Source organism: Glandiceps talaboti, chromosome 13, assembly GCF_964340395.1.
Source record: "Glandiceps talaboti chromosome 13, keGlaTala1.1, whole genome shotgun sequence".
NCBI classification, from domain to species: domain Eukaryota; kingdom Metazoa; phylum Hemichordata; class Enteropneusta; family Spengelidae; genus Glandiceps; species Glandiceps talaboti.
In genome coordinates this window covers 7,831,851-7,903,939 of record NC_135561.1, presented here as the reverse complement: position 1 = coordinate 7,903,939, position 72,089 = coordinate 7,831,851, and the positions used below count along the sequence as shown (strand labels likewise).

Sequence of the window (72,089 nt, the reverse complement as noted above, 5' to 3'; positions counted from 1 at the left end):
CAAGCAGTCCACACTGAGTCACCATCAAAAAATACCTGTCACTCATGTGAATATGATATATTGGGTGTGGGGGGGGGGGCATGATGTTTTAGAATTAAGTGAGAGGGGGGTCAGTCTGTTTTGGGTTTTACAGATAGGGGGGTCAGTGACTTTTTGTCGGCCCGATTTAAGAATCCACCGCCCCCCCCCCCCAGGCTGGAGAAACTGACCGGTCCCTTATGGCTAATCTATGCAAATGCGGGAAATTCAAACTGCTGTACAGAGCACTAGCTTCTGGGTCTTGTTTTCAGCATTTTTTCTATGCTCCAAGAATTACACAGGTCATGTATCGTGTACAAATTGTTTGTGAATGTCGTAGGATGGTAACTTGATACACAGATTAGTTGAAAAGAAATCTGTTTGTTTCATAGAATTAAAAAAACTTTCAAAATGAGACAAATTCAACTACAAACAGCTGTTTAGATTGTGGTCACTCAGGAATATTCAAATATGTGGCATTTGCATGTGAACAACCCAGATAGGGAATGTTTATATTTTTGGTGATTACTTGCCATTGAGTCATCACAAGTTCTCCACCTCCAAACATACAGTCAGTCATATGCAAAATAGAGTCCCAGGCCCAGGCAGTTGTACCTTTAAGTATCCATCACTGACAAATGCTTTCCAGGAGTCTATAAACAACGTAATTGATTGCTGTCGCCCCCTCCCTCTCTCACCGAAATCTGATCTCGATCATCGACTTCGTCCACATATGAATGTTGGTCGTGTTTCATGAAGTGTCTTGTATTTACAGCTAACATGATGTTGGTTTGGTTTTTCACTCATGTAACATGACATTTTACACACATTCAGAAAACGTGTAAAAGACATTCACAAGATGCTGTGCACAATGGGATGTATGAAATAGTTGAATTGTTGATTATCAGTTAGAATTTACAAAATAACAATTGAAGCCATTAATATCATCAAGTGCACATGTAATGTTTTCATTAGAAGGCAGTTTTTACCTCAGTGTGAAAGAATAGCAATGCTTATCGCTGTTCAATGTAATAGGGTAAAGGATCCTGTAGTATTTATTGTGTCTCTCTTATTGTTAGTCTAGAGTTGCAATACTTTTAGCTATATGTCAAAATTGTCCAATGAGTGAAACACTAAGCCTACAACTTGTAATTAGCTATAGGCATTACAACTAGCATAACTAGCATAACAGATATAATGACCATACACTGGGTTCCATCTACTCAGTGATACAATGATCCTTTCTTTTTAATTTTGTATTGTTTTATTGTTTCTTTTACAGGCAATGCAATATTAAATATTATCATTATTACTGTTGCGAAGATGTGTGCAACAGTGGCATATGGAACCGCAGCGATAGTATGTACGGAGATATACCCGACTACCCTAAGGTAGGAAAATATGAAATTTCACGCTTTCACATTGTTTGATTACTAGTATTCATGTGGAATCACAGTAATGACTTGACATTTTGATATGTCTTTAGGAATGTAGGAGCGGCTATAACATCTGAAGGATATGATATTGGAATAATGGTGGTTCCATACATTGTGTACCTCATTGATATATATTATTACTCAACATACATCATTATGGGTGTTTTGTGTATCCTGTCTGGTCTATTTATATTGTTACTTCCGGAAACCTCAAATATCAATCTTCCAGAAACATTGGAGAATGTACAGCCATCAGAACTGTAAGTTGTCCTGATGTTTTCCACCTAACACAGATCAACGTTTGAAGCCGCCAACTCTCCATTTCATATGACATATTTGGTCAAATGTATTTTTTTTATAGTTAGTAAAGTCGTTGATTTTCTAATATATATAGTATATTAGGATGGACTGTAGACATCATTTAGTCTCTGATACTGAAATACATTTTACACCGCCTTCGCATAATGTGTGTATTGAAGGGTTGACGTACGTGTTCTAATATGTTTTTGCATGTTTTGCACACTATCTAAAACGTCTGATTTATGGGTAGCATTGTCATCATTATCATGTGATATTATAGTTGTGTTGACCAGTATTGCTTCATTCTAGTTTCATTTATTTTATTTCTTTATAGGAGTCGATCTGAGGAGAAAAACAACGAAAAGAGGTCACTACTCAATGATTCGCGATAAGCATATGCAAGATATGACTTCGAAATATGTATGCAAAACACATGATTGAAAGATGTTTAGAAGAGGATTCCATTACGGAGGATGCTACACTACGTGTTATGAGGGTGTGTGTCCATTAGCAAAAAATATTAATAGCCTAAATATAAGCGGGGCGGGCCCGTTCAACAAATTTATCTTTTTTCTGGCCTATTAGAATTTTTTGGTTCAATCTAATACTACTTTAAATAGTCCGCCGAGATGCGAAACTAGTCGTAGGTTCAAATCATTTTGTCAACAAAGCCTACATTGCGCCTAAAACCGAGTTGATGTAGCTTTTCATTTAAGTCATTTGCATTTTATAATCAATTGTAATCCATCCCCTACGTGGTAAAATATACCCGTAAATAGATGCACGGTTAGGTAGAAGTAAGAGCATGTATGTGCATGTCGCATTTGATATCACATTTGTATTGTGATATGATGACATGTTTACTTGTTTCTCCATTTGTAGAGTAACATGTTATGATATCACAGGAAAGTATTATTGTTGGTTCCTCAAATAAATGGCATAATTTCTGAATCGTAAAGAGATGTGATCAAAAATACAGTTGCTCAATTAAATGATTCAATTCATGCAATTTTAATACATCTGTCGGATGAATTCAACAACAAATTTAAAACAGAATGTATAAATATACAGGAAATATTTAAATTCTGATTGGACTTCTTTAATAAATATTGCTGACTTTATGGCTGTGGATAAAATCAATAGATGTTATATGTATATTGCAATACTATAAAGCTTCGATAGGGCAAATATTGAAATAAAGGTTTCTAGTAAATATAGTGGGAACGCTGTGTAAAATTCGTGGTTGATTTGAGATACTGAAAGGTAAGAATACAGTGTCACATGGCCTTACGGTGTACCTGATATAAATTGTATGGCTTCATTTTTTTCCTTCTGTAAGGATATGTATTGGGGGTGAAAAGTCTGTGTGTATGTGTGTGTGTGTGTGTGTGTGTGTGTGTGTGTGTGTGTGCGTGCGTGTGTGTAACCATTTTCCAAAAAAATGGCCGGTTCAATTCGAAAGAAAATTTGGTAAACATGTTCCATGGGGTAATGGCAAGCGCAGACTAGGAAGTTGCTGATGAATACTGTACCAATGCTGGTGAAATCGTAAATATCGGCATTCAGCAGGTGACATTCTAAATTTACAGGAATTTCATATTTACCAGCATTATTGAAGGTCACACTTACAAGTAATTTACACTGCGACAGACAACATTGTTGAAATTAGTATTGACTGACACTTCCTGGCAATCAACAATGGATGACCATTCAGCAGTGTACACAAATTTGACATTTTTGTTGTTGTACAGACTATGTCGCAAGCTTCGATTTTGACAGCATTTGCCCTTTTCTGGTTTTTCATTGGCTACTCCCGTTTGCCCCTGACATTGGTGATTTTAAAGATTTTAGTTCAATGTGTCTCCTCAAATCATGAAAGTTTGACCGAGTACCTACATACAATACATAGCGGAGAACCTCTGGTTCCAGTATGAGTAAATGGCATAGTCATTTCTTTTCTACTGCTAGTAAGCCAGGTATGAGTGATGTAAATGATGAACAACCCGCTAATCACAACAAAACAAGAGGCAACGTTTGAAGCAGAAACTTATTGGATTTGGAGCAGATGGTGCGTCTGTCAATCTCGGTCGAAACAGGAATGCATACATTTTACCCACTGACAAATTAGGGCAATAATACCGCATAACTTCACTACATATTAAAGTTGATAAACTGTTACGATGCTCACCGTGTAGTATGTATAATTTTCTGATGCCTAATTGGAGTGTTATGAGGGTTTGAATTTCGTTTATTATTTGCCATGGAAACGGGTGCACATTAGTCTAAAACTCTAAACTGGTACAGTATTACTCTGTACCAGTTTAGAATTCCAGACTAGGTGTACATATTCCGGGTGTGTAGGAGATCACAGAAGCCGAGTGAAGTCAAGGATGGCAAGCTTTCCTGTGATGGGAATAAGTGGTGGACATTTGACCAACCTTTTTGACAACTAACTTTCACTGGGACTTGAAAAATCACAGTTGTAGAGCTAGCAGCTTTGTTTGTAGTCTGGGGGTGTTGTCTTCTGTGTAGAGTCTTGTTAAATATTGAAAGTAGTGTTTTATTACATCTCTAATTGTCATACAATGGATGGAGCCTCCCGCCATCTTTTTCCCAATTTTGAATTTTGAATTTTGAAGCCGTATCGGCCATCATATACAAACGGGAGTAGCCAATGAAAACCAGGAAAGGACAAACTTGTGTTGAAATCGGAGACTTACCGACATAAACAAATACAACAAACCTATCAAAAAATGTGTACACTGCTCATCTTAACAGTCGTCCATTGTTATCTAATGGAAGTGTCAATCAAAATTAACGCCAATAACGTTGTCTGTCTTCATATGTTTTGATACATTCGTAGTCAGAATACTATGACAAGTACAGTAGGCAAAAAAGAACATTTTGAATTGGATTTTTATATTCCAAATTTTTATAGTTTGTACGATTTTTTAAAAATATTTCTGCAATTTATATATATATATATATATATATATATATATATATATATATATATATATATATATATATATATCACTTTTTAAATATATATTTTTAACATAAATTTTTATTTCACTTTTTTTTAATTTCATCTTTTATTTCAATTTTTTTATTCTTGTGGCGAATTTTTCCTGGTCTAGGACCACTTGATTTCCGTAGCAGGGCTGTGTAGTTCTAATAATATGACCGACTTCCAGTAGGCCTAACACGTCGTACTCGCCTGCACATGTGATTTTGATACATAGGAATACATACAATGGCACACCTACTGGTAGATGAGAGACATTTCTGTGTTCTAGCAGAAGTGCCTTTTGTCCAACCATTCAACTCATTGCACTAAACCTCGATCATTATCATTATAATGTGTCTTAAGTCAGGCGCACACAAGAACAATCAGCTGAGCAAAATTTAACTCCTAGCAATTTCCTCATGCAGATTCTTCTCGTGTGCGGGCAAATTTTCATGAGATTTTGGTCATTCGTGGCCGTGAGCTAAATATCTAGTGTGAATGTGAGCACTCTGCTCATGACTTTCTCTTAAGAGCGCATTCATGGTAATGGCGTCGACGTAAGTACAAAATGTTTGTGCCCAGTCTAAAATACAGGCTAGTAACTTCTACATCAATAATTGTATTTTCATCGCTTTAAAAGACAAACGTGTCAATATTTGACCTACATACCATGGCTATTGCCTTAGAAGGAGTAGTCATCAAGACGCTGGTTATTGTGTCATAGCATGAGATGGTTATCTCGTTTGTATAGTTTCGTGACTATCCTGTTCAGTAAAGCAATGGCTACAGATATTTTGGCCAAAGATCGAGAGGTTTGTCTTCGAAAAGCATGAAAATACCATAGTTATTGAAATTGAAGTTTACTCACTTGTGTTTTAGACTGGGGCAAACATTTTGCAATTATGTCATTCGTGCGGTCATAAGAGGAAGTCGTGAGCAGAATGCTCACGTTCAGGCGCACACATGAGGAAAAATTCACACATGGCCAAAATTATCAGACACACTACGTATTTGGTTCACGGCCTCAAATGACCAAAATGCGGCAACTTCCGATGATGATATATATCTTTATTCACAGATATTCATTCTAGCACCTGATCTGATCCTGTCTTTCGAGGTGGTACATTATTTTAGCACATTTTCCTAAAAAAATGTAGCAAAACGACAGTAGGGCCTTTTTCATCCGTGTGCAATGGCCTGTGTAGCTAATTATAGCCCAAAGATCCATCCTGACATCGTACAATGTGCAGTTAGGGACGATCGATTTTTCCAGCCTGGGGGGGGGGGGGGGTTGTTATCGGTGGATCTTGTCATCAGGCCGACAAAAAGTCACTGACCCCCATATCTGTAAAACAGAAAACAGGCTGATCTTAATTCTAAAATTCTATGACCCCTCCTCCCCCATATATCCTATTGACATGAGAGGTATTTTTTGATCGTGACTCCTGTGTGGACTTCTTAACTGTCTTACAAATACTTCACACATAAGATCCCGTATCATACAATTATTGACTACACAGGGTAAATATATTCAGAAAGGCGTTTTATAGCATCTTGACAGTGAAAGAAAAGCTTTTGAAGGGAATATGTACATTTCTCAAGTGGTCCTAGTGGGACTGATCCTAGTCAATTTGGAGACTATTCAGACACACTCAGACAATAATTTACAAGGTTTAGAAGACAGCACCAACATCTATAAAGCAACTACATAGGATTGAAATATTTTTAAAATAAAGTTTCATAGCATCTTGACAGTAAGCAGTAAGTTCACTTTTGCACCAAAGTGCAATATAAGTGAAGCACTGATTGTAAAACAGTAAAGTATTTACATGACATATTCTTTAACTAGTTTGGTAGCTAGGTAATACATATATATCTATATGTATAGTTATGTTTAAATTCTTATGTGAAGTAATGATAAAGAGTTTATGTAAGAAACGGGGACAAGAACAAATATATACATGTACTGAAGTTCAGACAAGGCTATATGATATTGTAGAAAAGGACTTTTTTCTTCCATCACAATCCAAAACACAACGACACCCCAATCCACATTTTTCAAAACAGCATGACCCCCCCCCCCCCCGCTGCCAAATTCAAAAACAGGGTGACCCCTCCCAAACCACCGGACCCCCCTAGGCTGAAGAAACTGACCGGTCCCTTAGATACAACAAGAATAAACTTCATAATTTTGGCTTACATTTTAGAGGACATGTTTTCTCTTGTGGAAATTGTGTCTGATATACATAAATTACCGCTATATTTAGAAACTGTCCAGTTAAAAGGCTCATTATGATTGCAACCTCCAATCGCACTGACATACATTATTTACATAGCGGATCAAATCTAAGGTTATAACCACCTGTGTACGCAACATTGTGTACTACATTTTTCTGTTTGCATTATCATGCGAGATATGGAATTTGACAGCATATTACACTCAATTGGAGGCTTTGGTAAATTCCAGAAGACTCAAGTGCTTTTCTTGTTCCTCGCAATTATCCCATACTCCTGGTTCAGTTGCTGTAACATGTTTTACAGCATCTCTACAGCTCACTATTGTAGAGTGTATGACAACCAAATCTTTGAGAAGAATTCAACATTGAAGATATGCACCATTCCATACGGCACAGACGATGACGTGCAAAAATGGGACTCATGTGCAAGGTATGATGTGAATGTTCCTGAAACCATTTTCAACGATTCTGTTGACGATTGTTCGTATGGGAAACGTACTGTCGACTGTGATAATGGATGGGTATATGATCGATCTACATTTACGAATACACAGATAATGGAGGTAGGATTCAACGATAATTTAATCAATCACATTCTATAAGAATGAAATGTGTTAAACTACTCTTTACCCTTCAAGGGTAGTAACTGTAGAAATTTATGGGATAAGTATATCAGTCCATTTATTTGATTCAGAGGGAAATATGCCATTTTGTTTGGATATTGTATTTTTTCTCAATGGTGGTTGTTTTGTCATGGAAGTGTACATAGTATGTACATGGACTTATTGAAAAGTGCTCGGTATCTACACCAATATTGTCAGGATTGCGTATCAATACAAATAAACTTGAATTTCAGTGTGATACATAGGTGACTATGTCTGAATTTATTTTAGGAGTAATTTCTTACTTACGAAAAGTATTTGAGTTGAATTGTACAATTGGAACTTTACATCAAGTTCTGTGGAAGGTACAAGATAAATATATCGAATATGTCTTATCCTTTGGATTGGCAATTTCGTGTTTTCGAACAGGTATGATACTATATCGTAACATTCATGGTATTAATATTACACAGGGTTGATGCTATAGAAATTACGAATACGCTTATTTTCATTGGGTTAATAGTTTTTTATACTTATAGTTTGACTTGGTATGTGAAAAAGATTGGTTGAAACAGCTTTCAAAAACTACAACTGGCGTTGGTATTGTGCTTGGATCACTTCCCCTCGGTCTACTTGCAGATATGTAAGATTTATCTTGATTAAGTTGTTGATTATGATATAAGGAACTATATATTATATAGTTCTGTGTTCCCGACTATTTGAAATAAAACAAAAAACAACACCTTTCTATTCATACACTTGAGTTCAAGAAAGTTATACTTAATTTTACTTTGTGTATGCATATATAAAAATGCAATGTAATAATATTTTTTAAACAGATAGATACTTGATAAATGTGAGTTTTAACAATAGAATACATTTAAAAAAACAGTTGTCACTATTAATCTGCATGATTTAAGACAAACTAAAAATACTAATTATAGTTATACAAATGTGTCATAATGAAGAAAATATATTTCATTTGGTATTTACTTTTAAAATATGTCGCCACATGTCAGTGAAAATATCAGACTGGTTTGAGATACATCTTTAAAAATATAACTTTCCAGGTATGGTAGGAGAACCATTTTATACTTGAGCCTGATATCTGGAACGGTTTTGAACATGGTGATCGCATTCATACCGCATTTCTACAGTTATATCATCATCCAGTTTTTGATGTCTGCCCTGACTGGTGGAATTTGCTGTATGAGTTTTGTTCTAGGTAAATAGCACAAGGACTTTCAATCGCTGTGTGTCTTTAATTATCAGCCATTAACACTTTATATTAATATGTGTAAAATGTATTACCCGGAAATATGTTGCCGATTTGTGTAGAATAATATTGTAATTGTTGGCAAATATATTTTATGCAGTCGTAATAGTAGTTTTCGTCTGAGCATTTACGAATGATCACGGATATATATGTTCTAGCTTGTCAACTTGCACAAATTGAAAGTATGCATTCTGAACTTTGTAGTCGACTAAATATCTAACTTAGGAGTCCTGCTGTTTTATTTCTACGACGTTAAGAAAATGACACTCTTTCATGTTCTAAAATGTCGAAGTTTTTTTTATACCAATATGCTTGCCATGGGAAGCTGTTTCTAACACATTTGACTGTGCATGGGTAGCAACCTTTAACCTCATCCACGCATGACTTTTAAATAGGCATATATCAATCAATATTGTGGACGTGTTTAAAAGGGAAATACTGACACTGTGCATAGCGGTAACATCATGGACTTTAAACAGTAGCTGAGAACAACAGAAAGACAAAGCATATTAATTGGCAGTGACTGTGCACTCCCCTTCTCCCCTTATACCTCCATGGAGCTTATCGAATTCGAAATACAGCTTTGTTATACCACTTTTCAAAAAATAAAGATTACAATAAAAGTGTCCTATCCAAATACATGGGACCTACATGGATCATCAATAGTACTATCAAATAAAACTAAAGGTTCGACCTTATATTTTGACGAATCATAATTTCTAATTATAAGGCCAGTTTTGCCTGTAAATGTCATACTTTAAAATGCACAAAGTTTCTGTTGTGTTAACGATGGTTTAACTTGATACTTCAATATTTCAACCGACATTGCATTGCATTAATGTGCATGCCAACGTCGCACAACGTTAGCCAACGTCCGCTTTTGATCAAGTATGGATAACAGGTCTAACATCTCCGGGGACTGTAGTGTCTGAACCAAACAAATACAAATCTTACAACTTATGAACATGATTTGTCATTGGCGGAATCTAAAGATTTGCATATGGAGTTGCAGATGAAATTTTCAACAGACTAACGAGTCTATGTTGTTCTGTAGGGCATGTCCAGTCATGTTTACGACCACATTTGCATATGAATACCACATTAACGTGGGGACCTTCGTTCACCATCAGCATATTAAGTGCTTAGGTAAAAACCCACTATTAAACAGTTGTACGTTATGTAAACATGAACGCACGCACATATTACATTGTATTATATTATACTGTATTGTATTGCATTGCGTTGTATTGTATTGTATTGTATTGTATTGTATTGTATTGTATTGTATTGTATTGTATTGTATTGTATCATATTGTATTGTATTGTATTGTATTGTATTGTATTGCGTTGTATTGTATTGTATTGCGTTGTATTGTATTGTATTGTATTGTATTGTATTGTATTGTATTGTATTGTATTGTATTGTATTGTATTGTATTGTATTGTATTGTATATTAGTTTCATTGTCTTAAAGCGGCGGAAATAGTATCTCCAAAATACAGACCGATGGCAGTAACCCTCTGCAGGAATGGATGGTCTATCGGTAGTGCAATAGTGGGAGTGATATCAATTGGTTGCCATGGTGACTGGAGAAAGATTCAACTTGTGATAGCCCTCACTTCTCTCATCTACATCCCATACTACTGGTAAGTTTAGGATATGATATATACACAGTAGACTATTAAATTACTGTTTGCTAAATAACAGTTAAAGGGTTGTGCTATTCTTTTAATCTCTTGTATATATATATATATATATATATATATATATATATATATATATATATATATATATATATATATATATATATATTGGTATAACATGACATTTCGCACAATTACTGCAAGAACAAGTTAGATTTTTGGTTCATTTGGCCTATATTAATCAGTTTTACTTATCCATTTTCGAACAAAAAGCTAACTTATGCCCTTTATCGATTGTTGACCACAAAAATCCGAACTTGGTCTGTGCAGTCCCCTTTTACAACTTGCAATCCTTTTAAAGTATTTACATGGTCATTTAGTACTCAAAATTCATCTTATTTCACACGAATAAAGGCTTATCAAGGAGTCGCCACGATGGTTGATACAGAAGGAAAGAACAGAAGAAGCTAGTAAAATAATCCAGGAAATAGCTCGATGGAATAATAAAACTTACGAATGTGAACTTGACATGCCACAAAACTGTGAGAACGGAAAACAGGTTGACAATGCTAGCAGAGAAGTAATTGAAAATGCTAGCACAGAAAGGGTAGGTTACGGTGTGTGATAGAGAGAGAGAGAGAGAGAGAGAGAGAGAGAGAGAGAGAGAGAGAGAGAGAGAGAGAGAGAGAGAGAGAGAGAGAGAGAGAGAGAGAGAGAGAGAGAGAGACAGAGACAGAGACAGAGAGAGAGAGACAGAGAGAGAGACAGAGACAGAGACAGAGAGACAGAGAGACAGAGACAGAGACAGAGACAGACAGAGAGACAGAGAGACAGACAGAGACAGAGACAGAGACAGAGGCAGAGTGTGTGTGTGGTGTCAATTATGCATATCTTGAACAGCTATTCCTCTAAACAGATATATGTGGTGACAGAACATTAATTATATTACAATCAATTCAACGTGATGTTTTATGACAGTATTTACTTAGAAACTGTATTGTTCTTTATGGCATTTAAATCTAATATTGACTTTGTAAAACGATGACAAAATATATTGTAATTAATATATATTTTTGTAGTGAACAATTTAATAAAACACCTCGGATATGTTGCATAATAACTGTAAGCTATTTCATAAAGTGTTGTTACTGAGGAAAATTAACATAGCTTTGTTGCTCATACATTTCAGATAGGGGAGATTATTGGCTCTACTATGATAGACATTTTTCGATCCCCTGAACTGAGAAAATACACCATCAATATGTGTTTTTATATGTAAGTGTGGGACTGTCATTCTTATACTCTCCGCACATATATGCATCATGCCAAGATACGCAGTAGACCTGCATACATGAATAGATTTACCCGTTTAACACCTGTATTATAATTATGTAGTTGATTTCTTTATCGATTAGTAAAATGCCATGGTACAATAATAAGTATGGAATCACGATGGTCAAACGGTAAGACTCGCTGCTACCGTTTCTTTCGGAAAGGCTAAAATCCTTGGACAAGATTAAAATTCTACCCAAGTCAATCAAGCCATATAATTAGGAACGTGTCAGGGTAGAGGTTGGTATATGTATGCTGAATAATCCAATGTGCTGACAAGGACTGCACAATGGATTGCATGTGTGCTGCTGAGAGAGTTAGGAAGTATAAAGGACCGATTTGCTGTGCAAGGTCCATGTCAATCATTGTAAATGTGAAGTGTTTGAGCATATTGGAGTAAAGGGCTACATACACAATGACATTATTATCATTAATATCTTAAAGTACATTCAAGTCGTATGTGTAGAAATCCAATTATTAAAAAGGAACAGACAAGCGACTGTTTTATATGTAAGCATAAGTGATGTTTCCAGCTAATTAAGATTAGAATATGGCAAAGAGATATAGGTAAAGGTAACATCGCTATTATGAATGTATTGTTGCTTTCATAAATGTGAGTATTTACTAAATCATTATTCAATTAAACAGTGCAATTTGAAAACATAGAGTGGGTGTATTTTTAATACCCTTGTTAGTTTTTGTCAATCGTTCTCTCTCAAAAATAGAAAATTCTCTTTCTAGGTTTTAATTGATATCGTGTATGGAGGCATGTTTGTTAACTCGAATTACTTCTCAAGCGAAATATACACACTGGCACTGCACATGAAACTTTCGAACCCCTCCCCCAACCATTTTAATTTTTTAACAAAATCAAAGAATGTGTTTCTAAAAAACATGTATGAAATACAATACAAGCTTCTATCAATCTTTCGGGTTGACAAAAACAGAAATATTCTTTTTCCAGGTTTACAGCTGGTGTCATGTATGGAGGCGTGTCTTTTAACTCGAATTACTTCTCCAGCGAAATATACACACTGTACATGTTGTCATGTTTAGTGGAAATACCTGCTAATCTGCTCGCATTGTGGTTATTCAGGTATATGCCCAGACGATGGATGTTATGTACAACAATGACCTTGACTGGTGCTTTCTGGATCTCATCTGCATTCATAGGTATACGGATTTGTCAAATGACGGTATTCGAAGATATTTAGTTGTAAGACCTGTTGGTAATAAATATTGCTACTCACCACCTCTAGGCAGTGTGATTTAGTTAGGAAATTATCATTACATTGCTTGATCAAATACTGAGTAACTGAGAGAAATTACACTATTACATTCATAGTTTGTGGCTTGACTTTAAGTATTCATCACTGACAAAAGCTTTCCAGAAGTCTATAGACAAGGCAATTGATTGCTGTCGCCCCCCTCCCCCCCCCAACCGAAATCTGATCTCGATCATCGAATTCGTCCACATATGAATGTTAGTCCTGTTTCATGAAGTGTCTTGTATTTACAGCTAAAATGATGTTGGTTTGGTTTTTCCCTCATGTAACATGACATTTTACACATATTCAGAAAACTTGCAAAAGACATTCACAAGCTGCCGTGCACAATGGAGTGCAGAAGTAGTTGAAATGTTGATTATCGATTTGAATTTACAAAATAAACATTTGAAGCCATTAATATCATCAAGTGCACATGTAATGTTTTCATTAGAAGGCAGCTTTTACCTTAGTGTGAAAGAATAGCAATGGTTATCGCTGTTCAGTGTAATAGGGAAAAGGATCCTGCAGTATTCATTGTGTCTTTCTTATTGTTAGTCTAGAGTTGCAATACGTCTAGCACTATGTCAAAAAAGTACTATTGTCCAATGAGTGAAACACTAAGCCTACAACTTGTAATTAGCTATAGGCATTACAACTAGCATAACTAGCATAACAAATATATTGACCATACACTGGGTTCCATCTACTCACTGATATGATACAATGATCCCTTCTTTTCAATTTTGTATTGTTTTATTGTTTCTTTTACAGGCAATGCAATTTTAAATATTATCATTATTACTGTTGCGAAGATGTGTGAAACAGTGGCATATATAACCGCAGCGACAGTAAGTACGGAGATATACCCGACTACCTTAAGGTAGGAAAATATGAAATTCCTCCTTTTCACATTCTTTTCGATTACTAGTATTCATTGAAATCACAGTAAAAAAGACAACATTCTGATTGGTCTTTTAGGAATGTAGGAACGGCTATAATATCTGAAGGATATGATATTGGAATAATGGTGGCTCCATACATTGTGTACCTCATTGATATATATTATTACTCAACATACATCATTATGGGTGTTTTGTGTATCTTGTCTGGTCTATTTAGATTGTTACTTCCGGAAACCTCAAATATCAACCTTCCAGAAACATTGGAGAATGTAAAGCTACCAGAACTGTAAGTTGTCCTGATGTTTTCCACTTAAAACAAATCAACGTCTGAATCCGCCAACTCTTCATTTCATATGACATATTTGGTCAAATGTATTTTTTGATAGTTAGTATAATCTTTGATTTTCTAACAGCTATATAGTATATTGGTGTGGACTGTAGACATCATTTATTCTCTGATACAGAAATACATTTTACACCGCCTTCGCATAATGTGTGTATTGAAGGATTGACGTACGTGTTCTAATATGTTTTTGCATGTTTTGCACACTATCTAAAACGTCTGATTTATGGGTAGCATTGTCATCATTATGATGTGATATTATAGTTGGGTTGACCATTATTGCTTCATTTTAGTTTCATTTGTTTTATTTCTTTATAGGAGTCGTTCTAAAGAGAAAAACAACGAAAGGAGGTCACTACTCAATGATTCGCAATAAGCATATGCAAGATATGACTTTGAAATATGTATGCAAAAACACAGGAACATTCACCATGATTCAAAGATGTTTAGAAGAGGATTCCATTACGGAGGATGCTACACTACGTGTTATGAGGGTGTATGTCCATTAGCAAAAAATATTAATAGCCTAAATATAAGCGGGGCGGGCCCGTTCAATAAATTTATCTTTTTTCTGGTCTACTAGAATTTGTTGGTTCAATCTAATACTACTTTAAATAGTCCTCCGAGATGCGAAACTAGTCGTAGATTCAAATCATTTTGTTAACAAAGCCTACATCGCGCCTAAAACCGAGTTGATGAAGCTTTTCAATTTGAGTAATTTGCATTTTTTAATCAATTGAAATCCATCCCCTACATGGTAAAATAGACCCGTAAATAGATGCACGGTTAGGTAAACTTAAGAGCATGTATGTACATGTCGTATTTGATATCATGTGTATTGTAATATGATGACACGTTGACTTGTTTCTCCATTTGTAGAGTGACATGTTATGATATCACAGGAAAATATTATTGTTGGTTCATCAAATAAATGGCATAATTTCTGAATCGTAAAGAGATGTGATCGAAAATACAGTTGCTCAATTAAATGATTCAATTCATGCAATTTTAATACATCTGTCGGATGAATTCAACAACAAATTTAAAACAGAATGTATAAATATACACAGAAATATTTAAATTCTGATTGGACTTCTTTAATAAATATTGCTGACTTTATGGCTGTGGATAAAATCAATAGATGTTATATGTATATTGCAATACTATAAAGCTTCGATAGGGCAAATATTGAAATAAAGGTTTCTAGTAAATATAGTGGGAACGCTGTGTACAATTCTGTTGAGTTGAGATACTGAAAGGTAAGAATACAGTGTCACATGGCCTTACGGTGTACCTGATATAAATTGTATGGCTTCATTTTTTTTCCTTCTGTAAGGATATGTATTGGGGGTGAAAAGTCTGTGTGTATATGTGTGTGTGTGTGTGTGTGTGCGTGCGTGTGTGTCACCATTTTCCAAAAAAAAATGGCCGGTTCAATTCGAACGAAATTTGGTAAACATGTTCCATAGGGTAATGGCAAGCGCAGACTAGGAAGTTGCTGATGAATACTGTACCAATGCTGTTGAAATCGTAAATATTGGCATTCAGCAGGTGACATTCTAAATTTAAAGGAATTTCATATTTACCAGCATTATTGAAGGTCACACTTACAAGTAATTTACACTGCGACAGACAACATTGTTGAAATTAGTATTGACTGACACTTCCTGGCAATCAACAATGGATGACCATTCACATGAGCAGTGTACACAAATTTGACATTTTTGTTGTTGTACAGACTATGTCGCAAGCTTCGATTTTGACAGCATTTGCCCTTTTCTGGTTTTTCATTGGCTACTCCCGTTTGCCCATAGACATTGGTGATTTTAAAGATTTTAGTTCAATGTGTCTCCTCAAATCATGAAAGTTTGACCGAGTACCTACATACAATACATAGCGGAGAACCACTGGTTCCAGTATGAGTAAATGGCATAGTCATTTCTTTTCTACAGCTAGTAAGCCAGGTATGAGTGATGTAAATGATGAACAACCCGCTAATCGCAACAAAACAAGAGGCAACGTTTGAAGCAGAAACTTATTGGATTTGGAGCAGATGGTGCGTCTGTCAATCTCGGTCGAAACAGGAATGCATACATTTTACCCACTGACAAATTAGGGCAATAATACCGCATAACTTCACTACATATTAAAGTTGATAAACTGTTACGATGCTCACCATGTAGTATGTATAATTTTCTGATGCCTAATTGTAGTGTTATGAGCGTTTGAATTTCGTTTATTATTTGCCATGGAAATGGGTGCACATTAGTCTAAAACTCTAAACTGGTACAGTATTACTCTGTACCAGTTTATAATTCCAGACTAGGTGTACATATTCCGGGTGTGTAGGAGATCACAAAAGCCGAGTGAAGTCAAGGATGGCAAGCTTTCCTGTGATGGGAATAAGTGGTGGGCATTTGACCAACCTTTTTGACAACTAACTTTCACTGGGACTTGAAAAATCACAGTTGTAGAGCTAGCAGCTTTGTTTGTAGTCTGGGGGTGTTGTCTTCTGTGTAGAGTCTTGTTAAATATTGAAAGTAGTGTTTTATTACATCTCTAATTGTCATACAATGGATGGAGCCTCCCGCCATCTTTTTCCCAATTTTGAATTTTGAATTTTGAAGCCGTATCGGCCATCATATACAAACGGGAGTAGCCAATGAAAACCAGGAAAGGACAAACTTGTGTTGAAATCGGAGACTTACCGACATAAACAAATACAACAAACCTATCAAAAAATGTGTACACTGCTCATCTTAACAGTCGTCCATTGTTATCTAATGGAAGTGTCAATCAAAATTAACGCCAATAACGTTGTCTGTCTTCATATGTTTTGATACATTCGTAGTCAGAATACTATGACAAGTACAGTAGGCAAAAAAGAACATTTTGAATTGGATTTTTATATTCCAAATTTTTATAGTTTGTACGATTTTTAAAAAATATTTCTGCAATTTATATATTTATATATATATATATATATATATATATATATATATATATATATATATATATATATATATCACTTTTTAAATATATATTTTTAACATAAATTTTTATTTCACTTTTTTTTAATTTCATCTTTTATTTCAATTTTTTTATTCTTGTGGCGAATTTTTCCTGGTCTAGGACCACTTGATTTCCGTAGCAGGGCTGTGTAGTTCTAATAATATGACCGACTTCCAGTAGGCCTAACACGTCGTACTCGCCTGCACATGTGATTTTGATACATAGGAATACATACAATGGCACTCCTACTGGCAGATGAGAGACATGTCTTTGTTCTAGCAGTTGTCCAACCATTCAACTCATTGCACTAAACCTCGATCATTATCATTATAATGTGTCTTAAGTCAGGCGCACACAAGAACAATCAGCTGAGCAAAATTTCACTCCTAGCAATTTCCTCATGCAGATTCTTCTCGTGTGCGGGCAAATTTTCATGAGATTTTGGTCATTTGTGGCCGTGAGCCAAATATCTAGTGTGAACGTGAGCATTCTGCTCACGACTTTCTCTTAAGAGCGCATGCATGGCGATGACATCGATGTCAGTACAAAATGTTTCTGCCCAGTCTAAAATACAGGCTAGTAACTTCTACATCAATCATTGTATTTTCATCGCTTTAAAAGACAAATGTGTCAATCTTTGACCGACATACCATGGCTATTGCCTTAGAAGGAGTAGTCATCAAGACGCTGGTTATTGTGTCATAGCATGAGATGGTTATCTCGTTTGTATAGTTTCGTGACTATCCTGTTCAGTAAAGCAATGGCTACAGATATTTTGGCCAAAGATCGAGAGGTTTGTCTTCGAAAAGCATGAAAATACCATAGTTATTGAAATTGAAGTTTACTCACTTGTGTTTTAGACTGGGGCAAACATTTTGCAATTATGTCATTCGTGCGGTCATAAGAGGAAGTCGTGAGCAGAATGCTCACGTTCAGGCGCACACATGAGGAAAAATTCACACATGGCCAAAATTATCAGACACACTACGTATTTGGTTCACGGCCTCAAATGACCAAAATGCGGCAACTTCCGATGATGATATATATCTTTATTCACAGATATTCATTCTAGCACCTGATCTGATCCTGTCTTTCGAGGTGGTACATTATTTTAGCACATTTTCCTAAAAAATGTAGCAAAACGACAGTAGGGCCTTTTTCATCCGTGTGCAATGGCCTGTGTAGCTAATTATAGCCCAAAGATCCATCCTGACATCGTACAATGTGCAGTTAGGGACGATCGATTTTTCCAGCCTGGGGGGGGGGGGGGTGTTATCGGTGGATCTTGTCATCAGGCCGACAAAAAGTCACTGACCCCCATATCTGTAAAACAGAAAACAGGCTGATCTTAATTCTAAAATTCTATGACCCCTCCTCCCCCATATATCCTATTGACATGAGAGGTATTTTTTGATCGTGACTCCTGTGTGGACTGCTTAACTGTCTTACAAATACTTCACACATAAGATCCCGTATCATACAATTATTGACTACACAGGGTAAATATATTCAGAAAGGCGTTTTATAGCATCTTGACAGTGAAAGAAAAGCTTTTGAAGGGAATATGTACATTTCTCAAGTGGTCCTAGTGGGACTGATCCTAGTCAATTTGGAGACTATTCAGACACACTCAGACAATAATTTACAAGGTTTAGAAGACAGCACCAACATCTATAAAGCAACTACATAGGATTGAAATATTTTAAAAATAAAGTTTCATAGCATCTTGACAGTAAGCAGTAAGTTCACTTTTGCACCAAAGTGCAATATAAGTGAAGCACTGATTGTAAAACAGTAAAGTATTTACATGACATATTCTTTAACTAGTTTGGTAGCTAGGTAATACATATATATCTATATGTATAGTTATGTTTAAATTCTTATGTGAAGTAATGTTAAAGAGTTTATGTAAGAAACGGGGACAAGAACAAATATATACATGTACTGAAGTTCAGACAAGGCTATATGATATTGTAGAAAAGGACTTTTTTCTTCCATCACAATCCAAAACACAACGACACCCCAATCCACATTTTTCAAAACAGCATGACCCCCCCCCCCCCCGCTGCCAAATTCAAAAACAGGGTGACCCCTCCCAAACCACCGGACCCCCCTAGGCTGAAGAAACTGACCGGTCCCTTAGATACAACAAGAATAAACTTCATAATTTTGGCTTACATTTTAGAGGACATGTTTTCTCTTGTGGAAATTGTGTCTGATATACATAAATTACCGCTATATTTAGAAACTGTCCAGTTAAAAGGCTCATTATGATTGCAACCTCCAATCGCACTGACATACATTATTTACATAGTGGATCAAATCTAAGGTTATAACCACCTGTGTACGCAACATTGTGTACTACATTTTTCTGTTTGCATTATCATGCGAGATATGGAATTTGACAGCATATTACACTCAATTGGAGGCTTTGGTAAATTCCAGAAGACTCAAGTGCTTTTCTTGTTCCTCGCAATTATCCCATACTCCTGGTTCAGTTGCTGTAACATGTTTTACAGCATCTCTACAGCTCACTATTGTAGAGTGTATGACAACCAAATCTTTGAGAAGAATTCAACATTGAAGATATGCACCATTCCATACGGCACAGACGATGACGTGCAAAAATGGGACTCATGTGCAAGGTATGATGTGAATGTTCCTGAAACCATTTTCAACGATTCTGTTGACGATTGTTCGTATGGGAAACGTACTGTCGACTGTGATAATGGATGGGTATATGATCGATCTACATTTACGAATACACAGATAATGGAGGTAGGATTCAACGATAATTTAATCAATCACATTCTATAAGAATGAAATGTGTTAAACTACTCTTTACCCTTCAAGGGTAGTAACTGTAGAAATTTATGGGATAAGTATATCAGTCCATTTATTTGATTCAGAGGGAAATATGCCATTTTGTTTGGATATTGTATTTTTTCTCAATGGTGGTTGTTTTGTCATGGAAGTGTACATAGTATGTACATGGACTTATTGAAAAGTGCTCGGTATCTACACCAATATTGTCAGGATTGCGTATCATGTTTAGAATGAAATACAAATAAACTTGAATTTCAGTGTGATACATAGGTGACTATGTCTGAATTTATTTTAGGAGTAATTTCTTACTTACGAAAAGTATTTGAGTTGAATTGTACAATTGGAACTTTACATCAAGTTCTGTGGAAGGTACAAGATAAATATATCGAATATGTCTTATCCTTTGGATTGGCAATTTCGTGTTTTCGAACAGGTATGATACTATATCGTAACATTCATGGTATTAATATTACACAGGGTTGATGCTATAGAAATTACGAATACGCTTATTTTCATTGGGTTAATAGTTTTTTATACTTATAGTTTGACTTGGTATGTGAAAAAGATTGGTTGAAACAGCTTTCAAAAACTACAACTGGCGTTGGTATTGTGCTTGGATCACTTCCCCTCGGTCTACTTGCAGATATGTAAGATTTATCTTGATTAAGTTGTTGATTATGATATAAGGAACTATATATTATATAGTTCTGTGTTCCCGACTATTTGAAATAAAACAAAAAACAACACCTTTCTATTCATACACTTGAGTTCAAGAAAGTTATACTTAATTTTACTTTGTGTATGCATATATAAAAATGCAATGTAATAATATTTTTTAAACAGATAGATACTTGATAAATGTGAGTTTTAACAATAGAATACATTTAAAAAAACAGTTGTCACTATTACTCTGCATGATTTAAGACAAACTAAAAATACTAATTATAGTTATACAAATGTGTCATAATGAAGAAAATATATTTCATTTGGTATTTACTTTTAAAATATGTCGCCACATGTCAGTGAAAATATCAGACTGGTTTGAGATACATCTTTAAAAATATAACTTTCCAGGTATGGTAGGAGAACCATTTTATACTTGAGCCTGATATCTGGAACGGTTTTGAACATGGTGATCGCATTCATACCGCATTTCTACAGTTATATCATCATCCAGTTTTTGATGTCTGCCCTGACTGGTGGAATTTGCTGTATGAGTTTTGTTCTAGGTAAATAGCACAAGGACTTTCAATCGCTGTGTGTCTTTAATTATCAGCCATTAACACTTTATATTAATATGTGTAAAATGTATTACCCGGAAATATGTTGCCGATTTGTGTAGAATAATATTGTAATTGTTGGCAAATATATTTTATGCAGTCGTAATAGTAGTTTTCGCCTGAGCATTTACGAATGATCACGGATATATATGTTCTAGCTTGTCAACTTGCACAACTTGAAAGTATGCATTCTGAACTTTGTAGTCGACTAAATATCTAACTTAGGAGTCCTGCTGTTTTATTTCTACGACGTTAAGAAAATGACACTCTTTCATTTTCTAAAATGTCGAAGTTTTTTTTATACCAATATGCTTGCCATGGGAAGCAGTTTCTAACACATTTGACTGTGCATGGGTAGCAACCTTTAACCTCATCCACGCATGACTTTTAAATAGGCATATATCAATCAATATTGTGGACGTGTTTAAAAGGGAAATACTGACACTGTGCATAGCGGTAACATTATGGACTTTAAACAGTAGCTGAGAACAACAGAAAGACAAAGCATATTAATGGGCAGTGACTGTGTACTCCCCTTCTCCCCTTATACCTCCATGGAGCTTATCGAATTCGAAATACAGCTTTGTTACACCACTTTTCAAAAAATAAAGATTACAATAAAAGTGTCCTATCCAAATACATGGGACCTACATGGATCATCAATAGTACTATCAAATAAAACTAAAGGTTCGACCTTATATTTTGACGAATCATAATTTCTAATTATAAGGCCAGTTTTGCCTGTAAATGTCATACTTTAAAATGCACAAAGTTTCTGTTGTGTTAACGATGGTTTAACTTGATACTTCAATATTTCAACCGACATTGCATTGCATTAATTTGCATGCCAACGTCGCACAACGTTAGCCAACGTCCGCTTTTGATCAAGTATGGATAACAGGTCTAACATCTCCGGGGACTGTAGTGTCTGAACCAAACAAATACAAATCTTACAACTTATGAACATGATTTGTCATTGGCGGAATCTAAAGATTTGCATATGGAGTTGCAGATGAAATTTTCAACAGACTAACGAGTCTATGTTGTTCTGTAGGGCATGTCCAGTCATGTTTACGACCACATTTGCATATGAATACCTCATTAACGAGGGGACTGTCGTTCACCATCGGCATATAAAGTGCTTAGGTAAAAACCCACTATTAAACAGTTGTACGTTATGTACACATGAACGCACGCACATATTACATTGTATTATATTATATTGTATTGTATTGCATTGCGTTGTATTGTATTGTATTGTATTGTATTGTATTGTATTGTATCATATTGTATTGTATTGTATTGTATTGTATTGTATTGCGTTGTATTGTATTGTATTGCGTTGTATTGTATTGTATTGTATTGTATTGTATTGTATTGTATTGTATTGTATCACATTGTATTGTATTGTATTGTATTGTATTGTATCACATTGTATATTAGTTTCATTGTCTTAAAGCGGCGGAAATAGTATCTCCAGAATACAGACCGATGGCAGTAACCCTCTGCAGGAATGGATGGTCTATCGGTAGTGCAATAGTGGGAGTGATATCAATTGGTTGCCATGGTGACTGGAGAAAGATTCAACTTGTGATAGCCCTCACTTCTCTCATCTACATCCCATACTACTGGTAAGTTTAGGATATGATATATACACAGTAGACTATTAAATTACTGTTTGCTAAATAACAGTTAAAGGGTTGTGCTATTCTTTTAATCTATATATATATATATATATATATATATATATATATATATATATATATATATATATATATATATATATATATATATATATATATATATTGGTATAACATGACATTTCGCACAATTACTGCAAGAACAAGTTAGATTTTTGGTTCATTTGGCCTATATTAATCAGTTTTACTTATCCATTTTCGAACAAAAAGCTAACTTATGCCCTTTATCGACTGTTGACCACAAAAATCCGAACTTGGTCTGTGCAGTCCCCTTTTACAACTTGCAATCCTTTTAAAGTATTTACATGGTCATTTAGTACTCAAAATTCATCTTATTTCACACGAATAAAGGCTTATCAAGGAGTCGCCACGATGGTTGATACAGAAGGAAAGAACAGAAGAAGCTAGTAAAATAATCCTGGAAATAGCTCGATGGAATAATAAAACTTACGAATGTGAACTTGACATGCCACAAAACTGTGAGAACGGAAAACAGGTTGACAATGCTAGCAGAGAAGTAATTGAAAATGCTAGCACAGAAAGGGTAGGTTACGGTGTGTGATAGAGAGAGAGAGAGAGAGAGAGAGAGAGAGAGAGAGAGAGAGAGAGAGAGAGAGAGAGAGACAGAGAGAGAGAGAGACAGAGAGAGAGAGAGAGAGAGAGAAACAGAGACAGAGACAGAGAGAGAGAGACAGAGAGAGACAGAGAGAGAGACAGAGACAGAGACAGAGAGACAGAGACAGAGACAGAGAGACAGACAGACAGAGACAGAGACAGAGACAGAGGCAGAGTGTGTGTGTGGTGTCAATTATGCATATCTTGAACAGCTATTCCTCTAAACAGATATATGTGGTGACAGAACATTAATTATATTACAATCAATTCAACGTGATGTTTTATGACAGTATTTACTTAGAAACTGTATTGTTCTTTATGGCATTTAAATCTAATATTGACTTTGTAAAACGATGACAAAATATATTGTAATTAATATATATTTTTGGAGTGAACAATTTAATAAAACACCTCGGATATGTTGCATAATAACTGTAAGCTATTTCATAAAGTGTTGTTACTGAGGAAAATTAACATAGCTTTGTTGCTCATACATTTCAGATAGGGGAGATTATTGGCTCTACTATGATAGACATTTTTCGATCCCCTGAACTGAGAAAATACACCATCAATATGTGTTTTTATATGTAAGTGTGGGACTGTCATTCTTATACTCTCCGCACATATATGCATCATGCCAAGATACGCAGTAGACCTGCATGCATGAATAGATTTACCCGTTTAACACCTGTATTATAATTATGTAGTTGATTTCTTTATCGATTAGTAAAATGCCATGGTACAATAATAAGTATGGAATCACGATGGTCAAATGGTAAGACTCGCTGCTACCGTTTCTTTCGGAAAGGCTAAAATCCTTGGACAAGATTAAAATTCTACCCAAGGCAATCAAACCATATAATTAGGAACGTGTCAGGGTAGAGGTTGGTATATGTATGCTGAATAATCCAATGTGCTGACAAGGACTGCACAATGGATTGCATGTGTGCTGCTGAGAGAGTTAGGAAGTATAAGGGACCCTTGTGCTGTGCAAGGTCCATGTCAATCATTGTAAATGTGAAGTGTTTGAGCATATTGGAGTAAAGGGCTACATACACAATGACATTATTATCATTAATATCTTAAAGTACATTCAAGTCGTATGTGTAGAAATCCAATTATTAAAAAGGAACAGACAAGCGACTGTTTTATATGTAAGCATAAGTGATGTTTCCAGCTAATTAAGATTAGAATATGGCAAAGAGATATAGGTAAAGGTAACATCGCTATTATGAATGTATTGTTGCTTTCATAAATGTGAGTATTTACTAAATCATTATTCAATTAAACAGTGCAATTTGAAAACATAGAGTGGATGCATTTTTAATACCCTTGTTAGTTTTTGTCAATCGTTCTCTCTCAAAAATAGAAAATTCTCTTCCTAGGTTTTAATTGATATCGTGTATGGAGGCATGTTTGTTAACTCGAATTACTTCTCAAGCGAAATATACACACTGGCACTGCACATGAAACTTTCGAACCCCTCCCCCAACCATTTTCATTTTTTAACAAAATCAAAGAATGTGTTTCTAAAAAACCTGTATGAAATACAATACAAGCTTCTATCGATCTTTCGGGTTGACAAAAACAGAAATATTCTTTTTCCAGGTTTACAGCTGGTATCATGTATGGAGGCGTGTCTTTTAACTCGAATTACTTCTCCAGCGAAATATACACACTGTACATGTTGTCATGTTTGGTGGAAATACCTGCTAATCTGCTTGCATTGTGGTTATTCAAGTATATGCCCAGACGATGGATGTTATGTACAACAATGACCTTGACTGGTGCTACCTGGATCTCATCTGCATTCATAGGTATACGGATTTGTCAAATGACGATATTCGAAGATATTGTAAGACTTGTTGGTAATAGATTCTAGTATTCACCATGTCTAGGCAGTGTGATTTAGTTAGGAAATTATCATTACATTGCTTGATCAAATACTGAGTAACTGAGAGAAATTACACTATTACATTCAGAGGTTTGTGGCTTGACTTTAAGTATTCATAACTGACAAATGCTTCCCAGAAGTCTATAGACAAAGCAATTGATTGCTGTCGCCCCCCCCCCTCACCGAAATCTGATCTCGATCATCGAATTCTTCCACATATGAATGTTAGTCCTGTTTCATGAAGTGTCTTGTATTTACAGCTAAAATGGTGTTGGTTTGGTTTTTCCCTCATGTAACATGACATTTTACACACATTCAAATTTGCAAAAGACATTCACAAGGTGCCGTGCCCAGTGGGGATGTAGAAGTAGTTGAAATGTTAATTATGAGTTAGAATTTACAAAATAAACAATTGAAGCCATTAATATCATCAAGTGCACATGTAATGTTTTCATTAGAAGGCAGCTTTTACCTTAGTGTAAAAGAATAGCAATGGTTATCGCTGTTCAGTGTAATAGGGTAAAGGATCCTGCAGTATTTATTGTGTCTTTCTTATTGTTTGTCTAGAGTTGCAATACGTCTAGCTCTATGTCAAAAAATGTACTATTGTCCAATGAGTGAAACACTAAGCCTACAACTGGTAATTAGCTATACGCATTACAACTAGCATAACTAGCATAACAGATATAATGACCATACACTGGGTTCCATCTACTCAGTGATACAATGATCCCTTCTTTTCAATTTTGTATTGTTTTATTGTTTCTTTTACAGGCAATGCAATATTAAATATTATCATTATTACTGTTGCGAAGATGTGTGAAACAGTGGCATATATAACCGCAGCGACAGTAAGTACGGAGATATACCCGACTACATTAAGGTAGGAAGAATATGAAATTCCTCCCTGTCACATTCTTTTGGATTGCTAATATTCATTGAAATCACAGTAAAAAAGACAACATTCTGATTGGTCTTTTAGGAATGTAGGAACGGCTATAATATCTGAAGGATATGATATTGGAATAATGGTGGCTCCATACATTGTGTACCTCATTGATATATATTATTACTCAACATACATCATTATGGGTGTTTTGTGTATCTTGTCTGGTCTATTTATATTGTTACTTCCGGAAACCTCAAATATCAACCTTCCAGAAACATTGGAGAATGTAAAGTCACCAGAACTGTAAGTTGTCCTGATGTTTTTCACTTAAAACAAATCAACGTCTGAAGCCGCCAATTTCATATGACATATTTGGTCAAATGTATTTTTTGATAGTTAGTATAATCTTTGATTTTCTAACAGCTACATGATATATTGGTATGGACTGTAGACATCATTTATTCTCTGATACAGAAATACATTTTACACCGCCTTCGCATAATGTGTGTATTGAAGGATTGACGTACGTGTTCTAATATGTTTTTGCATGTTTTGCACACTATTGTCATCATTATGATGTCATATTATAGTTGTGTTGACAAAGTATTGCTTCATTTTAGTTTCATTTATTTTATTTCTTTATAGGAGTCGTTCTAAAGAGAAAAACAACGAAAGGAGGTCACTACTCAATGATTCGCAATAAGCATATGCAAGATATGACTTCGAAATATGTATGCAAAACGCTTGGACATTCACCATGATTCAAAGATGTTTAGAAGAGGATTCCAGTACGGAGGATGCTACACTACGTGTCATGAGGGTGTATGTCCATTAGCAAAAACATATTAATAGCCTACATATAAGCGGGGCAGGCCCGTTCAACAAATTTATCTTTTTTTGTCCTAATGGAATGTTTGGTTCAATCTAATACAATTCAAACTACTTTACATAGTCCGCCGAGATGCGAAACGTCGTAGATTCAAATCATTTTGTTAGCAAAGCCTACATTGCGCCTGAAACCGAGTTGATGTAGCTTTTCATTTGAGCCATTTTTTAATGAATTGTAATCCATCCCCTACATAGTAAAATATACCCGTAAATAGATGCACGGTTAGGTAAACTTAAGAGCATGTATGTACATGTCGTATTTGATATCATTTGTATTGTAATATGATGACACGTTGACTTGTTTCTCCATTTGTAGAGTGACATGTTATGATATCACAGGAAAATATTTTGTTGGTTCATCAAATAAATGGCATAATTTCTGAATCGTAAAGAGATGTGATCGAAAATACAGTTGCTCAATTAAATGATTCAATGCATGTAATTTCATGAATTCAACAACGAATCTAACAGAACGTATAAATATACATAGAAATATTTTGGTGCAGTTACAATTAAGGAGAAGATGAAGCTGCGTTTCAGGACCTTGTTGGCACAAAGTACAAGAATCGTCAGGAGTTATCTTCCATTTCGCTAGCCAGTAGTTTGTTGCCAGATAGTTGTGTAAAATTTTATATGGAAAATCTTTACTTTTCACGTCCATTGAAACGTAATGAGAGAGTTTGAAAAAGGCAGCACTATCTTTAACAAAAGCATCCCCGAAAACCGAAATAGTCCTTAGGTTTAAAATCTCCTTTTGTCTGCCTTTAGATATCAAAATACTGTAAACAATGTTGCTTGTGGCATTTAATAAATTATAGGGTTTGTTTTCTTCGAAAACTAGAAGAGTTTTAGGCTCAGCAGTTACATTATTGAAACCATACTTTTCTTTGTATTTGGTGGTTGAAGAAACCAAACCAGCCCACACCAAAAACAGTCTTTTTGGAACCCCCTTACGTGTCCAACATTCTAAAGGTAATAATGTGCTGTTTGTGTCATACAGATCGTTGACATACCATAGACCAGCATCAAACATAGCATTGTTAAAGATAGAATGCCCATTAACTAAAAGACAATGATTGTTCCAAATATATTCTCTAACTAGACTTTTGTTTGATCTGACCGATAACCAGACAGAAAACATTTCTCTATAAAATGACGGAAGTGAACATCCCAAAGTCTTGAAATTGAAATCACAGTGTATCAGAATATTAACATTTCCAACGTTTTTAAGATAACGATCAAGAAAAACTTTCCAGCTACCTTTATCCGGTCTCCAAAATTAAATTGTCTTAGTGTATAAAATAAAAAGTCCCATTCCAGTGAATCAAAAGCTTTAGCAAAATCGATACAAAGCAGAATACCGGGAATATTGTTTTCCTCGGTGTAGTGCATTGAGTCTAGAATATAGTCAAGCCGAGAAGTGACAAAAGAGTGTACTATTTTTGCTGTTGAAGCCTGGTCTAAAAGGTTGCGGATTTTGCCAATTCTCCATATATAGAGCAAGAGACGCTGACCTGCATAGATTAGAAATATGTGATGTCATGGTCATTGATTCATCAAATGTGGCACCAAGGTCACAAACTACTGAAGCTGAATGAACACTGACGCCCGCAACTTGTATGTCACATCCCCGTGACCGGTCCACATTGCCAAACTTTGATGAGAATCTTATAACCTCAGTCTTGCTGTGCATATTATCATTCATCCATTGTCGATTTTCGTCGACACAATTATCAATTTTTGCACTTGGGACACAATCACGGGAGCAAACGACATACAGCTGAGAGTCGTCAGCATAAAACATATTCTAAACCGTGTTGTTTTATCATGTCTTCAAGAGGTGCAATATACAGACTAAATAACACAGGACCAAGGACATAGCCCTGGGGGACACCACAATTGAGGGGTTGTGCTTCCGACATCACCGACGACCCAACACACTCTCATTGTTCTATCTTGCAAATATGATGTGAACCATTTTATTACAGTGCCATATTTAATGCCAAACCTAGAACGTAACCTGTGAATCAAAATGTTGTGGTCGATGGTGTCGAAAGCAGCAGAAAGATCGAGTAAAATTAAAATCACGTCGTCCCGCCGATCGAGAGCCCGTAGCACGTCACGCGTCATTCTTGACTCGAATGAGCGCAGTTTCTGTACTGTGGCCTTCTTGGTAGGCCGACTGACATTTAGCATACAGATCGTTACAATACAGGTAAGAATTAATTTGAATTAAAGAAGATTTTTCGATCAACTTAGGGATGTAAGGTAAATTCGAAACAGGTCTATAATTTCCCAAACCAGACTTCTTTAACAAAGGGCGTACAAGTGCAGATTTACATGACAATGGAAATTCACCTGACAAAAATGACACATTAATGCTGGGGATACTTGTTGTAAACACTGCTTTATATCAATACTGTTGGTATGGGGTCCTGATTAGAAGATAGTGGGTAATGAACTAATAAGTTTCTCAACAAACTTGATAGAAACTGGTTCAAAAGAGCCCAGACTAAAACCCGAGTTTACAAATGGGTCAGATGGTAGCACAGATAACAATTTCTCGCGAATCTTGTCAATCTTACAATGGAAGAACTTTGCGAACGTGTCCGGTAAAGCAATCAGGTCTAAGTCCCGTAAAGTTGAAGCCAGAGCACCCTTACTTGAAGCCAATGCCATTCAGTTCATGACATGATTAGTCCCGAGTCGATGTGGGTCATATTCCCATGTTATCCAATTTTGCCCTTAATTTCCATATTAAATAAAATATGCAACAAACAACTTCAATTTTTTGAAAATTATTCCATATTTATTTGTAAATTATTCATCAATTAGTAATTGAGGTAAACAGCCAAAATGACGGAAAGAATCGAGATACAACATTTCAAATCTGAGTCGATGGTTTTTATAGTGACAGGTAGTTTAAAAGTAAATAGAGTGTAAATATAAGGTACTTGGATAATGTATAATTCTATCCTCAACATAGATCATTAGCATTGAAGTAATTGTTCTCCTGATTTATGTAATTGATTTGAGGTAAACACAGATAGGAGCGTATTCAGTTATGATATGTCACTTAAAACGGCCAAGGGAAGGGTTGAAGTTAATGCGACGAGTCTGTATGTACTAACTGAGACCTGGCCTCTTCAATCGGTCAAGTCAGCAGCATACAGGATATACATACATACATACATAACACCCACTAAAACTTATCAATGAGTGAGTGAGTGAGTCTGTGCCAACACAGCACTACAGAGATGATTCAAGGCGAGCAAAGGCAAGGCTGACTTCGTCCTAACTAAAACAGGATAAATCGGCCCCACCTTTAAGATAAGTATACACTTAGAGACATCGTGGTTGAATGTTGATTTGTTTCAAGTTGGTAACAGAAAAAACTCAGAGTGGCAACTTTTATTTTTTTTTATAATAAATGTCATACCTATCACCCACACAAACGCTCTACCAATTGTTCACCGTCTAATATTTTGGATTAATTTGAATTATACCGAAAAACCCTGAAGAGATAATAATCATCGAAACCCATGGTAAAGTTGGCTCGGAAAATAGATGTGTCTCTTTAAAAGAAAACACAACAATTATTACCTTGTGGAATGATCTTCGTTTGGAGATTTGTACATACGCACACGTTACATATTTGGCACATATAGTGAGTAGTAAATGAAGTTTCCCAAAGACATCCGAATATTTATGAAAATTAAATTTTGATGCAATATCGTGTATATAAAGGTAACGTCAGACAATATCTACATATTTACAAGTAAAAACAGCAATACTCGGTAACCATAGAAATCATATTTGGTTTCGTCAAAGTTAGATAGATATATAGTTCTGCTTTCTTCTGAAAGGGGTTTTAAAGTCTCAAGCAAATGTCATGTTGGACGGGAAGTGAACGTGTAGTGAGCGTGGAAGTGTTTACAAAGACTCACATGAGTCGCGAGATAAGCCTATGTAAATAGCGCCCTCTTTAAAAAAAACATTAAAATACTGTTGTTTACATACATCAACAACTGCATATTTATGTTCCTGTACACGATGTAAATGAAGATATGGTTGGCACTAATAGTACACGTCATCATACACAAAATGTACATGATACAGATATTGTAAAGAGAAATTACGTCTCTAATTAAAGTCGATGTTCAAAAAGTACTGCTGCTGCCCGTGAAGTGTTATCGTCATAAAACGTAGTTCTGGCTCTTCTGTAAGAGAGCCATTTTCGAAAACGGACGGAAGGGAAGTATCTCGAGAGCTTCAACCAGTAATGTGAATTAATTATATGATGGCATCACAGCGAAACGACGCTGACGTCTAGCAGTCATATGGTTTATATATCCATCGGGTTTTCACAGAACACCGGTCATATAGTACGTACGCCAGTGAGTGTCACTATAGCTAGCGTATTTCTATCTTGTCAATGACTCGAATTCAAAACTGATTCGGAAGCAAAATATATCAACTGTCTTTAGCCCTAAAGCATTCCATTCTTCTCCTTTGTATGTTCTAGTTTTACCGTTGTAGTAACACGTGTTTTTTTGCTATCGGGACTCTCGCCGAACGGCATTTTAACTTCCTCCGAATCAAATTCGCCATCTGTTACATCATGCGTTGTTTCTGGCTGTTGATGTTCGTTGGGATCACCGGGTACTGGCATCCATGTAGGTCGCGCACTTTCGCATTCAGTAAGCCACGATTCAATCCATTCCCGTTTAGTGTCAGTCAGTAATTCATGAACGTGATCTTGAGTGTCGTTAATGTTTTCTTTTTGTACTTCTTCAAGGTTAATCTGGTCGAGACTAGCACTTTCCTCGGCGCGCGATTCCTTTCTTTTTAACTCTGTCGTAGTTTTACTCGAAATTCCTGAATCATCAACCCCTCTAGTTGTAGAAGCTTTGTCGTGTTTTGACTTACGTCCTTGTTTGTCACTGTATTGCTTGCTAACTCTTCTTCGTCCACCCGTCACCGACTTTGCACTGTTTGGCGGTGCTTTGATACGTCTTGCAGCAGCAACTTTACGGTCCTGTTCTTTCCGGTAATCGTCGATATTTTGTTCAGAATATTGTAACCTGTATTTCATTCTTTCCTCCTCCTTAATTTCGTCTGCTAAACTTTTCACTTTCTGCCTGTCAATTGGGGGCGATTCTTTCTGCATTCCTGCACCCTCGACTTTTTGGCCACCACACTGTTTCATCTGTGGGGATTTTGCCTGTTTTTTGATAGGTTCAAGTGTACGTCGATATAATGCTTGTTTCTTCCATGACTTTCTCGTTGGGTACGAGGGACTTTCAAAGAACCTCCTGTCACTGTCGGTTTCGTCACGTTCAAAAGATTTGGTATTAGTGTAATCCACCGCGGCAGAGATTGGAAGTTTGTTATTGTTTCCTGCAGGATTCTGGTCCCCCTTTTTGTTCTTTTGCTTTTTGTTGATAGGAGGGAGGTGGGGGTCACTATTTCTGCGAGGACGGTTGAGTTCTTCGTCCTTGATAGAGGCTTCGTTTTCGCAGTTAAAAAGGGTCCACGATTGTCTGATATCTGGAAGCTGTAGGGGCTTGCTTCTACTTCTGTCCTTCTGTAAACGTTTACGTTTTGGATGCCTCCGGGCAGCAGCTAGACGATACGATTTACTGTAAAGTTGTACGGTGGGAGAATGTTGAATCTGAGGCAAATAAAGTCGTTCTCGTATATCACTTAAATATTCAGTTTGTGATTTCATTTTCTTGGCTTGAGCGTTAGCCTTAGCCCACGTACTCGCCCAGTTCGATTGCGGAGACAGAGAAGTTCCAAAACTTTCTGAAGTTATCGCCATTGATAAATATTATCTTCTGTACTTTGACATTCCAAAGTAGTCCAACTCAAGAGGGCAAATAATTTAAATAGCCAGACCGTTTTGTCAATAGTATCTCAAGGCTGTTGTTCTACCTGGAGCGTTCCTAGCACAAAGTCGTCTCTGCAGGAAAACAAAAAAAAAGTAGAATTACGTACAGGAAGACTGAGAACATACACAAGCATTGAGTGAATATTACCAAGGTTTTTTTTTTCAGTTTTTTAATCACAAAAAATGTGCATTTATTTCTACCGGAATACAATATGTACCAACCGATATTTAATTTCTTTTTCAATCACGAGTCAGCTTGGCGGGAAATGTCGTTTCAGAATATTCGGAAAAATCATGATCGTCAATACCGAATTGAAGTGATATGCGAAGCGCGATAACACTCAGGGGGCCATGGCAAGTACAAAGTGCATATCTGACATATTTTCGTTATTATTTTGTGACAACTTGATCTCATTACTGTTTAAAGGTCAGGGAGTCAAATCCCTGGTTTTTGCATAATATTATCAGAGGAACTATAAGGTTTACGTAAGATCATTTTATTGTTCTAGACCACAGCAACTTTTCTAGCCATCGATATCTCAGTAATGCATCCATGTTCTAGCAGACAACTGTTTTCACGCCTAGATTTATATTCCGGTCCAAACCTGGCCTTTAATCTCGGAGACTAGCTTTCTAGGCTACCAAATGGCTATTCTCAGACTTTATCCTGTACGAGTTTGATCGTGAGTCACCTGTGTGCTGCTATCTCTAATCGAGTATCACTTGTCATTATGATACGTTGGATTATTTTACCTACAATCTTCGTATCTTGAGACTTAAAAGGAGATTTTAATAGCGGCACTGTGTTTCTAAATGCTTACCACAATCTCATGCTATCATTGATCTTAAAGAATGGTGACCGTAACAGTCACTTAGTAGGACAAAGACACTGCAGAAATCCAATGAATATCCTATCGGATTAAATTCAAAAAAAGGTTTTCACACAGGGCGTCTACTCGAAACCCATAATCTCTGTGACCGGTTCTGCTTTTCAATGGCGTTGTGCCTCTGTAAAGAATGACAACACATATCTGTTCACGGTTATACACAATGCACACTCCCATTCCGTTCACAGAATAACATATTGTTGATCCTAATTTGCAAAGAGATTTTTTTTTATTTGGAGTATCGTCAATACAACAATGTTTACCAACTTGTCACACACAAGTACTACTGGCGTCGATTGCCTTGTGTACTGTGATAAGAAAGGGCGCCATTGTTATGATTGTCTATTACCTACTAGTTATTTTGTTGAAGCGAGGTACAGGTCAGTCACCGTACCAGTACCCTCCAAATTACAGAACGTGCGTTGTCGGCTTGATAAAAACAATCCTACAAACTTTTAATTTGTTACATGTTATCGTTTATCTCGACTGACATCTCACTAACACTGTGATGTGTTGGAGTTTCAAAAAAACTTCCAACCATATTGCTACATATTCTTTGTGTTAGCTACCGTTAGGTGTGATCTGCACACTCAAAGGATTGAAATGTATCAGACAACACAATTTTTTTCAAGTTAACTAGCTTCTTTTGTGTTTTCCTAACGTATATATATACCCATGTCAGAGGTGTTCACCTTCTATGTAGGTTTGTAGTAATACATTATGAATATTGCAATGCACCATACATGTACATCCGTGTATCATTTCCTGCAGTAGTTTAGCCTGAATGACTGTGGAGTATGTGTCTATACATTTCTAGACATCTAAACTAGATTGCTCGCCTATTACATGTAATAGGCGGGCATACACACTGCTCTGCCTGTATATATTTTCTGCTGTACACTTCCAGTGAATAAACGTACTTTATCAAATCACAAGTATACATTTCCATCGTATCAACTTTGTTGTAGAACAGGATACCATGCACGAGATCAAGGTCTTGATGCAAAACTGAGTATAAACAACTAAGTCCTTGATAATCTTAAAAAGATTACATTTGATTTGAAAAACATATGTCAGGCATGCCAGTTAGTAAAATATCATATTGATTAAAAAGATAAAAGAAATTGAACTAACCAAAAATACGCACTCTCCCGCGGCAGTACCATGGAAATTATTTCCACGTGTGCTAGATCACAATACCTTCTTATATATTGTGTTGTCAGTTTTAAAAGCATAGTAGTTGCAGTAAAACAGATCGAAGGTCAAAATCTGATCATGAGCTGTGCTCAGAGAGAGGATGTTCAATGGTTTCTATGCTTCGACAGGGAACTGATAGTAATTTACTGCAATCGATAAACAGGTTGAATTGTTTGTTGTTTGGAGTAGAGAGTCCTTGACTTTGATGATGTTTGTAGCAAGGTTAAGTGGAGGCCAGAATATGTTGTGTTAACAACGTAACTTTGATACCTTAAGTTAATTGACAACATTAAAGTTAAATTATTTGAAATTCTTTCCACTTATAGTTCGACTGGCGTCAGTTGCTATCTAGTAACGCACTACATAGTAACTACACAAAACTAAGTGCAGATTTTATTTGCTCGAAAGAGGTGTGATAAAATGAAAAACAAAATATCATGGCGACATGATCGCACCTCTTTGGGAACTCGTAAACCTAACCCACATCTCTCCCCTGTCAAATTCAGTTCCAGAAAGTGATGTGGTTGTGAACCGTTTACCACAGACTTATAAATGTTAGTATTGGACAATGATTGCGCACTCACAAACAATCATATCAACCGTCACCCGTAAACACAATTACAATGTGATGACATGCAATTTTACGAAATGAACTCCTTGGGTTGTAAGAAACCTGGGAATAAAAACTGAATACATAATGTGTCTACAGTCGACACCAAATAGAGTATTTGATTGATTAAGACATTGAGATCAATAGAATTATAAAAACTGACACAGCTAAGACGAAACGTAGACTACAGTATTTCTTCGATGACTTGTACTAGAATCAGACGGAATTCATTTTGGGAAAACATTCTTTGTTATTGTAGGGTAATCTGTATAAAGGTTGTCTATCAGGTTAGCTCACAACATGGAGATATACGTATCTGCAATGTTTGTTTTAAAGTTATGGACGCAATCTTGTTTATGGCTGTTTTAACGATTATGTGAATGGCACCAAGTCAAATAATAGTTATGTTGTGGCGTTATTTCACTGGGAAATGTTAGGTGGTGACGGTGATGATGAGACAGCAAAAGAATTTGTGAAATGACCACAGCATAATATAATACATACATACATACATACATACATACATACATACATACATACATACATACATACATACATACATGCATATATACATACATACACACACACATACATACATACATACATACATACATACATACATACATACATACATACATATATACATATATACATACACACATGTATACATACATACACACATACATACATACATACATACATACATACACACACACACATACATACATACACACACATACATACATACATACATACATACATACATACATACATGCATACATACATATATACATACACACATGTATACATACATACACACATACATACATACATACATACATACATACATACATACATATATACACACTACATACATACATACATACATACATACATACATACATACATACATACATACACACACACACACACATACAGACATACATACATACATACATACATACATACATACATACATACATACATACATACATACATATACAGGTACATCGACGAACCAAAATTAGAGCCATTTTTACAAAATAAGGACATTACCTATTGTTGCAATGTCGCATACCGTAATGCATCGTGTTGATGTGTTTTAAAAACCAGGTTTTCTTATAATTTAAAGTAAACAATTCAAGGTATTGACAAAAGGATTAATTCGACCTCAGCAACCCTCGTCAATCCAACTCGCTCGGCAACGTACAGAGGCCCGAACGCAATCTCAGACTTACTTCAAAACCGATATAGTATCGAGTTGCGTTTATCGTACCAAGCCAAGGGAGGAACGAAGTCAAAAATTACCTATTCACATCCCTATCGAGATCACTGCTATAATTTTAGGACTTTGATATTACTACAAAAACCGTACTGTGCTGCAGTTGCAATCTTGACATTGTATATCGTAAGCACAACCCAAGTATTTGCTTTTAACGACGATACGATACTAGTACTGTTGTTGTTGTAGAAGTGTTTCACGAAGAGCAATCACTGTGTACGCAGGTGTTTTTGTATGTAAGATAAACTTTGCCTTATTCAATGACCATGTTCAACAAAACTATAAGCACACGAAAAGAAACCTGAGTGTCGAAATATTACGACTTCAAGAGTAAACAGCATACCTTAGCAATTGGCTGCATTTACCCATTTCAACCACCTGTTGATGATCAAACGCCTCTCGTTATGCCAATCCATGGCCACATTAAAAGTATCAATGCAGCCTCAGCAATGTGTTAACGATACTAATTGATCCGTCCATGTTTGCATGTGAACAGTTAACTGTACAACTTGGTTTGCTTTATCCTTTTGGCAGCCTCCCTAGGTATGTGAATGAATGATGCAAAGCAAATACGTATTTGGCCTATCTAGTTTGACGCGGGATTACGCTGATTTACGCACACTCGGCCATAGCGTCACGTGTGATGTTTACACCGTATTTAGATAGTAGATATGACATCACATCAAATATGACATCGCGGTATCCGAGACACAATAATAGTGTGTGTGTGTGTGTGTGTGTGTGTGTGTATGTATGTATGTATGTGTATGTATGTGTATATGTGTGTGTGTGTGTCTGTCTGTCTGTCTGTCTGTATGTATGTTTTGTATGTATGTATGTATGTATGTATGTATGTATGTGTGTATGTATGTGTATATGTATGTGTATATGTGTTTGTGTGTGTGTGTGTGTCTGTCTGTCTGTCTGTCTGTATGTATGTATGTATGTATGTATGTATGTATGTATGTATGTATGTATGTATGTATGTATGTATGTATAATGACAAACCAATATTCTAGAGCAATGGACATTTCACACTGACTTAGAGGGTCTTGTTGTAACCAGAACAACCGATCGTGTGAATGTCATTCACAGGCAGCCTTTAGTTGAGTAGATATCAATCGATGGATTGCTTTTAAAACGTTACAGAACGTTGAACGAGCGAAAAAAAACATTCAACGAGTCCTTATTGCTTCTTATATAAATATCTCAAACAATGGGGATTGACATGTGGTCGATGCGGGGTTTTAGTAACCGCACCTTGGTATTATATCCTGAAAACGTGAAGTGGGTGGAATTCTGAACCCTTGTTTTAAATCATTAAATAACATTAAAGCATTCTCTTAGTCTAAGACGGGAAATAATAAAATAAGTATAGTTTCTTCAGACACCCTTTTTTTCCCAAATCGATCGATCATCATACCATTTGTTCAAAATCTAAGGTAATTCTTGTATTGCAACGGATATCAGTTAAGTAAAAATATTATAGTCGTTGGCTCAAGAAAAGAAAACGTAGTAATGTAGGTAAAATGTAGCAATGTTGGTGGAATGTAGGAATGTTGGTAAATGTAGGAATGTTGGTAAAATGTAGAAATGTTGGTAAAATGTAGCAATGTTCTTAAATGTAGAAATGTTGGTAAAATATAGAAATGTTGGTAAATGTAGAAATGTTGGTAAAATGTAGGAATGTTGGTAAATGTAGAAATGTTGGTAAAATGTAGAAATGTTAGTAAAATATAGCAATGTTGGTAAAATGTAACAATGTTGGTAAAATGTAGAAATGTTGGTAAAATGTAGCAATGCTGGTAAAATGCAGCAATGTTGGTAAATGTAGAAATGTTGGTAAAATGTAAGAATGTTGGAAAAATGTACCAATGTTGGTAAAATGTAGAAATGTTGGTAAAATGTAGCAATGTTGGTAAAATATAGAAATGTTGGTAACATGTAGCAATGTTGGTAAAATGTAGAAATGTTGGTAAATGTAGGAATGTTGGTAAATGTAGGAATGTTGGTAAATGTAGAAATGTTGGTAAAATGTAGAAATGTTGGTGAAATGTAGAAATGTTAGTAAAATGTAGAAATGTTAGTAAAATATAGCAATGTTGGTAAAATGTAACAATGTTGGAAAAATGTACCAATGTTGGTAAAATGAAGAAATGTTGGTAAAATATAGAAATATTAGTAAGATATGTGATACGCCAAATAATTGTAAAAAGAAGAGTTAGTAAGATTTTTATCAAACCAGACAACAATTTGATTCCAGTCAACTGATTTCCATATCAGGCCTATATATGGGAACACGATAATGTGAACTAATAGTTAGTGCTTAGTTTCTTCGTGTATATGGTGCTTGAACTTCAAATATTAACTTTTGGAGGCAATACGATTTTCTTGAGTCTTTCTTCGTTACTTAGTGGATCTTTAATTTCATATATTACTAATTCATAATTTCATATGTAAGCGTTTAATGAAACGTAGATTCCAACATTTGGCAATTTTTAACCAGTAAAGAAACATAGTTGATTATTCTACAATTATCCTCAGCAGCTTTGCATCTCAGATGAATAACTCGGTAGTAAGTAAATGACTTTTAGTGTGTTAAATGTTTTTAACGCGTGTTTATGTGATATTGGTTTTTCTCACGGACCAAACCGACCTTCATAGTATACCTGGCTAATTTATAATGACATGTTAATGAATTACAAGGGTTTCGTAACAATACCAGTGGACCAACTTAAATGACTCAAGGTAAAAACATTGCTATATTAAAAGAACGCATTAGTACACATCCTGTTATTGTTTTTGAAGTAGCTTGCAAGCACACTAAACAGTTAGGTATAGACGTGGTACAAATGGACGTGTGTTAGATTTGAGAGTACATCTATTGGTGTTTACTGAGGCAGATAATTGCTGTAAATGTAATGGTCTAAAACATTCGACCTTGTTACAGAGCTATTAAATGGTGATGGCATACCTCAGTCGTTGCTAGCATGTCGACATGTTTAGTCTGGAATCAGTCAGTTGTACCTTGTTCTCAGTCCCTACCAAGCTGAACGTTTACAACACAGAGAACGTAAACTGCTTTCAGCTGAAAGACGTCGGTGATACTAACATTTTGATCGGAATGTTGATGTAATTGGCAACAATTTAAATTTCGCAAACTATATTCTAAAATGGCGACACTTGCAAAACATAAGAAAACGAGACTTGTTTCGTACATTTGGATGTGAAAGTGTTCATTTCTATGAAGAGCTATTTTTGACGACATTTTGTCACGATTGGCAGTATATGCGAGCAGAATATGAAGCAGTTGTAAACCATACAAAACTAGTGAGTACCTGCAAAGTCGATGTGAATATAACAAGTGGTAATCTATTGTTCACGACAAAAAAGAAATTACATTTTCGCAAAAATCGACATATTAATTTGGACTCAATACCTGTACTCGAGAAAATAGTAAAACTTTGGACCCGAGAAAATAGTAATAATTTCAAACTTGCATTTTGTAGATTATTAACCTTGAACCCGTTTAATGAAGTTACGTGATACATGTATTCAACCTCAGACCATTAATGAGAATAAGACAAAACTATTTAATACATCGAAGCTATTCTTTCTTTGTTAGACTAGTTAATGGACAATTCAAATTTGATTTCACGTACAGCATCACACAGGGAACTGCAACAAATTGACCCCCACACCCCAAAACAGCTGTTTCCCTGACAGCATGTGGATGGAGGAGAATGGTGAAGTTATCTTCATGACGTGCAAAATAGTTATCCATTGTGATCCTTGAGGCTACACAAAGGAATGCATTGGTGTGATAGATAAGTGTTAAAAACACACAGTTTGAAATAGTATTGTGTTGTGGGAGGCCGATTTTATAAAGAAATATTAAGTTTTTCCTCGGCAACTATCTGGAAATTCAATACAAAAATACAGGGGGTAGGTTCATCATCTAAGCTGCCCTCTGAATCACGCAGGAATAACTGTGGTTTTGGATATTTCTATCACCAAGCAACAACCCAGTAGAGGTAGTATAACACAAGGAGATTGTTACTTCCACCTGTAGGTAATCGGGGATACAAATAGCATTGGCTAAAAGCTACTACAATGGGGATTACCAGACACTTATGAATATATGTCGAGGGTCTGTTGATAGATAAACTTACAGTCCCAGCGTACAGTTAGTAGTTCCTTCGCGGTGTCAAGCCCTGTGTGTATGAGACATGAGACTGTCATTTTTCACTGCAATTAAAGCTAACATTGTGTTTTTGTCCCACGTATCGTATGCATTTACGTCTAATTTATACCGTTATACAGCGAATTACATTTGTGATAACAATACATACATTCTCAGCAAAATGCATTCCCCAATTGTGGACGTTGAAGAATATAGATGAGATGTTTAGTTTCGTTGACTTCACTTGAGACCACTCAATGTCAACTAATGTAGTTATCTCGTTGCTGGGTTTATGCTACAACAGTGACCTGCCATTTAACCTTGTCATGAAACATGTCAGGTTAGAAATCACTTGATACTTATGTGTAGACAATTAATTATACCGTAACGGGGTAACGATTTCGTCACTTATGCCCTTTATCTGTCATAATGTTGACACATTGTTTGACATGTACGGGATTAGCAGTCCTCTACCGGAGCTAATATTAAAGTTTGTGTAGCGGGTGATAACCACCTCCTTGTCTGAGTTGCCGCTGAAGTCTTATCAGTATTGGATAGTGAAAGACAAAGGGGGACTTGGAGGGTGTGAATTGGGTTGACCTTTGTAGTTCAAGTAAAACCAGTCCGGCAAAGTCAGAAACCATATGCGTGCACATGGAAGTATAGAAGGGGAGCCTCCATGGTCTCAAGAATGAAATGCAAGAGTACGACCCGGACCAAAATAATTTGCCAAAATTACGAGGAGAACTTAATTACGGAGAAAAATAGTTGTGGCGAGTAGTATTAAAATAAGTCATACTACTGTACCATGAATGGAGTAGTGACGGCACAGTAAGGGTTTAAGGATGAAGGGCACAACTGTTACCATTCAAAAGAAACGGTAAACATTTAAAAAACGAATTTTACACAGATCTTCAGATGAGCTACACTATAATATAAGGCACGTCTCGTTGTTCAGTCATATCAGGGCTTGTGAATGTTGTATGGCTTATTTCTTCGCCGTGAACACTGCATGCTGTGTGTGTCCTCACCCGAATGTGTACACTTTTATCTCAGTTATTATCATCACCTAGCGTGGCAAGGGGTGAGACAGCGTGTACTTTATCTTAATCTAGTCTAGCAAGGGTGAGATGGACTAATCCTGCCATCCTGTGAACTTGTCGGGCATAAGTACAATAGACACCGGTGGAAAGATAAACAACGCGGCTCCGCCTTGTTGTTTATCTTTCCACCGGTGTCTATTGTATACTTCAAGTTGCTGTAGACAAAAGATTAACTACTTCAGATAATGAATTAGGTAGCACGCTCAGTTGGTGGTCTTTTGTCATCACATTTATCACGCTAAGAGTCTTATATAACAATTGCATTGATGTCTCGTTGCTAAGTTGCGGGAAGGTATATAGTAGGATATAGGGTGCAAGGTAAAATAACAATTGGGTCAGACAGTCCAGACTTATTGTGAACCCTCATGAATTATTCCGAACGTTTAAATTGGAATCGATAATGGGAACATTGGTACTATTGTTTTATCGTTAACGACTGAAAAACCCTGGAAATATTCGTATATTACAAAATTAAATATAACTGGAACAATGATTGATATTATCTTGTGATCAGTATAAGATAAAAGTCCAGAAACAGAATCAAGAAAGGATGATTACGTTGTTTCAACTGATTTAGCTTTTAAAGGCCAACGTTGTAAGGTTTAAAATTTAAGTGACTGTGAAATAATTGGCTGGCAGCGTTTAAATGAAAAAATGGTCCTGAGCAAAAATGACCATATGTGATCACTGTAGCTCAAAATAACACTAAAGCGAGCACTGTACTCGTCCTGCTTGCAGACGGTGCATGCACATGACGTGGGGAGGAAGGGACGACTTACTCCGTATGCAAGCAGGACTAGCCACTGTATGAATAGTCTTGTTTGACCACGTCTTTCCACTCGGGGGCAAAACCTATACACAGGCTGTGTAACTGTAGTGAGTATGAGAGATACAGTTCCACCTTTGACTTTTAAATATCCACCGTGGAGGTGATCAATATGTGGTAGACAGTCAAAAGTGGTACTTCGTCTCGCACTATCACAAGCTAAGACAGATATTTTGGTCAGGTGGGTAACAGGTAGGATAAAGGTTAGGTGCAGAACGTATAGTGGAGAACCTGGAAATGAATTCTTGGCCTTTAAGCAACGCGTCTTAGAGATATAAAGGTTGTTACAGTCTGTATCCCAACGAGGACCATTCTGTCACCTTGAAACAACTACTTGAACTCTTTAAATTTTATAGAATCGCACACTTTCAATTGTATTGAACACTAAATTTTAATGATGAATGTGGATGCAGTCTAATGTCTCAAGTCTAACATGTCACCTGGCAAGGTGCTCCGACTAATAGCTCAGGATATCTGCCATGGCCAGTGTCCATGCATGGTTATTGCGCTTTCGTAACTGGTATCTTCAAAGTATAAATCGAGACAAAGGTATGCGAATTCGAACGGTAACGGTTACTGATTTTGTGTGACACACGTACGTTAGCATAAAAAGTGTTGTTCGTGAGGAGTAGTCAGACTTTTAAGCCTAAAAAATCTAGGGACCTGAAAGAATATAGCATATTACTGTTGTTATAAGACGCATCAATGATACCTCTATATCAGGCTTCGTCTATTTAGTATAATTAATCTATTGAAAACACATATTTACTTTCTTGCCCTATATCACGTAACTTGGCAAGTCGAATCATCGATATACGTTATCACACCTTTAATAGTATTCATTCTAGTGATAGAAATCTATACAGTCATAAAATTATGGACGTCGATACCATATATCACAATGTTTGAAATAGGGCTTTCAATTGTGAACCATTCTTGTCATTTCCTATAGGTTTACAATGATGTCATTGTAACATTGTGTTTTCGTGGATAAATAACTAACATTCATCTATTCTGTAGTTTGCAATTTCGTTTTTCAAAAACAGTTTTCTTCGCATGTAAAGCTAGGCTGGATACCAACGTAGTTTCTAATTAAACCACGAGTGGAGGTGTAAATCGTAGCGATACCGTATAGAAACTAGACTACTGTCAAAACCGATGTCACGTTATACAAATGGGTATTCGATACAGTAAGGTCATTTACATGAATCGATATCAGTTGAAACGTACCACAGCTGTGCATTTATTTACAGCATTGTAATTAATCAACACAATTCAATTAAATCATATCACAGTACACATGACGGGATATCTGTGTTAACCAGCAAGTGTGATTTTCTTATCACTCATGACATTTCTGTCTTTGTTGGCAATATTTACAACTGTAATAACACAGTCTTACGTAACATCCAGTCAACCGTCATAAAGGCTAGACGCACTAATTTGGGATATTCTTTCAATAAGTTGAGTACAGGAAAGTTTGAGCTGAATTCCACTTCAAGTCAAAATTCCATGATCCTTATATTAAAGAACAATAACTGAAGAATTTCACATTATAATATTCATTTTATTTTCCTGTCATGAATTTGTAATTACCGTGTTTGGATTCAGACCTAGTTAGAGAAATGAATATCTTTTATAGCAATGCCCAATGGCTCACATGGGTGTCAAGACAATAGAAACTAATATCGTATGTCTGGAGATGTCATTCAAGTTGTTTTATTTCCACGATGCTCATAATTATGCATGCCCCATTGTTATCTTAGGAAGCTTATCTCCTATGTGTGACTTATTGTGATTTAATTATTGTAACGACCATATATAGACGGCGTCACATATTTGAGGACTTGGGTTTTGATCGCCTCGCGGTGAGCATCTCTCCTAGCTCTGGCTTTGGAGTGAGTCCGAACTCTTGGCTTTGATAAATAAAATCTATGTTCCAGTTACACAACATACATCGTCTGGTATGCAGTTTATCCGTTTACTATAAAACTGGCTGATATTGACTTGATGATCATTTTAATGACACCGAATAGTTCCAAGCACAAGGTCATTTTCAAGGAGTAACCAATTACAGGAGGGGGGGGGGGCTCAGTGTTTTATCAGTTATCAGTTTTATTGATCCTTTTATCAGAAGCATTGAAAATAATTCTATAGATGCAAACTGTTAAATTACACCAGACCAAGTGAATAGACAACACGGGTTTTTCTATCTCCATAAGTTATCGGAAGAAATCCTTAATGATACATTTCAAACCATTATAATATTTGTTGTAAATCATTATATTTACATCAATATTACAATATTTCACCATGATTTCAGTTTCATATGCTCAGAGTATAACTTTATTATCGATCAAAAGTCAACTGAGCTTCCTGGCCAATATTTATAAAATACGTAACTCAGTACACTGAACCACAGTAGATTCTCACAGAGATAACTCGCTTCACCCACTTGAGTTTTGAGATTCAGCTGTTCTAAAAAGGTTGTTGACTCCTATATCCAAAAGTTGAACCACCCACGTAAGTTTTGAGATTCAGCTGTTTGAACAGGTTGTTGACTCCTATACCCTAAAGTTGTACCACCCACGTCATCACCGGACATGCAATGGTACATATATCTAATTTAGGCAATGTAAATTACAATAACCTGCTATAAAGCATACACATGTGCACACCTGACATATGTCACACTAAACTAAATTCTTTGATCCCTGTATGTACAGTCAATATAATTACTCGATCTGGGACTGTTTGTTAATCACACGTACCACGTACGGGTCAAAGGTCAACCTAGCTGCAGATTAGAAATTCCATGAGCGACTTCAAGAATCCTGTCATTATGGATTTTTTATTTCATGTGAAATAAGAGAAATGTCACGAGACATTCTAGCAAACATTGGCATACATACATTAGTCTAGTTCACTAGTATCCCGGATTTGCACATCGTGTCATCAACCCCTGTATAGACAATTTAAAGGTAAGCTTGATAGATATGGATAAAACACATTGCGTGGATGCCTAGGTATATGCTATGCTAATCAATTTGAATAATTTGAATCAGCAATATTTTTTTTAAATACATTTTGTCTTTTATAAAAAAAAAACAATTTTACAATACTGAGCAAATGTTCAATTTATTATTTATATTAATTTTAAGGAAAAATGTTTTGTAATTTTTTAATGTAAATTATATGTAATCATCTACAGATGAAGTAATTTTGACTTATGTTATATCGAAAAGTGATTTTATTTCGTTGCCTGTAATGCTACATTGAGCATTGTATTAAGTTAATTCGATCAATCGGGCTCACACCATTTTTCGAAATAGCAGTGCCGGAGGCAATCATGATGTGATGTGATGTGACAGTGGGAATACACGTCTAGGCTATCATCTATAATGACTAGATCATAAAACTGATATAGTCCCCTTCAAATCCATTGATTTGATTTGATTGAATTAAAGAAGTATATAAAAATAACGGTATATATGATGCTTTGAATGCTAATCAGATTGCTCTTTTTCAAAATGCAATAAATGCCACGCTTGATTGAACCCATCTTTATTACAAAATAAAGAACGCATTACAAAGACTTTCGATTCTCGTGAACAGAATTTAAATTCCTTCTAATAGAATATTAAGTGTATGTATATTATGACTTTTCAGACATTTATCGAATGATCGAAAAATGCTATACAGTGATCTTGGAAGACTGATATTTTTCATCATAAAAAGGGTAATGTAATATGTCAACATTGTTGTTTGAATCAGAGTTTGTTCCTGTACAGATGATTTCCGTTAGGAAACAACAAAATATATGTAAAATAGTCAACGCCCACCCCACTCACGTATGTCTGTGTGTATGTTCCTATCTCAGTCTATGTATACTTACAGTACATATATTACTTGGGACTTTACATGTATGTGTGTGTATGTGTGTGTGTGTGTATGTATGTATGTATGTATGTATGTATGTATGTATGTATGTATGTATGTATGTATGTATGTATGTATGTATACGGTGTGTATGTATGTATGTATGTGTGTGTATGTATGTATGTATGTATGTATGTATGTATGTGAATATACATGCACACATGTATATATATATGTATATATGTATATGTAATATGTATATATATATGTATATATATATATATATATATATATATATATATATATATATATATATATATATATATATATGAGTGTGTGTGTGTGTGTGTGTGTGTTAATAATGAAACATTCGCATTTTATTTTACCCTATTGTCTTTCGTCTTATTTAAGAGCAAATATTAAGCAACATGTTTGTATCACATGTTCAAACAGTTCCAGGCATTTATTAATGATGATTACTTTGATGTGCTATAAAGTCCGTCAATGTTTGAATACTTGAATGATTGCTTTTGGTGATTTCAAACCAAGTTATTATCATCGCCATGGTAACGGATTATAACACGAGTACGTTCATCTTTATTACTGCTCCTTCGCTCTTTTTTCAGCGGTTGAAATCAACACCTTATAATTTACAGTTTGATGAAAATTTAACTTATATACATAAATTACATCCATTCCCATCAAATTAATATTAATCCCAGGGCAACCATAATTCAATAATACTATGTCAACGCAAAAGCAGTGTTGTTTATCATGAATCCTTGAGAATATTTCGCAGTGGGTATTACAAAAAAATTACAACAAAAAGGTCATTGCTATTCATCACGTGAATCTTGTTTTCATTAATTTCAATACAAGATTAATAATCACCGCATACTCCAATGAAGAGTTCTCAATTCGAAGCTCTATAACCCATTCGCCTAAAATCAGATTCGAAAGGATAGTTTAATGTTGCTTAGCAACGCCTCAATTGTACGGACGCAACTTAATCTGTACGTCTATAAAAATACTTAATATGATCCCTACTCTGTATATTGGTATGGTTGATGTCATTAATTCAAGTCAATATGTTTGAGAACAAAACAAAACATTGTATTCGCTATAAGTAAGTTGCTGAGTTGTGATTTATAATTCATCTCAAGATATCCAATTACTCCACCATATATATATATATATATATATATATATATATATATATATATATATATATATATATATATATATATATATATATATATATATATATATATGAAACTACCCCCCCCCCCCCCACCACACACACACACACACCCCAAGTGAAATCTATACATTCCCACTCCCTAAGGGGAAAATCCAACGTGTTACTTAATTTTCTTGTTGATTTCACATGTGTTAGAAATGCTACTTCCTGTATATATATATATTGTTAAAATTGCGGTTATGTCAACATTATCAGTAACCAACATGATATATAAACCCATTTGAAATTAGAATCACTTGATGATTTAATGATTTGTGAAAAGAACATACAACAAGCATTGTTGCAGGATTCAATCAGATCGGGTATAATGTCCTGACCGAGAGTTATAGCTTCCATTTTATTTCTGACGTGTTCAGAGTGAAGTGACAGGTCACCTTATTATCTGTAAGACATAAATTCCCCTCGGAGAGCACGATGTATTGAAAATAAACGAACCGTGACTATCAATTAGGTTATATTGGATAAAGAATTCCCCTGACTCGCGAGTCAAGAGAGAGAGGGAGAAGGTAGAGTATGGTTTGACTCAAGACCCTGTCTAGTAATATCAAGATGCATTGTATCTATCTATATATATATTGTAAGTTGTAAAATCAACCCTTCAAGCAAATCAATGGAGACACTCCTGGTTCTCACCAATATGATTGGACCACTACTGTGTAGAATAGGAAACGATTTCAATATTGCGGCAGACATTGCCTCATTTATCAAACAACCTAGTATTTGGCCGAGGATCGTTGCAACTAATAGACTATGGAAACTGTATGTTTATTGTCTTGTACGAGATTGTTGTAACACAGAGAACTAAGAGTCGACAAAGTGTTTGAGAGAATTATTTTCTGTGATTTATTGCAACAATTCATTTGACCAGGGAGTGACAAAACTATAAAGCCATATGTATTTATAAATGTCTGTTAAATAAAGTATTGGAATTATTTTCCCCGATGAAAGGGCAGACCATGCCTGTTGGATAGCTAATCACTAGATGAATTGTTAATTCAAGTATTTGGTGGGAACGGTCCACGATTGGTTAAAATTAGCTGACGCATGTTATGTGGGTTTTTGTCTGCGCGTTTATATAAAAGAAAATATTGCCATCTTACTCATTGGCCGAAAAGTGTCACGGTTACACATCTGATAATTTGCCTGTGTAAACACTTCCGTCCGTATCAAGCCGTACCTTCAAACCTATTATAAACAAACAAACTACAGTAAATTAAAACAGGTGTCAATTTAATGGATATCACTTAAACTGTTTATTTATAATAACAGCCAGATGACGCAATGAACCAATTACGAAAGCTCAAAGAAAAGGTAATCATATCCAAAAATTATCATATATGTCAAAGTTTCAAAGGTTCTCGTGAAAAATGCCTTAGTCGTTTAAATTTACTTGCCAACCGAAATATATATATGTTCAGAGTGTTATAGTACACTTACGTATTTTAGCATTTTTAGGTTTACTGTAAGTTGCCATGATCCCTCACCCCACATAATTTAAGGGGTGCTGCAGTGTTTGACAAACACAAGGCTATAATAGTACCAGTGTCACTGACACCAATCGAACGGCCCTAATAGTCCAAAGGAACAGTATCAGTTCTATTATTAATGATTATGACCACATCACAATATTTGATTTTGATGAAAACTAAAACACCGGTTATCACTTACTGCGCGAAGTATACGGCCATAGGGAATCCGAATTATGACGTAAGAAAATGATATTAGGACGGGGGTCAGACTCGGAATTATGACGTTCACTAAGGGTGTGATGCAAGGACAAGGTGAAATGATCAAAGATATTCTGCCGCCGATTAGTTCTTTAGGAACAGCGTTGATAACCTCAATTCAAAGTTTTTCCTTCAGGCATAATCTTAAATCTGTTATTTAACGATGTTTTCCCACTTTTGGGAACTACATCATACTTATACGTCAGTTTTATAACCATGGTGTGTTTTGTTATTAAAGACTTCCTCGACCGGTTTAACTCACATTGCTGCTCATTTTTTAAAGTGAAAATTTACATTTTTTTTATCCACTTCAATAGTATATGCCATGTTTCAGTATGAAACTATATCGGCATCTGTTATGTACTAAATCGTGCCTACCGGATATTATTTTGAAGCTGTTGGAAACATCAGAAATCCCTTAATCCAAAATGCGTGAAATCATGACCAAAAAAGATGTGTCCCCCGGAGAAGGTAATCCGTACTCAACCAAACTATATGTACATGTCTACATTTCAGCCCGGTATAAGCCATGTCGCGTGAGCTCGGAGGGATATTTCTGTTTGTGGGGGTTCTTTTGATATATTAGAATTCCTCTATGAATGTTTACGCACATGATGTAAAATATTGAAGGATTAGTCGGATTACCGAATGGTAGCATTCCATCACGACATCCGTACTACTAAAGCGCGATGTAAAAATTCAAATACTTTGCCGAAATCTGTTGAACAATACCAACCAAAGAATATTAAAAAATGTCAAATAAATCAAGATGGCACTTTGAGAAGAAAAATAACTAACTCTTTGGATCCTGACATGTTGTACAAAAATGCAGACAATAAGGGTGTTTATTATCCACGCACACGTACGGTCTAAATTTATAGATGAGAACCCGTTTCCATGGGAACGTCATTTGTTATTCTTAGTGAGATGTGTTAGGTGCACATATATATGCTTGTGTACAATTGTGTTGGCTGTTCTATACAACTTGATTTGAATTTAAGGTCGACAAAATTAAGGTTATCGTATCTGATCGATCTATAAATGGGTATCGGACGAGGCTTACCTCTGATACCAAATCAGAGATCGTTGTTAGCACGATAATTTCCTTCAATAATTCCTAGCAACTTTCAACGCTTTAAATTTTGTATTGTGTATTAGCTTATATTTTGTCCACATTTTAAAAGTAGTGTTTAAACACAAGAAAACACAATATAACACTCCTTATAGCTACCTTGTTAAATTTTAAAATCGAAACACAATGTAAAATCAATGCATCCACACTTACCTTAAACTGTGGGCTTTCCCTAAGGGATGTACACAGGTAGAATTAGTGTTTACAATTGACAGCTTTCACAACAAGCAGCATTTCGTTGCCAATCTCTTAGACATTTACTTGTCAGCACTTTACTTGCTGCAGTTTTCTAGGACTGATATTTCACAATCACATTCGTGTATTTCTAAATGTCCGTATACCACAGAGACCACACACTAATCGACGAACGTCCAAGTTTACGATGACTACGTTATTCATATGCAGCCAGCCAGTCGAGGCGACATTATTCATCAACTGCCGAACTATGGCTAGGTATCCACTTCTAAAATAATGGCTTCCTGTGGGCACCCTAAGTTGGTTGATATTCCATGTCTAGTCGGTGTTATTTCACCGGTTTATTACCGCATTGGTGATATATTAAACGTCACCATACCTGTGTAATTAATCGTAACATTATAGGAATTGGCTTGATGCCAATTTTGATTTGAATAAATTGAACTTCAATATTGCATCACCCTAGGAAGATTTTATATTCATTAGATCTTCTGATTCGTTTATGTAATGTTAGATTTAACTCATATCAACATTTACTCAGCTAACGAATTGTAAATTTAGGGCAACGATATGGCCCCTCTCGAGTGTTTATTCAATTAATGCTTAAGTGTATATTTGATTAATATGGTTGTATGTACACATTATAATGTTGTCTCGATGTATATGAAGTGAATTTGTCTAAATGAGTTGGTTTAATGTGTGTGGCAAAGTTCATTTCAGATTAATATAGGAAATGATATCTAATTTAAAATACACTACAGCTCGTTTTATACTACTGTTCATTGGCTCTGTTTGATACAATCACCCAGAAAGCAATAATAAACTGCACGTGCTACACTGTAGTAAACTTGAATGAACACAGTTTATTTCGACATTTTGTGTACGTGAAATTAGCTAAAAGTGCCTCCATGCACAGACGTCAAAATATTGGCGTCTAGTTGCAGAGTCTTTTAAATGGTTTACTTCATAATAGACACAATGTAGCAAGATATTGATATAGGTGGTTCGGAATTACTTGTGGTTATTTGCCTTTCATCAAATAGCTTTAATATTATTCCAACTACAAAATATGTTGACTCATGTCTAGAAATGACTTGTGTAGATATTCAAGTATAATATAAAATGACGTAATGATGACGTAATTTTGGGGGTACTAGCATATTCGAAAAAATACCTTTATACTAGTATAACACAGTATCGTGTCAGACTCGGATGTACTTCTAAATAAATTCTAATGTGTCGCTGTGTGTGCATTTGTTCGCTGATCTTACAACATACAGACTGAGACTTTTTAAGCGAACAAAAAACCAGAGACAACACCGACACACCACAGCAAAGACCATACAGATGTAGTGAACCACGCCAAGCACACATTCATATGATATTGCCTCATCAGACCACTAAATTGCCTATTTATGATGTTACCTTAAGTGTGTTGTTCATTTAGTGTATGTTTCCCATTTCAGGGTCAGTCCTATTCTTATTTGTACTGGCCGGTTTCAAACTTTGGATTGAAGTTACATTCTTAAATTTACCTTTCTACCAAGTTAGATATCGTGTTTCCTATAACCCAGTGGGGCATACAGATGAGGTACTGTTTACCAACCAATACAACGACCAATTGTACGAAAGAAAATATCATTGCCTGTGATGGCGCTGTTCAATATCGTGAGGTTGCAAAGTAACCAACTCACTTCACTTTGGAATGTTCAGTTGACAGTTTTGGGTCCATTATGGCTGTTTGAACAAAGCATATAGCACGTCGTACTTTTCAAATTCTTTATGACAGCATGCTTCAACAGATTGTCACTTCTGTGTCACAGTCTGCAAGAAAAGAGTCTTTGTAATTTGGTGACTGCGATCAAATTGATGAAAAGGTTTATGCTGTCAATTACGAATAGTTTGCGCCAAAAGTAACCGTGCAAAAATACAAAAAAAATCGTATTATGTTGGCCACCGACAATCCATTATAAGTTTGAAACACCATAGTCGGTTATACTTAGATCCCTTTCAGAGAGACAAGCTTTAGCTAGCTAAAATAAATTGATTGATTGCTAACACGGTTTTGAACTCGAATGTTTAGTGTCTTCTACGTTTATGGACATGTTAGAGAGTATTCTAATAATAACAACCTACAGTACAATACCTGATGAAAACTCTTTCAAAGACCTCGATTCCACATGAACGGAGACAAACTCAATACACAAGTAAAATAAATTTGCAAATACAGTTCTATACATGACTTCGCAAAATTTCGCCAAACTATAAATAGTGACTGAAAACTGTCAAAACTTTATTGAAAAATATGAATGCTAGTGTTTTGGATCATTGTATTTAAAGCTAATCCTCTACAATTAGTACTGCTTTGTATAAGGGGTGGAGTGGGGGATGGAGTCAATGCCGTCAGATTCACTCCGATGGAAATGCGCTTGTCAATATTGTACGGTGTGCACGTCATTGACCGTATAGATATGGGTGTAAAACAAACCCGTTCTGTTATGACGAAGAACCATTTGTGCATGGGATTACTTAAAACTAACTTTAAATTTTGCACTGCACCAAACTGCCTGAATAAACCTAACTGTCAACGTGAGTTCTTAGGTCTTCACGGATGTGAAATCATATTGTTTACGCTTGCGTGACTTCACAATATTGTCCCAGACAAGTGATAAACGGTTTACCAGTCCCGTCACTTTTTAGACATGGTTGCGCCGATGTACATAGCTTCGTTGATCCCCTGAACAAACCAGTCCAGTTCCCTATTCAGGATATGACATATCTTCCATGTCAAGTCTATATGACAGTCTTTGTGGGTGTGTTTGGAAACATTCTCCTTGTCAATTCTATGTCCAGAACAGTCTTTATGGATGTGTTTAGAAACTTCCAATGATGCACAACTAGGACGTCGTGAAATCTGGATTTTAATCTGGATTTTAATATTCTTTTCGTTTCACCAATGTAGTCATCCGTACAGGCCAAGTTATCAGAGTCCTCACACATAATATAATAAACAGGACCACATACTTAACTTCTTCATGCAGGTGGAAGCGGGTCTGTAGGACGTACCACTAGTTGTCTGAGATACGTCCTAAATATTGACGAAAGACAACTTAAGCAAGTTGCTCTTCAGATTCCTTCTGATTAACTATTTCGATTCTATCAACTACTTATATATATATATATATATATATATATATATATATATATATATATATATATATATATATATATATAGCAGCACATTTAAATTTGCATAGGGATTCGATTTATAAATTCACACTACCCTTTTGCCCCTCACCATCTATTTCATGTTTACCTGAGGGTGAGGATAAGGGTGGGGTGGGGTGGGGTGGGGTGACAATACAGATATTATCGACCACTTTGATATAAATTAAGCTACTGAAATATTTTCTTGATGTTCAGTGAAACAAATCTGTAAAAGATAGCACGCCATTTGCAAAATATCAGGCTGTATGGAGAATGTTATTCTCTTGATATTGGAATGAAATGATAATTCAATATTACTTGAATATTAATATTTCCAAAGTCATACGCTATAGAAAAACAAAGTTGACAAGAGCGTTATGTGGGTTTTACAAGTAGCCTATGAAATCACGAATGAAGTGTGCCCTCGTATGGTTCAACCGAACAATAAACAGCCAAAAGTCATTAAGCGAGTTGATATTCTCGTTTACAGACTCTCACAACTGGTCTGGGTAGTCTCGTATAGTAGAGACCCCAGTGGCGAGAGTCTGGGTAACCGAGACTAGCGAGTCGACAGTAATGTTCAAGGTTTTCATAAAGTTACCGTTGAATACTGAGTTCTACTGATTGTTTAGGATGCTATATTTTGGAAAGCTTTATTGACACTTAGACTGAATCCAAGATGTCATGCCATCGTCTTCTGCAATACCTCATTTTACCTTCTCATTATGCAAGATGAATCGATGGATCACCTTAAATCGCTCGGTATGTCAGTGTGCTGGCTTCAAATCAAATTTAATTACACCTTTCGATAGGTGAAAATTTACGAGGGCGGATTTTCTAATCAATATGCTAAACCAGCTAGCTTTATTAGTCTTTCGTTTGTCACGATTGCTTTTACAACTATTAAAGTGTAAAGGGCGCCATCACGCAAGTTCGGTGAAATTCTAGTCTTTTTTTGCGTCTATTAATCCAATGTAAATTACTCCAATTTTGACCTTTATTTTACAGTGTTGCACACCTCGAATAAGAACATAAATTATCGGTATGAAAGTATATGTCATGTATCTATTAAGGATATTAATAAGTATTAACATCCTTTATTAGTGCTATACGCATAGAGGAAAGGAGTAGACAGAAAGACAGCCACACATCAGAATCGTACTAAGTTTAATGCAAGGTCAGTTCTTACACTGCACTGTTAATGATTGTCAATCGCTTTTGCTATCTATATAATCCCCATGTTCATTCTTGTAAATCTTCCCATGAATGTCTATTCATCGATTGGTCTGCTAGACTTATATGTCCTCTGTGTCCAAACTCCTGTTTGTTTGTTTGTCTGTTTGTCTGTCTGTCTGTCTGTCTGTCTGTCTGTCTGTCTGTCTGTCTGTCTGTCTGTCTGTCTGTCTGTCTGTCTGTCTGTCTGTCTGTCTGTTTGTCTGTCTGTCTGTCTGTCTGTCTGTCTGTCTGTCTGTCTGTCCGTCCGCCCGCCCGTGTGTGTGTGTGTGCGTGCGTGCGTGCGTGCGTGCGTGCGTGCATGCATGCATGCATGCATGCATAAGTATGTATGTATGTATGTATGTATGTATGTATGTATGTATGTATGTATGTATATGTATCTATGTACGTCTTTACGTCTGTCCGTCGGTCCGTCCGTCCGTTCGTTCGTCTGTCTGTCCGCCTCCCATCTCTGTTTCTGTCTCAGTCTCTGTCTCTCTCACCTCTGCCTCTGCATGTCTCTTTTGATCCCTGTATGTCTCTGACTCTGCCAATCTGTCTCTGTCTCTGTCTCTGTCTCTGTCTCTGTCTCTGTCTCTCCCTCACCCTCCCTACCAACCTTCCTCTGTCTTTCTCAGATATACCTCGACTAGTAAAGATGACCCAAGTATTAACCTCCATTTGCGATTAAATTCGTAATTCACTTTACCCATCCACAATATGAAGGATATGCAGGAATCGTTCCTCTGGGGACTCGATTGAAATGTACCCGATCAAAGACTTCTCAAGTAGCAAGTACATTATAAAATGAACTTGTTGGACTTATGTCACTTTGTGACGGAAGGGCAATGCTGTACAGACAAGTGATAGACAAACAAGACATCCATGTATTGACACCATACATACACGTTACATCATATAGCAATCGATTTTGTGTGTTATTACGTCACAAATCCGTAAACATACGATGAACACAAAATGCTATATCCATTAACGAATCAAACCCGTCAAATGATGACTGTCAAAATGAATAGAAATCGTCTAATTGTATATACATATGCCTCTCTTCAAGTAGTTTTTATTCATTTACTACTGTCAGAGAGTACGGCGGTTAAAGGTGTCTAGGGCAGTACTATGTGACTCTGTTTTACGCGGGTTATTAAAAGTAAACGAGCCAAACACACTATGGCATAGTACACATAAATTTGAAGTCCTCGCAGAATGGCAGAAGTTGATAAGAAAGGAAAACAGTATGTTAGCTGAGTCTGTGTTTTTTCACCTTTTAGAATTTATTGATAATAAATACATCACGTTATAATGGTTTTTTTTATTATATCATGTATTTGAATTCCTTGTGAGAGTTCTACCAGTTGTTAGACACCATGGCCACTCAACATGTACTAGTAGTTGAAATAATAATATATTTAAGGTTTGATATAAAAGCAACCACTAAATCCCATAATAGTTACAGCAGAAATTATGTTGACTTGGTGTTTCACTCACAGGACATGTTTTTGACTGAAAGATAGACACATTTCAATTTCAGACTAACAATAACAGACACACAACTCACACGCATACACACACACACACACACACACACACACACACACACACACATACACACACACACGCACGCACGCATGCATGCACACACACACACACACACACACACACACACACACACACACACACACACACACAGCAGGATCCTGTGCCCAATCACATTAAATATGGCAAGCGTTACTATTCTTTTTAGTGCAGTAGAAACAGGCTTCTGCCAAACAACATTACACATGGACGTTATTATGATTTTGATAGTTCGTTACTTTCCATCTATTAATCATATACATAGTAACTTGTCTACTTCTTACATCCCCACTGTGAGCGACACTTATATAATTGTTACGTTTGCATTTGAAATTGTCTGAGTGTGTAAAAATATGTTATTCACATGAGTGAAACACCAAGGCAATATCGTTTATACTATAATGACTGTACCTATTTTATTTAAATAGTTAGACAGATTTTGAATGACTTTTCAATAAAAAGCAACGATTTGACCCCAAAAAAAGAAATATTGACGTCACGGATCATTGAACCAACGAGTGGGAACTAATCTATCAATCACAAAATCATAATCACATCTAGGTCATTGATCTATGGGTTTCATATGACTGCACAGGATTTGAACATTGCTTTGATCATTCATTGGTAACCATAATCACACAGAATATATGACAGATTATAATAGCTGGCGACTGAAATTATTCGTCCCCATGAAGTGTTCATCATCATTTCATCATTCCTTAGTTGCAAAATCTGACAAGGCATATTGTCATGTAATATAATAATCATTCTTTCTCTCTTGTCCGTGCATCTGTGGTAGAACGGCAAGAGAATACACATTTTCATAACACTTAACTAGGCTTAATCATAGTTAATAATATAAACACATTTCTCATATACCCACACAATTTTTCTCTAGCCACTATACTACTATATATAAAGCTAAATGAGACTGTGACATTTTCTTTCTGTGACATGTACAGTTGCAGCTTTGTATTATATATGACCAAAACTGACATCGAATCTTTTAATATTAATATCGGTATGTATTTAGCAATAATTTTTCTGATAACGTTTTCGCAGTACACAGTCACGTATCTTGGTCGTATATTACATCAATTGCATATTCATTCATGCTTTGGGTTTGACATTTAATAAAACTACAACAAATAAATCATTTTGTTTCACAAAACCTTCAAATGAATATTTCATATCCAGTCAGTCATTGCTCCAACACTTTCCTTCAATCTTGCCTCTCTGTTGATTTATGAAGTCAAGTACCACAACATATATATGTGTGTGTGCAATAAAGGTCAGATAATATTTATCATAACTAGGGCAGGAAAGAATTTATCTTTAGGGGTCTTCAAGGCTGCATTTTCTAAAGTTTGTGTAATATGGTACATTTGAGAGTAGCGATAAAAAATATGGCGATCATTTTGAATAACTAGGAATACTGTAAAATGTCCCTCACCTAATTTTTTTTAGCTATTTCAATCTGTGTCTGGATAATGAAAACATACACACGCATGTGTATACGTAAGTATATATATATATATATATATATATATATATATATATATATATATATATATATATATATATATACATATATATATATATATATATATATATATATATATGTATGTATGTATGTATGTATGTATGTATGTATGTATGTATAGTGTGTGTTTGTTTATATTTACAATTCTAACCATGTCCTGTTAACATAATTTTTTCCCATCATCTATACTGTAATGATATTGTGTAAAGTCGTTCCCACGTGACACTATCTATCTTAAATTTGCAATTGATTCTTTATTTCAGTCATGTACATTTGACAAGATAAGACGATGATAGAATACCCCATAAATAATTCGAAATGATAGTTTTTCATTTCTTTTTTTCATTTTAATTTCATCTCAAGAGGACATGTACAATTTTTATACCACCGTGTTGTCGTCACAGTTTCAAAACTGTCACTCGAGTAACATTTTCCTCGAGACTAGCAAATCCGGATTATTTACTTATCTTTTTAATTCTAAAAACATTTGATGTCAGCCTGGTAAATATTAGTATACGACTGACAATAAAAGTGTTTCTTCAATTCCGGTGATTTCCCAGCGGGTATAATACTACAATTCATTGATAGAAATTGCCTTCGAGTTCAGTTATTAAACTCGATCCTTCAACTTACTTCAAACCAGACTGCTCGCACTTCAAACCAGAAAATTAGATATTGGGTATTGCCGCAGCCTGGAATATGATTATTACGTTGAAAAAACTACCATTCTTGCCCATTATATAATCAATCAGCGAAGATTTAAAATGAATGGTTAAGTATGTGATATGCTCTGGGTCGTGGTTCGAATGTACTGGTTATGCAATTGGCTTTACTCATGGCCCATCATACATTTCGGGTAAAAGTCCTGCGGCAAAACTATGTTGAAGAATCGAATTACACAAAAATCACCGAGGTCAAAGTTCAAGAAGGGGTTTCTATCGAAAGTGGGTTGTTACTATAACAACCAATATAATCAATCATTATGTTTATGTATTATTCATGCTGATACATGACTTTAGGATCAAAGTGGTTTTCGTAATACTGTGTGGATTCTGAGCCCTGCACGTTTTATACTTTCTTGTGATAATTTCATTTCATTTCGTATTAATCATTTAGTTTTAAAATACTTCAGTACCACCCTTCAATTAAGTACTTTGCACTTCTAATCATATATAATGGCTTTGTCAAATATTAATGTTTTACAACTGCACTAATAACCCCGCTTTATGTAAGACTATAGGTGATGGAGAGAGAGAGAGAGAGAGAGAGAGAGAGAGAGAGAGAGAGAGAGAGAGAGAGAGAGAGAGAGAGAGAGAGAGAGAGAGAGAGAGAGAGAGAGAGAGAGAGAGAGACAGAGAGAGACAGACAGACAGACAGACAGACAGACAGACAGACAGACAGACAGACAGACAGACAGACAGACATACATACATACATACATACATACATACATACATACATACATACACACACACATACATACATACATACATACATACAGACAAACAGACAGACAGAGATACATACAGAGATAGAGACAGAAACAGACAGACAGACAGACAGACAGACAGACAGACAGACGGACGGATGGACGGACGGGTAGTGAATGAGAGAGAAAGAGAGACAAAGACATAGCTGGAGGAACGGCGGACAGACAGGCAAGCAGAAGGAAATCCACAAAACTCAATAATATGCTCTAGTTTAAAGTTAACATGTTCTATTTAATCTCATCGTTATTTGATGATGTAGATCTAATATAAATTCTACCTCCAATTCCAATCTTAGTGCATTTCAATATATAACATACCAATTCCAGTTAACATCAACAACACACAAAGTAATCATTTGGCCGTATACATAGTTACAATAAAATGTCTGCAAAATCACACGTTCTCCACTAAAGAATTGATGAGATTCACATAAGTACCTGATATATATATATTTCTGATTCCACATGAGTTATTACTATCCATACCCTGTCAGGACAGTAAATTAGTAAATGTGACTGATGGATATAAGAAGCTATAATAACCATTAAAACCCAATGATTTAATGCATATGCTATGGTTATGAAAGAAATACGTGTATTGTAATTGAACACTGGTTTATGATTGAAGCATTGCATGATATTATTGGATTTCGTGAACAGTATTGTTAATGGTCAGACATCTGCCTAGGGTGTACTGAGTTCTATATTCTTGTATGACTTAAAAATCAAAATCCTAATGAACTATTCATTTTACCAATATGACGTCATTAATGATATACGAGTATTTCCATGTAAATTTATGCAGTGTCGTTAAGTGTTTGCTATGCCGTGTCATGTTATTTTTAAGGCTGTGTTATGGTGTGCTGGTTCATTGAGTTGTGCTTCTTATTATCTTTGTTTGTTTGTTTGTTTGTTTGTTTGTTTGTTTGTTTGTTTGTTTGTTTGTTTGTTTGTGTGTGCCAGTTTGTTTGGCTTCTTATTGATGATAAAACACAACTCAATCACTGCTGTAAACAATTATTTACAACCACAAACAATCAAGTCTTGGTTACCCTGATCATTGTAGGAGGTTTATTCTATCAGTTGCCCAGAGTTAGATATTACGATAACTACAGGTAATCTCAACTCAACTACGCATGCTCAGTCTGTATCGCAAGTTCCACATTTTGTTGTTTTATGCAATACATGGTATTCTATATTGAAATAAGTTAGTATGACGACATGTATTACGTCATCGTGGCGAATATAATGAAACGTATATCTAAAGGTGCACCAGCTGCAATGGGAACGGTTTCTAAAACTATATTGTTAGATGTAATGGTTTACTAATATCATACATCCTGATTAGTATTCGAATCACCTGTGTGTAAACGTATTTGTAGCTTTACATATAATAATGGCACAATGAATCCAATCAAATTTGTTTTGGAGTCCGCACCATAAAACCAGCGTCCAGCCTGATTACGAATTCAACCTGTTACTGCACCACTTATGGTTAAAATCAGTATCTAGTCAACATGATAGTACAATATCTAATTTTTAGTGAATATATTGTTGGTTATATGATCAGAATAAAACAATACCCAAGTATAGCAGTACGTTGCAGGCTTAAGTTTTATCGTCTGCATATATTCAAATGCACCACTTATCATATTTCAATCAGCTTTTCCGAATGAACTACGAATTTGTCTTGAAATAATAAATGTAGAAATAAAATCCCATGAAAATTAACACCGTACGTGATTTACTAATCATCTACATGTTGTCAATATTTGATTATGCATATATAATACATCACAATCTAGAATGCGACTGATTTAGAACCAGATTGATGTATGTTGATGGATGATATTACATAATGTACTGACGATTTCAACTGTAGTAATGAAGGTAAGGAAATTGACAACGACGAAAATAAGCTAGAATCAAAGAAATAATTTCATTACATTGTTAAAATGATGGGCATGGTCATTAACCAACGTTTCTTGTGATATACAGATCTGAAGGTAACAATCGGAACTGATTCGATTATAATTGGTTTTGTGATTTTCTCATTAAGATGGATCTTCCTTAAATCAGGTGTATATCCGTGGACATTTTATCGAACACACACACACACACACACACGGGTAGTATGTACACATTTCATTATGACGCCATTGTTGATCTACCGAAGGTACGTAGGAATTTATACAAGGACATCCGAATTTGTAGCTTTAACTGGCTCAGTGTGCTAGTTTTAACTGGCTTAGTTTGTTAGTTGGAGGAAAGCGAACTGAACAACGAAACCTGAAGACAAACGAAACTATTTAAAGGAAATGTAAATAAAGGAGTCGAGCTGTATTCCCACATCAGATTTTAATCAGACTGAGATGATACTCAACAAAGTAAAAAACCTAAACCTTTTAAAATTAGAACTTCTGCCCGTGTCTCTCCGTATGTCTGTTCATCTTTCTGTTGAATTGACAGCTAATACGTTTCTATTTGTGTATCCTGGTCTGTTTCTGCCGATCTATCAGTGTATAAATCATGCCTTTCTATTTGTGTGTCCACTTTGTAACCTAATTAAAAGTAGATAGGTGACTTTGTTTATTTTAGATTTACATAATTTCGAAACGTGGAGATTAATGAACGTCAACGATTGAACTACTGAACTTGTTGATATTATCCCAAACCTGATGAAATATTGACAATGCAATCTTAACATTTTATCCACTTTGTGTAATGTATAACGCACACTGTCAGTAAATCAATAAGAATAATGATTTATTTGTTGCCCAACCTTTTAATATCATTAAAGAAAATACCCATTTAACTACAAAACAAAGTGTATTCAATTAAAATATCAGTTGTTATGGCAACGTGATCGGTAATGATAGACCTGGATAATTTATAAGATATAAATTTTCAGATTATAATTTTTGATAACTTGTTTTGTAATATTTCAATTTTAAAAGGATCATGTTCTGAGTTTATACAGATTTGTTGGTAATTTCAATGTTTTTTTGTAAGTGTTATCACTCGAGTAAAAAAGCTTACAAAATTCGGCTTGTGCTCCTTTAACAGATTCCCCACAATTTGAGGAAGAGTAGAGATTTTTTATATATGAATTATTCATGTTTTTTTTTTTTGTATTGCTGTTTAGCCTAGAAGGTAATAATACCCCGGCAAAGTTTTTTTTAAAAAAAGGAAGCACTGCGAGGCGTAAAAGACTCGTTACGTTTTCTAGCGGCGATAACTGACTTCCCCCTTCATTATGCATTAGTCGTAAAACTGCCAAAATCAATCGGAAGTATTAACATTTAATTAGGACATTATTAATTTATAGCAGTCTGGAGGTGCCGTCGTGAATTGAAAGGAATGGAAAATAATGGCATGTTGAAAATAGAATAACAAACACGTTAATATAGATTCGACGTGTGGTAGACTATGGTATTGCTGTATACATAGTGAGTACAGAATCACAGATTAATTTCTTTCCGACGATTGTAAGGTTGCCAGTATTCCTAGTCACGTTCGAGGTTCGTATCTTTATGCTGTGCTATTCTTGTTAGCAAGGTAGTTCTGTCGTGAGCACGGCTTTTGTAAGTAATATACGTGTGTGTCTGTGAATAATCACATCAACGCCGTGAAAGACTCGGACTAAGTATAGTATATTTGTATGGTTAATTACCTTGATCAAGTGATACACTTCCTACAAAACATGGACGCTTACAGGTATTCCAAAATATTCATACCACTTCTTTAGTGTTTGGTATTTGTCATAACTGACTCTTTCAAGAAAAAAAATCCTTCAATTTCCACATTAGCATATTCGATTGTTTTGTCCTGTTGTGTGGTGACTAAACTCTCAATAAACCATACAATCAATCAATCAATCAATCAATCAATCAATCAATCAATCAATCAATCAATCAATCAATCAAGCAATCAATCAATCAATCAATCAATCATTCGATCAATCGATCGATCGATCAATCAATCAATCAATCAATCAATCAATCAATCAATCAATCAATCAATCAATCAATCAATCAATCAATCAATAAAATGGTAATACCAATCATTCAAACTATTAATCACAATATCGAACAGATCAATAATGCTTTTTCTTCCACACTCATAGTTTTTATTATCTCTTTTCTTTTCATCAATTCACATTGCATAGTTTGTATATTTTCAAAATAAACCAACGTATATTCCATGTGCAAGACGCAATTTGGAAAATATATAATTTTGTTACAATTTCACACAATATAGATGTTTCTCGAATTACATTTACGAGTATATAAGTTTTATATTTTAGTCAATGCTCACCACTAAATCTAATGATCTGTAAAGTATCTTAGTAACTTGAAAACACCGTACCTTGAATGACTAATGTAGTAATCGCCAATCCAGAAGAGTATGTGGATACATTATATATCACCCGAGGGGGTATTTAGACTTTAAATTTGGATGTTTGTCAGGGTTCCCGTCAAACCAGATAATCAAGTAACACAATTAAAGGTCGGACACGCTCTAAAGTTTTAGCGAAATGCAATTTTCAATTTTTATACAGAGACATTGGCAGGCACAGAGACAGACAGACAGACAGACAGACAGACAGACAGACAGACAGACAGACAGACGGACAGACACATACACATACACATACATACACAGACAGACAGACAGACAGACAGAAACAGACAGACACAGACAGACAGACAGACAGACAGACATACACACACAGAGACACAGAGACAGAGACAGAGACACCGACATATAGACAGACAGACAGACAGACAGACACACACACACACACACACACACACACACACACACAGACACACACACATTTTACCTAGTTTTTGAGGTTGATAAATTGACGGAAAGATGCATTCACGTTTCTTCGAAATATACTTCACGGTTTTCAGAATTTGGTTAAATATTTACGATTCTTTACAATTTCGTCTTTATTGTATGCCTTCTGGAAAGTTGCCGTTGGGTTAAAAAAAATGCCATCGATGCGAGATTAAATTGAGCGAAAATAAAGAAGAAAGAAAAGCTGCTTATATCTAATAATGGAGATAGAGATTGCTCAGATAATGATTTCCCATTTGAAGTGAAATCGAGTCTTGTTGTGCATCAGCCTAGGGGATTTCTGAATACTAGAGAAAGATATCTTCTTTCATGCGATTTTCTACAAGAAACTGTTTAGTTTGTGCTACCCATAGAGATTCATTGACATCACGAGGCACAGCAAATACAGAAAATGTAAAACCAGAACACCATTCTGTGATATAGGCCTCAGGGTAATTTCAAATTTTTAGTATTCTGTTAGAAAATATACACGAGTCTTGTGCTAATGACAGTGCCATAGTTAAATAACTAAGACAATTCGTCGTAATGGTGTATTAATTTAGCTAGGACGCTGAAATATGTTGTTTGAACGCGAGAAAATGTAAGTTTGTGAAGTCTTTATTTTCATGGTAGCCACACTATATGCTTCTAACTGGATTAATAATATTCAATATATCATGGAATTTTCACTCCAAGAAAATAAATGATGGCAAAGTTTTTTTAAAGGAGGTTTGAGACGGTTATTGATCTGTTGTAAGTTTTCAAATGTTCTCTTGAAAAATGTTAATCTGCATACGGCCAAATAAATGTTGATAACATATTTTAACATTTTCGTTATTAAGCAGTGTCTCAGTGATCGCTTATTAAAACAGGAAGAACCATAGTAAACTTTGAAAGTCTGCGTTGTTCGTTAAGGGTCAAATATACAGACCTGGTGCTAAGTGCTCGGCCACCACCACCACCACCACCACCACCACCACCACCGCCACCACCACCACCGCCACCACGTACCACCACCACTAGCCAGTGAGTTCATTACTGTATAGTGTAATTGTCTAGTCAGTGTATAATTTCTTTACTGTTTGGTGTGTTTTCACGTTCTCTAGATCTGATATAAGTTTATCCCACCCCATACTTAGGAATACCATTCTCCAATATCGGTAAATTATTCATGGTACACTAATATCTGAATGGAACTTATATATGATGGAACTTGAAAATGTAACAGCATGTTTGCCATTCGTTGACAACCAATATGTGACGTAAAACATGCCGTAATCTTTGAAAGAATATTCTTTCAATATGTACAGCATCGTAAAATCACGGCTGTCGTCTGTATAGTTGACGATCTAAGATTGTGAGGAAATATTCGAACGACTTACACGTGTTATCCCTTGGTAACATTAATCTATTTGACTTAAACTATAGTTCGTGACCTTTAACCCTTTGTATTACAGAATAACGTGTATTGATGTAAAGAAAATACTGTTTATGTAGCGTCCTTTCGCTATCTTCAGTGTTAGCGTTCAGATAGTCCTTCACCTTATCACATCAAACCATTCTCCTTTTTGTAAGAATAGCAAATATTGAGAAGAGAAAGCGTCACACTGTATCACCGTAGTCATAAAGGAAATCATGTCTCGATTACAGTGGGATTGGACCAAGTTGATATAAATCGATTGTATTCCCAAGCCCTGATTGAAGATCCTTTAAGACATTCTTAATGTACAAACCATGTTAGTCAGAATCGAACTAATTTGTTCGTATGCCCAATAGTATACAATGTAATCACAGTTTTATTTAAATGTGTCTTGGCTTGTATGTTTGCAGAGACGTCAGTCGACTCGACTGAAGGGGGTTGGGTAATCCTGTCGTACCCTTATGCTAAAATGATTTATTTTAACTGGTAAAACGTAGTAAATTTGAAGTCCAATCAATCTACGTCTAAGATATAAAGCGTGGACATCATTTTAGCAACTGTAGCATGTCAGTGCTATTTGAAGATCGTATATATTTGCCATCTAGTTTTTAATCTTATGTAATTAGTTTGAAAATTAATTAAGGATCTTACTAATGTACCTTTTGCAGATATTGTACACAACTTTCACAATGTATTTTCCATATTTTTCATCCAAATTATTTTAATCTGGCATAAAATATGGCACATAATATAAGCTACATAAATCATAATATTAGCCCATAGAAAGGTATATGGGGGATAATCAATACATACATACATACATACATACATACATACATACATACATACATTACATACATACATACATACATACATACATACATGCATACATGCATACATACATACATACATACATTCATACATACATACATACATACATACATACATACATACATACATACATACATACATACATTCATACATTCATACATACATACATACATACATACATTTCTAGCCTCATAATCATAACTGACGTCATTAGTAATTCCAAGATAATTTTGAGTACAACATGCGGAGGTGAAAACTTATGTTTCAAACGATATAGTGTTAGGATAACGTTAATGTTTTAATGTTTTAAATTTCATTCGTCTCAATGACTCAATTGTACCTGGTCTCTACTACAAACGGATTTTCAAAGTACGCCAACTTTAATACTGTTTATACAATAAATCTTCCCGTTAATGTGCACAGAATGACTATTGGGAAGGGCAATGCAATACATCATTCTCATCCATATACTCTATAACATATTTAGCTCATTTTAGACATTATGTATATTTAAGCAATAAACTACCCCCTGGGGATGGTATATTCCGAGGTTTTGACCGTTGACGACATATACGCATGAGCGTCAGCGAATACGTACGGTATGGAGCCAATTGGTCAAAGCCAAGGGGTATACCACCGCAGGGGGTGGTTTATTGCTATTACATTATACCAGTATATTGAAATATGGAAAACAAACTTTACAAACGGTAAAAACAAACTGCACTTGGAAAGTTTAATAACGATAAATGGTTAAATACTATGCAGCGTACATATCTAGTTTTGCTTAGTTTGTACAGAGACAAGTTCATTTTGTGAATGGTCTGAAGTTAGATTCGTTTTGTGACGGATTTAATGTACATGATCTGCCTCACTGTGTCTGCATTTAATGGGCCAAGAACGACCATGTTGGCTTATGCTGAGCCGCTCTAAAGGCGATGGTTTTGAGTAAACATCGGAAAGTTCTAGGTCGTTGAATATCTTCGGGAAAATATTAGCGCTCGGCTTGGACGACTCAGTACGGTGCAGGCGATAGAAAACGGAAACGGCGGCCATGATGGATGCAGACGACAGTGATCAAAAAAATGAATATACTATTCTCATTCAGGGCCGCTTAAAGTCGCGCTAGCTGTGCGTATATAACTATTTTAGACTAGTTAGTTCGATGTATATAGACCAATCAGATTGCTCGATCAATATACTTGTATAAAATACCCAGTATCACTTCCAATGTAATTCAGTGCAGAGCGCGTGCATCTAGCCCATGCAATATTAGTTTTCCGGATCACGCAAGTGTTCATGTCTAGTTCATTTATCATTTTATTTCACCTACAAATGGAGGATGGTAGCATGGGCAATCATACTCAATTATTTGCTTCTGTTTTTAATTTGATTTTTACATCACCCATTTTGAGTACACCGTTTTTAGCATTGTTAGACTAATAACTTGATTGTTGATTGTTCTGTAGTTATTTCACTTCGTTGCGATTAGTACATGTTAGGCCAAAAAAATATATATATCTGGTTCTGGTCAGCGCGCGCGTGCCCTGAATACCCTCGCGTCGATCCTTTTTTTTCCGATAATTTTTGCTTTCCCGTTCCTTATTTATTCCTGATATCAGGAGAACAAGCAGCTGAAATCTACCCAACATGCCAAGACTGCTTAAATACAAAGCCTAAACTGTTTCGAAGAAAAAGGAAGTTTTTCAAGAGATAAATATGATAGAACAGAGTATGTAAAGTGTCAAAAAATGTGTATTTACTAATTTGCAAAAAAGAAAACAAAAATTAGAAGAAAAAAAAATTCGCGTCGCGAAAACTAGTTAAATATGTTACCAATGTAAAAATATTATTTCAATAATAGTCAGTCATACAGATGTTTAGGTACTTTTGTTTTGCAGTTTATAGTATAATATTTTAGTCTAACAACTAAAAATCATTGATATACTCTGAAAAGCAATTATCATAAATATCATAAATAAGCCGTGAGTTAGTCGAATACATATACTTTATCTTTTTTCAAAACAGGTCTCTCAGTGACTTCATATAGACCGGATTTATTCTGTAATAAGGATGCACCCCACGTGTACTCTTTGCCTCTGAAAGTAAACTAAGGCAGCCAAAGCAATTCTGGCCGGAAAAAACTGACAAATGATTAAGCATACTATTCACTTAAGCCTATAAAAACAATTTCTCTAGTTGGGAAATTACTAGTGAGCTGGAAGGTAGGATTATTCATCCACTGAGGGAATATAACTAGTTTTGAGAGTGATAAGTATAGAATCTAATTTTAAAAATTCGTGCAGTCCATATTTATTGTATCAAATTATTTTGTAAATTACGCCAGATTTGTTCTACACAGAAGGCAAGTTAATTGTTTTTTCCAAATTAACTATGTATGTATGTATGTATGTATGTATGTATGTATGTATGTATGTATGTATGTATGTGTGTGTGTGTGTGTGTGTGTGTGTGTGTGCGTGCGTGCGTGCGTGCGTGCGTGTGTGTGTGTGTGTATGTATGTATGTATGTATGTATGTATGTATGTATGTATGTATGTATGTATGTATTATAACAAAATGTTATAACACACTAAGTTGTAGAAACGACGAATAATCAGAATGTCGCTGTTTCCGTTGATGGAATCTAAAACCAATTAGAACCCTACTTAACACACATGAGATTAAAACCTCGTGTGCGTATAATCAGATTTTGGATTTTACCAAGTTAATTACATTCCTTGGTAACTTACTCACCTTGTAAGATTGAAAGCTGATTACCTCGTTATTAGCTTTTGGTCTGCCTTGATTTATTATATATTAAAGTCGATTATACAGAAAGGTCAGTTCGCCACCTGTAATTCATCTTACTTCGAAATTAATGGACATTGAACACTGTCAAGTATAGTCATCAAAAGTACATTAACAACATTTGAATATGAATAATTGTGTTGTTATTGTATTGTAATTCTCACCCTCTCATTACCATGTTTGACCTGTTAAGTACACAATATAAATAAAAATACTCTAAAACCATTCTGGATTCTCTAGGGATTTAATATATATTTCAAAACTCTTCTTAAATGCTATCATGCATTTAGATAAAAAAAATAAAGTGTGGTTTGAAATTGATATCAATTTTTAGGGATGAGGCTACATATAGGAATAGACTACATCAAGTAAATACGGATAAAATAAATGAATGTTGGATAACTTTGATAAATGTTAGACAAAGGTGAAATCAGACTGAAATAACACGTGTTCGAGGCGATGATTCATTAAAATCACTCTCTATACTCCATTTAGAGGGAATTGCTGATATTTTGTTATCTGAAAGAATACCATAGCACTTACAGTTTAATGAAAATATAATGTCTAAAGTTTGAACTTCAAAAAGGTTTCTTGTGTAATGGATCCGATATCGATTTTTGAATAGCATGGTGTTCAATAGATCATTAGTATTCACAGGAAACAAAAATGAATGACATAGTGCGACATTTATCAATTTTATAAGCGATTTTGCTATATGAAGATCATGTCAACAAAAATAGTTTTCGACATACTACAGTTTTTTGCTCGCTCGTTTTTTATTTATGTTTTGTATCCATAACGGTGACCATACACAAACTCGATTGCAATTTAGTCGCAATACAGAATTTGTCGTCATCTGTTTTCAACACATGAAAGGATCGTCCTCTCTAAGTAGCAAACAGGACTTTCAAGTTTAAGCTTTTTTTGGTCTTAAATCACAAAGGACAGTCTTCTAAGTTGGTGATACCAGATCTTATATTATAAGACGGTACATACAAAGCAAAAGGCTGCGATTGACAAGTCAGCTAACATCGTGATTAGAATATGTTTAACATTCTGAAAAATGAAAGACGGGATAGAATCTTTAGTGCTTCTCCACTTGGGCATTATCTTGGATCTAGTTTGCTATTTTTAAAGAAATTTCTTCTCATACGAAGGAAAAATTGTAAGCATATGCCTCATGTGAATCTAATATGCCAAAGGAAAATAATCTGAAGGGTCGTGAAAACTGATATTAAAGCTTAATCTGCAGCAAGATAAGACAGCTGTCGGGCTTTTGTTTGAAAATGAAACACGATAATATGCCTCAGTGAGTGATAATTGCTTCTAGGATTCCTACGTCTCTAAACATATTTATCTAAAATAAAAATGGTCGTGAAGCGATGACTCTCACCAGATAAAATTCTACTCTCCACAGTAGTGACATGCATACTAATTTGGGATAAGGTCATTCGACAGCGTTTTCTAAAAAATAAAGATGCCATTTGCATGTAGGT

General features: G+C 35.4%; 2 protein-coding genes across 2 annotated transcripts; one reads left to right on the top strand and one right to left on the bottom strand.

Moving 5' to 3' along the window:
• The first annotated feature begins 22,976 nt into the window (after positions 1–22,976).
• Positions 22,977–27,286, top strand: LOC144445025 (solute carrier family 22 member 1-like). Its single transcript, XM_078134577.1, has 6 exons — positions 22,977–23,116; positions 23,537–23,729; positions 24,302–24,387; positions 25,409–25,668; positions 26,469–26,577; positions 27,229–27,286. Exons 1-6 carry the CDS (start codon positions 22,977–22,979, stop codon positions 27,284–27,286), a joined length of 846 nt encoding a protein of 281 aa, XP_077990703.1.
• Positions 27,287–31,405: 4,119 nt separating this feature from the next.
• On the bottom strand, positions 31,406–37,814 carry LOC144444899 (uncharacterized). The gene is made up of 2 exons (XM_078134450.1): positions 37,684–37,814; positions 31,406–33,436 (listed from the first exon to the last, which is right to left on the bottom strand). The coding sequence occupies exon 2, from the start codon at positions 33,293–33,295 to the stop codon at positions 31,961–31,963; it is 1,335 nt and encodes a 444-aa protein (XP_077990576.1). The 5' UTR covers positions 33,296–33,436; positions 37,684–37,814; the 3' UTR covers positions 31,406–31,960.
• Positions 37,815–72,089: the final 34,275 nt, after the last annotated feature.

Bases quoted from the DNA above. Each gene is read 5' to 3' on its own strand.
- LOC144445025 (XM_078134577.1), top strand. From the start codon at position 22,977: ATGGCAGTAACCCTCTGCAGGAATGGATGGTCTATCGGTAGTGCAATA. The intron at 23,117-23,536 runs GTAAGTTTAGGA...ACACGAATAAAG, and splicing joins ATCTACATCCCATACTACTG to GCTTATCAAGGAGTCGCCAC. The intron at 25,669-26,468 runs GTAATAGATTCT...TTTCTTTTACAG, and splicing joins AGATATTGTAAGACTTGTTG to GCAATGCAATATTAAATATT.
- LOC144444899 (XM_078134450.1), bottom strand. From the start codon at position 33,295: ATGGCGATAACTTCAGAAAGTTTTGGAACTTCTCTGTCTCCGCAATCG.